Genomic DNA, 72,089 nt, shown 5'->3' on the forward strand with positions numbered 1-72,089 from the left:
GCCCTTATATATATATATAAATGTGATGAACCCTTATAAACAAGAAGAAGACCTTGGAAGGCATCACTTGAGTTCACAAGGATTAGCTACCCTTGTGAACATCAAGGAGGCCAAAAGGTCCTACAAAAAAAAGCTTCCAAATAAAGGCAGATGCTCCCACAAGAGGAAAGGCCTCAGAAAAAGCAACCATCAATAAGCCTAGAGCGGCCACCAAGCCGTCTAGCCAAAAAGGGTCCTAAAAGAGACCCTTGCAAAAATAGTACTATGAATAATAACGAGAAGGACGCTTCTCGCAAGAAATAATAACCGCGCACAAAAATATATAAAAGGATAACTAGAACCCAGGGGGTCAATATATCCTTATAAGAACAATCAAGAGGCACCAAAGAGGGACCTATTGAACCCCTTCACATGGGCTCCAAAGGACCTCAAGCCTGATAAATAAAAAAGAGAATATATCGAACCCCATCATGCGGGCTCAAAAGGACCTCGAACACAGAGGAATAAAAGATGAATGATCGCATATGTATATATAAAAAAGAGTTTTGATAGCATCATAAGACACGGAGAAATTACAAGAAAAATACGGCTCGAACGAGCATACACCCACATTGGACTAACTGGAAAAAATCACAAAATGATAATCTCAAGGCCTCCTGCCACGGGCGTTCCACTCCGCCGCCCGGGCAACGGCGTGCTCGCCAAAGGAAGAGAAATCAAAGTTAGGATTCAGTCTCCATACTCCATAAATGGCGCGCTCTATGGATCTATAGTCAATAGCCGCCTTGTCTGCCTCCATAGCTGCCTTGTCCGCCTCTAAGGAAGCAACCCTCCTTGCAACGCTGCTATAGAAGCCTTGACACCCTCAAGTTTGGTCTCTAAGCTAGTAACCCTTTCCTGCAGCATCGTGGCCTTGGAAATCACCCTCTTATTCTTTTTTGATGAAGAAGAAGCCTTCGCCAAGGCCTTTTCTAGCTTAAGCCTGGTTTCAACAAGTTCCCTCTCGAGCTCCTGGACCTGGACCGTAAGACGCTCCTTCTCAGCATTTGATGTGGAGAGGTCTTGAGCCGAGTCGGCAAATCGCTGAGCCACTGTATAGGTCTGCAAAAGAAAAATAACAATAACAATGATAAACAACAAAAAGAGAAAGAGAGAAAAAAGGGATAAGGCCAACATAAGATGCATGAAGTCACCGAAGCGGCGGAACGCACAAGAGTCTCCCCGAGCTCTGACATAGCAAAACTCCCAAGACCACTCCAATCAGCCTCAGGAGGGTCCGTGGCGATCTGTACATACCGTCGCCCATAACAGGCCGCCATGCGGCCCACCCAGGGTGCCCCTTCTGAGCCAAGGGTGCTTGGCTAAGTAAGCACAGACGACCAGCTCGCCGAAGGAGGGGGCGTAGGAAGATTGAAAAAATGAGCCCCCGATGGACCAGGAAGGGGTGCAGGAAGATCGGAAAAATGAATCCCCGATGGACCAGGAGGGGGCGCACAAAGATCAGAAAAGTGAGCCCCCGATGGACCGGGGTCAAGGGAAGTGTGAGGAAAAGTATCGAAGTCCTAAGAATAAGGACAGACGAAATACCCCAGCATGGCCTGTTGATCCTGGGAGTGGGAGGCCATGTCACGGTCTATAGGGGCTAAAGGAGGGCATCCCCTGGGAGGCGAAGACGGTTGGTGGGTTACCCATGTCTAAGAGAGACCCCCTCTGACACGCTCAGCCTCACCCCTGTCTAAGTGATGTTCAGCCGAAGCAGCCTTCTTCTTCTTTGATCCAGAAATACTCCACAACAACCCAGGATCCGAAACCGGGGACAACTTGTGAAGCTTGAGTTTGTCCATGGTGAAGAGGTATGCAGCCATTTTCTCGGCAGGGTCAGCCTCGAGGAATGCATCCACTACATCCGCCTCCGACCCAACAACTCTAGGCGTGGTGAAATGCTCTGCACAATCCACACACTTGCCAACACAAACATAAGTTCTAAAATAGTAAGTAAAAAAAAAGGGCTTGAAGTACTTACTAGGAGCAGAGCGAAAGTGCTCACGGATAGAGAGGGGACCCTTCACAAAGAAAAAGTCCTGCTTCCATGACCCCGGGTTGGATACATCGCCCTCTATCAAGGGGATCGAAGTATTGGCTTTTTGTAGGAAATAAAAGCCCTTGGACTTAGGAGAGGGCATGAGATTGTACAAGAAATGCACCTCTTGGGCCGTAGGAGGACGCTCGACACAATCCATGTACGAGATGAAGAGGCAACTCAAGGTCAGCCAGCTATTGGACGCCACCTGGAGTGGAGCAAGGTCAAAATAGTTGAGAACCGTGACGAAAAATGGGTGTAATGGGATTGTACCACCCGCTTTCAAGATATGATCGCTCATAGCCACGTAACTCGGATTTGGGCAGTCAGCCCGGCATGTGTTCGAAGGAACGTATAATGTGTAGTTTGGGGGAACACGGTAGTTCTCCATTATTTCTAACAGTTTTTTTTCGGACACGTGTGACACTAGAGTGGATGCCAACAGGGGGCCAGTGTCCTGATCATCAGTCACCTGTCGTCGCCCTCTCTTCAGCATATCTGCAAAACCAAAAGAAAAAGGTGAGGTGGAAACAGGGCACTTTACCCTCCATTTTTTCTTCCTAGCAAGAGTCTTCCACCGAGGCACCGACTGTGAAAGTGCTAAACTAGGGTAGATCGAGAATAAGGGTTGAGGAGAAGACAGGACGGCCCCATGACAATCATTAGGGGAAAACGGGTTAGGAGGCTCAGGCGAGAGATTTCCCTCCATGAACTCCAGCTTCATCTGCAAATCTAAAAGAGTCACCCTAAGGTTCGCTACATGGTCATTAAGGTCATGGTGAGGATTGTCCTCAAGGGACTCTGAGTCTGAAGACAAGTCAATAAACTCGACTCCCGGAGGAGCGTCGAATGAACCTTCACAAGCCATGAGACCCCGTCCCGAAAGCAAAAAAGGTTCACGTATAAATGAGAGGATTGCTACAAAACACAAAGGAATGGGCTCAAAACCTCTAAGTACAAGTTCTCTAAATAACCTACTGTGGGGTATGAATGAGGGCATGCAACTGGGTTAACTCATGATAAGCTCAGGCCAAAATACCCCCTCCCGAGTGGTGCTAATTTGGACCCAATAAACATAAGGGAGAAAGAAAGTATACCTCAAGCAAGTAAAATTAGGTGTTGTCGTGGTCAAAAGGAGGTCGAGGGCCAAAAGCACCGTCATGATCAAATAGAGGCAAATGGTCGAAAGTACACGTCTGGGAAACCAAAGGAAAATGGTGTTTTAGTCCTCAAATGCCTGCATGGATATAGACATACAAGAAATGAACTCAAATATATATATATAAAAGGATAGCAAAAGTGAGGTTGTGGGGGATTGAACCCCTTACCTCTTGAAAGGAGCAAGGATCTAAAAACCACTAAGCTAAGGAGATGGAATGTAAATAATAGGCTAGACGTGAAAGCTTATTTATAGGAGCCGCAGGCTCATCTTAACCATTGAACCTAAAGATTGATCAATGGCCAAGACGAGAGCTTGGAATCTAGATTGGGATCCGTGAAGCAAGACAATAAGTTCATGATCAATTTCAAGTAATGACAAGGATCATCACAAACACCGCCTATACTTTCAAGACACCATACCGAAGAGTCTACTAGAGCGCCTAAAGACACTCTCCTAGACTGGGGGGCAAGTGTGGATGCTGAAAATTCTACACCAGTAATGAACCCACATCTCATGTCCAAGGTCCCTGGGAGATCCAAAGTAACCATGTGGGAAGTCCCTTTGATCCCTCAAAGGAATGTCCAAATCAACCCTGCTCCAAATGACCACTTCGCCTCGCGCGCCCCAAGCGCCTTACATGCCCCTGGTGCCTCGCACGCCCTAGGTGCCTTGCAACTGCCTCCGTGCCCTTGGCGCCTCGCGTGCCTGTGGCGCCTTGCACCTCATGAATGCACACGGTGCCTTGTGGGTGCATATAATGCCTCGCTCCCATGTTGCCTCGCAGGTGTATATGGTGCCTCATGCCTCACGGGTGCACAGAGCACCAGAACCTTCCTACATCACAAGAGAGGGCCAACCAAGTATGTCATTCATCAAAGTAGCCCACCAGAGACAAGAAGTAGGAATAAGGTACCTATAAATAGGTACATACATGCCTGCAAGGATCAATGTACATACTTAACATCTGTACTCGACAAGTGATGGTGGTAAGGGATAGTACGAGGAGTGGTAGCACCACCTCCACTCCTCTAACACTTGTACTAAATAAGTGGTGGAGACATCCCCACAGAACCTAACCATGTACTGGAGCCAACACCACTACCCCTGAGACCACTCACCTGACAGCATACTTGTGTACCATCTGGTCCCCTGGACCACAATGTAGTAGGGGCCATTAGAGCCCACAATAAAAGGAACCCTACTTCCACATGGAAAAGGGTTGGAAAAAACACTGTAGCATCATACCATAAGAAATACAAGTTCTTTTCACCATTTTCTTTCTGCAAGTATTATCTAAGAGTCTGTTTAGGTTTTTGAAGTTCTTCATTGATAAGCTCTATATTTCAATTTTTCTAACTTAACTTCGTTGATGAGTTCTCATTGTCAACACACTCATATTCCCTTTTAAAGTTGTAATGACCCAGCTAAATCTATGACCTTGGACCATTAAAACTACTAGACATAGCCACAATTTTTGAGAAAACATACATAAGAAATAATCATAATTGTATTAAAAACTCCCAAGTAAATATTGAAATACATAATGAGCGGTAAAAGAATTGTTTAAAAATAAAACATAACTTTAAACTAAAAAAATTGTTTACAAAGCTAAAAGAGGAAAATACATAAAAACATAATTTAAAGAGACTAAAAATAACGTCGTCCTCAAATCGTTCATGCAATCCATCGAATCCTTTCATCCTTAATACATAAACCAAGTTGCCAAGAATCCTTCTGCCGCCATAACTATTTTTCTACATACATAAAAATAAAGGAATGAGCCTAATGCCAGCAAGGAAAATCTACTAGCACATATACCATAAAACATAAACATAAGACTATAAAACATGCATTATAATGGCCATTATACTTCTTGGGGCTTGCTAGCTAAGCAATCATATGCCCATAAATTTATGGGGCTTAGTTATCTAAACAAGTCATATAAATTTATGGGGCTCGTTATCTAAACAATCATATGCCCAAGGAATATATTATTGGGACTTGTTATCTAAACAAGTTATTTATTTGTTATCTAAACAAATTATGTGATTGTTATCTAAATAATTCATATACTAAAAAAACTAAAAACATGTCATACATATAACATAAACATATATCAAAACATAAAAGCATACAAAATCTATCATATTTTCCTTACCAATACCGGGATTTATGAGAACAAGGACGAGATTTGGAACACTCCTAAAACCAACAATAAGAATGTGAGTATTTCTAAAGAAAGAGATGATAAAGAAATGAACTAAACCACCAAGAGGAGACTTATCGAAAAGAAACCTTAAGTTCCAAGATCTTGAATACCTAACTAAGAATTTAAACAACGAGTTAGGATCTGAATGAAGAAAACTAAAGGAAACTAAAAAACCATATAGAAATGAACTTAAGATTAAAAATACCATTGAATGTACTAGAACTGAATTATGCCTTGATATTGAAAACACACTATTTATCTCACTTCCCAAGTGTTTATAAAGCTTAAGATGATAAATATTTTATCCCAACCCAAGTATATATCACTCTATGGTAACCCTAGCAGCTTGAAGGCTCTGAACATAGCTTAAAGAATGAGAAAAATGGTTGGGTACTAGGTCCTATTTATAGAGTTCAAGGAGTGAAACAACCTCCTTTTAGCTTGAATAAAATAATTAATATTAATTGAAAAATATTTGAATATTCGTTCAACAGGTGCAGAAGACTCGGTCAAAATGTTCAGAGGCTAGTCAAGAGGTTAGGGAATGAATCAAGCTCGGTTTCAACAACATTTGAAATTATGGCCCTAGGGCCGATATATCGCCCATCATAGGCGATATATCGCCTGGCCCTATGTACCGAGTGCTTGTGGTTTCGTTTATGCGAAGTTGACGTGTTTTTTGTATTCCCCGTGTGGCGATACATCGGCTCCTATGCTGTGATATATCGGTATACGTGAATATATTAAACACGTAATTGCACTTTTTCAGCATAATATGAATTGATTAATCAGGTTTGACTGAGTAATACGATATTTCAGCAAGTTCTTGAAGAGTCTAGAGCTTCTAGAAACTTCTATGTATGAATTATCCACTTAAAATGCTAAAATCCTCAAATAAACACGATTGTGACAAATGTCATGCTCTTAATGGTCTTGGAAGATTCTAGAGCTTTCTTGAACTTTCTTTTAATTAAACTATAAATAAATCCTTATATAAACATGCACACGACAAGTGTCATGATCTTATTAATTCTATCTAAACCTTATAGTATAATAAATAACATCTTTATAATCAGCTATATTAATCAAACCTTATGTTATAATTAATATTCTTAAACTATAGGTTAAACTTATAAAATCTATAAGTGTTGCTACGAGTGTTCAACTAAGTCTCGACTTGAACCAAAATCTACAGTAACTATCATACTATAACTATTACTAGCTACTACTACTACTACTACTACTACTATTAAACTAGCTAAGTAAAGTTTTGGGACTCTACAGTTCTCCCCTACTAAAAAGAATTTCGTCCTCAAAATTTACTTACCAATCAATTCCGGATATCGGGCTAACATGTCCTCCTCCAACTCCCACGTTGCCTCACGTTCAGAACTATTACTCCATAGGATTTTGACTATCGAAAAACTCTTGGACCATAACTGCTTCATCCCTCTATCTAGGATACTAATCGGCCGTTCCTCGTAACTCAAGTCTTTGTGGAGTGCTATCGCATCGTACTTGAGGACGTGAGATGGGTCTGACACATACTTTCGTAGCATCGAGATGTGGAACACATTGTGGCTATCTACTAGAGCTGGCAGTAGGGCTAATCTATATGCAACTGCTCAAACTTTGTCCAATATCTCGGAAGGACCTATAAACCGGGGACTAAGCTTGCCTTTCTTCCCAAACCGCTTCACACCTTTCATAGGAGATATCCTTAGGAATACTTGATCTCCAACCTTGAATTCCACATCATGTTTCTTGGCATCCGCATAACTTTTCTGGCGACTTTGAGCAGCGAGCATACGCTTCCTAATTAGCGCTACTACTTCCTGAGCTTTTCTAACAACTTCGGGACTAAGAAGTTGCCATTCTCCTACCTCATCCCAATGTAACAGCGATCGGTACCTTCTTCCATAAAGTAGCTCATAAGGCGCCACCCCAATCGTTAATTGGTAGCTATTGTTGTAGGAGAATTCTATCAGCGACAAATACTTACTCCATGATCCTCCAAAATCAAGTATACAAGCGCGCAACATATCTTCTAAAATTTGTATGGTACACTCGGACTGACTGTCTGACTGAGGATGAAATGTTGTACTAAGACTTAACTTGGTACCCATGGCTTGTTGCAAAACTTCCCCAAAATCTCGATGTAAACACTGATCCTCTATCGGATACTATTGTCTTAGGGATTCCATGCAGTCGTACTATTTCTTGGACATAAATTTTTGAGTATTGATATGCTGTATACGTAGTCTTGACAGGCAGAAAATGAGCTGACTTGGTTAGTCTATCTATTACTACCCAAGCCAAATCATGTTGCTTACTTGTTCGTGGCAAACCCGTCACGAAATACATTGCTATATCGTCCCATTTCCATTCTGGAATGCTAAGTGGTTGCAATAAGCCTGCAAGCCGCTGATGTTCTGCTTTCACTTGCTGTCATACTAAACATTTAGACACAAATTTCACTATATCCTTCTTCATTCCTAGCCACCAATTTATTACCTTAATGTTGTGAGTCATCTTGGTCGACCTTGGGTGAACTGAGTATGGGGTATTGTTCGCTTCTTCTAAGATCTTCATCTTAATCCCTTGATCCTTTGGCACGCATAACTGATCCTTATATCTCAATAACCCCTGCCCTGATATGTGCCTTACCTTCTCTATCTGCATCCATATGTGCTACTAATGTGTCATCATGCCCTTCTTTGATCCGTATTTCTTCTAACAGACTTGACTGGATACACAAGTTAGCCAGCTTACCGATGACGACTTCTATTTCGGCACTGATCAACTCCTACTGTAGCGGCTTTTCTATTTCAGCTAGTGCTGCTATACTTCCATAACTCTTCCTACTTAGCACATCAGCAACTACGTTTTCCTTTCCCGGGTGGTATAGGATTTCCCAGTCATAATCCTTCACTAGTTCTAACCACCTGCGCTGCCTCATGTTGAGCTCTTTCTGAGTGAAGGAATACTTTAAGCTTTTGTGGTCTGTATAAATCTCACACCGTTCTCCATAAAGATAATGGCGCCAGATTTTTAACGCAAAGACCACCGCTGCCAACTCCATATCGTGTGTTGGATAGTGTTGCTCGTACTCCTTTAGTTGCCTTGTGGCGTAGGCTATCACCTTGTCATTTTGCATCAGCACACAACCCAACCCTTGCTTCGATGCATCACAGTAGACTACAAACTTTTCATTGGGTGTCGGTACACAAAGTACTAGTGTTGAGCACAACTTATCTTTAAGAAATTGGAAGCTCTCTTCACACTTATCAGTTCAAGTGAACCTTTGTTGCTTCCGGGTCAGGTTGGTGAGTGGAGTGGCTATCTTAGAAAAGCCCTCTATAAACCTCCGATAATAACCTACTAGTCCTAGAAAGCTTCTTACCTCTGATGCGTTCTTTGGTCTTGGCCAATCCTTCACAGCCTCTACCTTAGATGGGTCTACTTCAACTCTGTCCTTGGATACAATGTGTCCGAGGAATGCTACTTGCGAAAGCCAAAATTCACACTTCTTGAACTTGGCATAAATTTGATGCTCCTTTAGTCGCAACAAGATCAACCTTAAATGTTTTTCATGCTCGACTTCGTCCTTTAAGTATACCAAGATGTCGTCGATGAATACTACGATGAATTTATCCAAGTAGTCCTTAAAGACCCTATTCATTAAATCCATAAACGCGGCTGGAGCATTGGTAAGACCAAAAGACATAACTAAAAACTCGTAATGCCCAAAATGAGTTCTAAAGGTTGTCTTGGGAATATCCTATTCCCGTACCTTGAGCTGATGATACCCAGACCGAAAATTGATCTTTGAGAACACGGTCGCTCCTCAGAGTTGATCAAACAAGTCGTCAATCTGGGGTAGCGAGTACTTATTCTTAATCATCACCTTATTCAACTCGCGGTAATCTATGCACATCCTCATACTTCGTCCTTTTTCTTCACAAATAAAACCGATGCTCCCCATGGCGAATGGCTCGGTCTAATGAAACCCAAGTATAGGAGTTCTTGTAGCTACATCTTCAACTCCTTGAGTTCGGTAGATGCCATCCGGTATGGTGCCATTGTGATAGGCTCGGTGCCCGGTGCTAGTTCGATTGTGAAGTCAATTTCCCGAGTCAGTGGCAACCCTGGTAAGTCGTCGGGAAATACTTCAGGAAATTCCTTTACAATGTGGATGTCTCCAACCTTTAGTGGTGTTTCCTTTACCATATCCATGACGTTGGCTAAGAATGCTTGACATCCTTTTTCTATCATCCTCAGAGTTATATAAGCGGTGTGCGTAATCTTGAAACTTGTCCCATAAAGCATAATCTTTGGCCGTCAGGAGTCTCGAACGTCACTTTCTTGCATTTGCAGCCGATGGTTGCGCCATGCCTTGCTAGCCAATCCATGCCTAGTATCACGTTGAAATCTTTGATCTCAAATTCTATCAAGTCTCCTTCTAGTTCTACTTCCTCAATCTTGATCGGTATGCCTCATACTATTCATGATGATAGGACTGCTTTGCCCGAAGGCAACTCTGTTACAAACCTAGTTCTAAATCTTTCACAAGGTTTGTCTAATTTCTCTTTCATTCCTAACGAGGTATACGAGTGAGTGGCTCCCAAATCAAATAATACAGAACATACATTATTGAGGATAGAAACCTGGCCTGTAACTACTTTATTGCTATCGTCAGCTTCTCCTTGGGTTAAGGCAAAAACCCTAGAAGGAACCATCTTGTCTTCCCTTTTTCCCTCTTGCTTAAGCTGGAGACACTGCCTCTTTTGGTGACCTTCCTGACCATAGTTGAAGCATCCTTGGTGTTTGCATGACACTCACCAGGATGTTTCTTTTGGCACTTAGCACATTGTGGGTATTCTACATAACCCAGTCGATTACCTCCATTGTTCGTTCGTGCCCTTTTATCGTTGTCGGATTGCTTGTTGTCAGGATGCTTTCTTTTCTGACCATTATTGTTGCTGGACTGATTTTTATTGTTGTTGTGGTGGTTGTTCTGACCATTCTAAGGTTGACTTTGCTGTTTAGGCTCAGGCTTACTGGCCTCCTCTTTACTAACATTCACCTGAAGCCTTTCTACTTCTATTGCTATTTCTAGAACATCGGCATAGGTAGTATTTCTCGAGTTTGCTAGCTTAACCCATAGATCCATCTTTGGTCGAAGTCCTCTAACAAACTTAGTCACCCCCAGAGAGTCAGTTGGAACCATTTCTGGTGCAAACTTGGCTAATCGGTCAAACTGTCGAGCATACTCTGCTACTGATAAACTCCCTTGCTTCAAACCAGCGAACTCCTCGACCCTTGAAGTGATGACTGCCGAATCGTAGTACTTTTTGTGGAACAGCTCCACAAATCTGGTCCAAGTCAAGGTGGCGACATCGTGAGTCTGCTGAACTAAGTCCCACCATATTCTAGCATCTTTCTTAAGCAGAGACGAAACGCAGGATATTCGGTTCGCATTGCCGAGATTTATGTGTGCTAGGATCGGCTCCATATTTCTGAGCCATTCTTCCGCCTCGAAGGGGTTTGTTGTCCCTTCAAAGTTTAGAGTGTGTTGCTTACGAAACCGCTCGTAAATTGGCTCCATGTGCTGAGCTGGGTATGGCGCATCGTTCGCCATTGGCCATCCCCCATAAGGTCCTACTTGATGGGGTGCTTGAGCCATTTGCTGAGGCTGAGGTTGTGGCGAAGGCGGAGGCTGAGTTTGAGGCTGAGCCTATTGTCGTTGTTGCTATAGTAATTCCTCAACTTGCTTTTGTAGTCTGGCAATTTCCGCAGTGTTGTCAACAGGTGGCGGCAGCGGCGCACTTCCGTTGGTAGTAGCACGCACTCCCCTTCTACGAACTGGAGGGGCTTCGTTGCTCTCAGGAGCAACGTTGGAGGCATTAGCATTGGTGCGAGTAGACCTTCTAAGCGACATCTTCAGCGGAGTTCTAACAGTTAAGAAATATTGTTAGAACTTACCCTAATAGGCTCTAAGGCAAAAACTTAATCTAAGCAAAAATAACCCAATCCTATTTAATATGACTTTTTATGAAAAGAATTATATAAGCCTTCTTTTAATTAGGGTGTGTTTCTAAACTTAAAAAAAATAAGCCATCTTTATTATTTTCTAAGTCTGTTTCTAATCATCCTATATGACTTAATCCTTAGGCTCGAAACTCATCGTTGTTCCAAATTTAACCATATTGAGGGAGGGCTGGGATCAGTAAAATCGTTCCCACTACTATGGCCTCCTAACTCTCAATATAGAACCTGGTTCATTGATTTGTGTCCACCCTATCCGAACTTAGTCATTAGTTATTAAATTTATTATTTATTATGATTGCAAAAGAAAATCAAACTCATACATGTCATTAAAATAACAATGATATTAATTTGTAAAAACAATTTTCGCTATTTACAATCATAAATGAAAACAAATAATAAATAAAATAAATAAAGAAACTAATCTATTCTAAAAATCGGGATCTTCTACATCTGATCCTTCATCTAACATATAATCATCTATCTCTTCATAGTCATCATTATCTTGAGCCTCAAAATGCCCTCAAGGAAGATTCGTAAAAATTCTATGTTTTTGCTCATTTGTGAATTGGAACTCCATCTTAGAGGTGAACCTAAGTATTAGAAAATAATACCTCATAGCTATTGGTAATTCATCTTCATCATCTATCATCTCCCATATGTCTTCTAGGGCTGCAATTACATTAGGATAATCTTTAAAAAGTCTAATCACTAAAACATATTGCTTCGTAGCTCTCATCATGATTTGCTTAGTTTCTTGGAGGTGACCTATCTCCCTGTGGAATAAGAGTAATCTTCGAGTGATTCTTTCTAGCACTCCTACAATGTTTCTTGGCTCTCTAATTCTTTTCAAGGCCTTAATGGCTCGGATATCCTCATAATTTAATGCTCCATTAATTCTTAACTGAAAACATAAGGCTAAAATGTTAGCTAAACACATAAACATAATAACTATCACATAAGAACTTACATTGGCGGTTAGATTCGGAGCTTGAGCGTGTGTATCAAGGAGAAATCCATGCGAATGAACCATTGCTTTGATACCAACTGTAATGACCCAACTAATTCTATGACCTTGGACCATTAAAACTACTAGACATAGCCACTATTTTTGAGAAAACATACACAAGAAATAATCATAATTTTATTAAAAACTCCCAAGTAAATATTGAAATACATAATGAGTGGTATGTGATCCTATTGTTTTAAAATAAAACATAACTTTAAACTAAAAGAAATTGTTTACAAAGCTAAATGCGGAAAATACATAAAAACTTAATGTTGACCCTCGATTTGGCCAACGATACGGAGTCAAAAGTACGACAGGAAATGAGATGACAATTAAGAGTTTAATCTAATGGTAAAGAATAAATACAAACACCCAATGAATGGTAATGACCTACGTGTTGGGGTTTTATGCCCTAATTAAAACCCAAATTCTTTGTAATCTCATTTTATTATCAATAAAAGAATAGAAATCATTTTTTTGACTTGGTTAATCACTTTGCTCACATGTTTTATTTTCATGATTATTTGTTTAATATAAACTTCTATTAAATCCCGAGCATATAGCTAATCTTATTTATAGCGACGTAATCACAGTAGAATATAAATATGATTATATGTTCAAAATAAGTTAGTCCTAAAATTAGTCAGTGCACAGGATTTACACTGACTTGCCAATCTACGATATGTTCTACTTACACATTACAGTGTTATGTTCTTTCTAGAACATTAGCAAAGTAGATAAGATCGGATGTATTTGTTACATCGGACAGGACCGATATTGCAGTTGATAAGATAAGTAAACATACCATTATTGTCTATTCTAGTCATATCATATAGTTGACCATCGTTCAATTCAATCTCAATTATGAGTGGTTAGTATTCTAACTGATTGTATTATTTGAGTTCTTTGACTTGTTCGTTACCAGCTTACCCTACGGACTAGCCCAAACTTACATCTTCGGAACTCGATAGTATAATAGAGTGGGAGTGTTAATCATAGATATGAACATCTATAGCTTCTAATGAAGAAGTGAAACGATGGTTTCCTTTTAGTTTGGTTCAAGGTGTTAAATGATAGAGATCTCATTTTAGTAATTAAATTAGTTTACTGAAATATCATTTACAAGGAACTAAGTGTTTTAAGGATAAAATACAATGAGGGGTAAAACAGTATTTTAGTCCTATCTCATTGTAGACCGTCTATAGAGGATTGAGTGACAATTATTGTTGTAACAATGGATAATTAATAGCGTATCTATATTTGTTATAGAGCGTTCTATGAATTCAAGACTGCAATTTTGAGTCTATAGTGGAGTCACGAGGAATTAATAAGTTAGTAAATTTATTTGTTAGATTTATGATAACTTATTGGAGCTTTATTTCATAGGCCCATGGTCCCCAATGTACCTTGGATAAAATCATCTAGATAGTCTCAATTAATTGATTTAATCATCAATTAGAATTATCAAAGTTGACCAGGTGAATTTTTGATAGTTTCACAGAGTTGTGTAATTTTGAGAAGAAAAGAGAAATTGTGGCAGATTTATTAATTAAGATAAATTGGTATCTAAATTAATAAATAAGTTTAAATCAAGGTTAAAAATATAAATAATTAATTTGATAAAGGATTTAAATAATTAATTAAATAAATATAAAATAATACATGCCTTGATTTTAAGTCCAATAGGTTTATAATCAAATGGGAAATTTCACGAGCCTATAGCCCATGATAATTTCGACCTAGGGCTTTAAAATGGCTATTATTTTATTGATTTTTTAATTAAATTAAATGGCCTAATTGAGTCTATAAAAGGAGTGCTTAGAGAGAAGTCATCAGTTAAGATTTCTGAGAAGTCTGATAAGTTTAATCACACATTTTCTGATAGTTTTAGATTCTCTCTAAACACAAGTCATTTTCTAAGCCTCTTTGTTATTTTCTCTTCTTCTCTCTATATCTATCTCATGTGTTGAGAATTTCCCACACTAGTCTAGGTGGTTCTAAGGATATATTGGAAGGCTGTGAAGAAAATAGAAGATCAGTTCAGTTTCTTGATAATACTCTGCGACAGAGAGGATACAAGAGTTAGAGAAGCTGAAGGAAGGACTCTTTAATTCCGCTGCGTATACTGTAAGTATTCTATTCTTTGTTTCTCTTTGAATTCAATTTTAGAAACATGTTTTAGGCTATCTCGTATTAAGTTGTTTGATATTAGATATACATGAAAATAAATAAAGATCCTGTATAAGCTAATCTAACACTATGTCCACTTAGTGCTATTATTAATATTGAGTACCAATGTCGTGATCAAAGAACTAGGGTTCTTGAGTTTCACAAACCTTGGGAGAACTACAACAAGACGATAGATAATGGCACTATATGCTCTCTCTTTCAATATTTAGAAAAAAGCTTCAAAGATCAAAAGTCCGTTCCTTGAGCTATTTCATGCATATTTATAGGCTCAAGGGGGGTTACATGGGCCAATGGGCCTTAACTATCCTTAATATCCGTATATCAAGGCAATAAAGATGAAGTAATCAACTTAATTATTACAAGATTACAATCTTAGAAGGAAATAAACTGAATCATACAACCAACCTTGTCGTATCTAATAGTCAGGCTTGATGAAGCAATATATAGCTGGTCGATAATCGAACAACACCGCCGTATTTTGACTCTGCCACGTGTCATCCACGTGTGAGAAATCCTTGCCATGTCATAAGCATCTGTTTTTGGGTAAACATTTTCCCCCCAAGTTTACTTTACTGCGACCAGCATAACGTAAACTTAGGAAACTGACTCTTCGCTTACCCCACCAAATTTGTCAGAGCCGCCCATGCTTTCTTGAAAAAAGTAATCAATCATGTCTAATCATGTCTTTTCAGTTTCCCAAAAAAATTTCTGATGGCTATTGCACTTCCCCATACTTTGAAAAAATTAATTCCATGATTACCTCTTTTACGGCTCTACGATCACTATAACTAATACCCCCAGATTACATTTTTACTTTTTACCTTTCACTTGCCTTCTCTTCTTTAGGAACTTTAAAGAAACTCAACCTTCAGAGCTCAGAAAACCTTGAAGCGTTCATTACTGATTTAAGGAATTTTCACTTTGACGCTCGAAACATTCATGCTCATACTCTAACTTTCATCCAAGGAAGTTTCCAGAATCTTTCCATCGTTTGAGATGTCAAGCAAAATCGTTTTATATCTGTTTTTGTCTCTAAGTTTTGAATGTTCTTGGCTGAGACTGTTTTGGGGTAAATGGGCATATTGATCGATGCTTGATAAGGTAGTGAAATAATGTTTTATAGGAGTTAGGAGTTAGTTTGGTAGTCGAGACTGTAGATTTAAGGCGTAAAATCGAAGTAAAAATTCAATTTTTCAGCTAGTTGAAAAACTGGGTTTTTCCTGCCCTCTCGGAGTCGAAAAAGTGTTTTTGCTAGAGTGTTGCTGACCGTATAAAAGCTTAACTTTTATACGCGAGCAACGTTATTCCAACTTTTAACACAAGTTTTAGGCTTTAAGTTCTCATCTCCCCCTTTTTCTACTCGCAGCGTTTCATGCAAGATCCGTGGGGAGGTGAGAGACCTATCGACAATGACTTGCTAGCCCAATTGCCCAAGGACGAGGAGCAACCATCATTGTTGATACCTGAAATTCCCTTTTCTCGCGCCACTTCAAACACTCCATCGAACCTCCTCCAAAATATGGGTCAAGTAAAATATAAAGCCTAGAAAAAGAAACCTTCCAATCCTTCAAATCAGCCTGCTCCTCAGGCTGAAATTCCCTCGACCAGTGGTCGAGAAAGAAATATCCCCGACCCTAGCATCCAGATTCAAGCTCAACTTCGGAACACCATTCAACTAGATGTCGAATGGTACGTTGCCCCTCCTAGCCGAGTAACAGTTAGGATGATTGTGAATTATATTAAAAAATACGGACTTCCTAGGGTAACCCTAGTCCAACCCACCAGAGACCAACGGGTGAATCTGCCTTGAGGCACCTTCAGCGCCTGGTCGAGGTATCACATCGAGGCAGGAGTGATCCTGTCTCTCCATCCTTTCTTCCAAGGAGTGGCCAACAATTTTAGGGTCGCTCATTTTCAAATAACCCCTAACGGATATAGAATGCTCTCTGCACTCTATATCCTTTATAGCCATAAGAAATGGCATGTCCCCACACCACATGAGGTCAACTATCTGTTCGACCTAAAATCCAACCCCCACCAAGAAAACACGGGGTTGTTCCACTTCTATCACCAGAAAACGTCCCGTACTTTCCTGAGGACACAACTTTTATTTCCAATGTGGGGAAGTACCACCTAGAGTACTTTTTGACTACAAACATGGTTGCCAACAACTGGCCTTCACTCAAGGAGTTAATATTTTTACTCCCCTAGTTGGTTACTTTTCTTTAATTTTTTCTTCATTTCCCTTAGATTTTTAGCGCCTTTCAGGCCCATGGCTGCGACCAGCTCCCACACCAGACATGGAAGTCCGATCAGCCCTCTTGGCCAGCATGACTGACGTGGAGAAGAGCATCAAGCATCTGGTCACAGAGGCTAACCTTAGGCTGGTCGGGCTTTTGGCACCTCACCAATATGTGAGGGAGTCAACGGCGGGAAGTGCCACTAGAGAGGAGATTCCCGAGCAGCACCCACACATGTCACAACCTCAAAGGAGGAGGATGACTGAAGTGAAAATCAAGGAACCCTCCAGCATCCCGCGAGCTACTGCTCCCCCTGCCCCACTGGGAAAGGGAAAAAAGAAAGCCACCGAACCTTCCGCTCCCATCGACGAGTCTTCAGAAGAGAACAGTACTGTTTTCTCACTCTTAGATAGTTTGGCAATTCCCTTTCACTTATTTGACGGAGACGACAAATTTAAGTATACTCCAAACTTAAGTTCAGATTTCTTCCAGGAAATAAATAGTTCAGTAAGTAATGTAGTGACCAGTAGTTGTAGCACGAGTACTTTACTTATAATCTCTTTACTTTTGTTTTTAGTTCCATCTATATATCTTGTCTCACTGCTCGTATTGTTTCCTTTTGAGCAGATATGTCATCTGAAGATGTGTTCGAACATTACAAGATTGCTTGTAACGCCCTGGTTACTCCAGAACAGTTACGGTGAACTGGAAATTTGACTCGCTACTCGAGCCCTTTGGTTAAAAACGTTCTTCTAAGTGTTATTAACAGGGTAAGGTGGAAAACCAATCAAAAGGAAAAGATATATTTTATTAAATATATAAAACTGTTCATGGGCCAATCAAAAACATTTATAAGTTATTTACAATTCAAAATGCTCATTACTGTTTCAAATTTACAACCCGCTGACCTAAGCGGCAAAAATAGGGTAAAGCCCTAGTTCCTCTGAGAACTCCTTGGCTGTGGTGGTTAAGCGGCCGCATATGTACACATCACCACCTAAGCTCTCCACTCAAGGTTCGGTGAGCTTTTCTTTCCCTTTACCTGCACCACATAGCACCCATGAGCCAAGGCCCAGCAAGAAAACACAATAAACCATGATATAATATCATCAATGATCGTAATAATCATTCAGGACTATCAGTCCAAACAAATAGGTGACAGTCGCAAAAGTCACTAAGTTGGGTCTAGCTCCCTTTAGCCTTGTGACGACAGGGTGACCGGGGCTTAATAGATAAGTGAATTTTTATTAGTTCGAACGGGATAGGTGCATGGTGAATAGTCACCAACATAACCTTCCTCATGACCATAGAGTCATAACCCTGGAACATCGTTCCCTAGATGTGACAAGCAGTCACCGGGGCCTTAGGCCCTCGCTCTAGTAACTAGTCTTAGACTAGACAAGCGCTTATAACTTCATCGACCTTAGGGTTGGTCCAGCATTAATGCCTTACAACCATTCAATGCTGATATCGATTAGATCTAATCTTCATTCGGCCCTGCGTTCAGGAAGCTTATGCTGTTTCTGACTCTTAGGTCAGTGTCCCTGACTAGTCAGTACATATACAGGTAAACAACATTCACTAGCATTTAATAGGAAATCCATGTCCACGTTTATCAATCAACATGCCTCAATAACAAACATGCATGTCATACATACACAGGGTGCAATTTTCTTACCTCAGGTTCGAGTGAGAAATAATATAAGAACGACCCTTGAGAACGATCAACCTTTAGATTCCTTAGCGGTTACCTAATCATAACCAAATATAATCCATTAATAAAGTATATCAATAAATGGTTCACAATCTAAAACCACATTCTCGCGATCAATCCCGCACTCTCGGGAATCTTAATAAACTCAAACGGGGCAAAGGAACCAAACCCCGAGCCTTAAAGGTCATTCCGAGCCCTAAAATAGGCTTGCTGGAAAATGGACCAGCGCTGCAACCCTATTGAATGGCGCTGAGGCGCTATTTCCAAGTCAGAGAGGCCCAACTCTCTGCCCTTCCTAGCGTTGCTGCGCTTGGAATGGCGTTGCTGCGCAAACATCAGACCAGCAACACCTCTGTTTTCCCTCCTTGCGATTCCCCTTGAAACCAACCTTCCAAACCAGTCCAAAACCTTACCAAAACACCCAATTCAACCCCTAAACCTCATCTACATCACCCCTCACCAAAACCCAATCAATCTTACACAAAAACTCCCTTGGATTCCAACTATCCACATCAAAATTATATAGGTTGAAAACTAAAAGAAAAATAGAGTAATACTTGGAATTCATGGAAAATTTCTTACCTCCAGCTGGTTTTGAATCCTCCTTAGTAGATGAACTAAGTCTATAACCTCCAAGCTTTGATTTCTTAGCTTGATACTTCAATTTGGGACCAAAAACTTCAAAGGGAGATAGAGGGAAGATGATGTACGGGAAGAAGAAGCCTTGCTCAATTTTTGTTCTATATGTTTCTACAGCCAACTTAAACCATGTATATCCTAAGCCAAATGACCCTAATGCCCATAGGTCATTTAAAACTTCTAAAGTCTCTCCAAGGGTAAAATCGTCATCTTTCACCTATTTCGTTAATCATAATTAATACTCTCCAATTCCCGCTATTCTCGATATTCTCAAATACCAACAATTCATATCACGTTACCCTTTTATTCACGGCAACGCTCTAATCATTAAAACATCCCGAGACTCACCTCGAGCCTCAAACTTACTGCTGTTATGACTAAACTGCTACTTAATATTCAAAGATCGTTTCATGCCGAATAGCTCAAATAAATCCACATTATAATGTGGCCTGAACAATATATCACCGACATGCATACAAATATATAATTACGCTCTCAATGGGCCAAATTACCAAAATACCCCTGTCATGAAATGTGGACCCACATGCATGCATTTAACATCATATTATAATATAATTCACATATACATGCATATTATCAATTAATGGCATAATTAAACAAGTATGGCCCTCCCGGCCTACTATTCCCGCCATTAAAACACATCGGAGAATTCGGGGCATTACAACTATCCCCTCCTTATAGAAATTTCGTCCTCAAAATTTACCTGAACAGCTCGGGATAATGACTCTGCATATCTGACTCCAGCTCCCAGGTCGCTTCCTCGTCCTTGCTGTTCCTCCACAATACCTTAACCAAAGGTATCATCTTAATCCTGAGGACCTTATCCTTTCTGTCAAGTATCTGGACTGGCTGCTCCTCAAAGGAGAGATCTGGCTTAAGCTCCAGATCTTCATAGCTCAAAATATGGCTCACATCAGATACATACCTCCGAAGAGCTGAAACATGAAATACGTTATGCACGGCCGATAACGCCGGAGGCAAAGCCAATCTGTAAACCACTTGACCAACCCTCTCCAGGATCTCAAATGGACCTACAAATCTAGGACTCAGCTTGCCTTTCTTCCCAAACCTTCTCACCCCTTTCCATGGTGAGACTTTAAGGAAAACATAGTCTCCCACTTGGAACTCCACGTTCCTATGCTTGGGATCTGCATAGCTCTTCTGTCTACTCTGAGAAGTGAGCATCCGAGCTCTAATCTTTTCAATGGCCTCACTGGTCCCTTGAACTGCCTCAGGACCCAAGTATCTCCTTTCACCTGTCTCATCCCAATGAATGGGAGATCTACACTTCCTACCATACAGCATCTCATTAGGTGCAACCCCAATGGTAGACTGATAACTGTTGTTGTAGGAGAACTCTATCAAAGGCAAATACTTACTCCAAGTTCAACCAAAGTCCAGCACACATGCTCGCAGCATGTCTTCTAATATCTGGATCGTCCTCTCAGATTGCCCATCTGTCTGAGGATGATAAGTAGTATTGAACTTCAACTGTGTCCCCATGGCCTTCTGGAAACTCCCCCAGAACTTGGAAGTAAAAGTAGGGTCCTGATCTGACACGATCGACCTAGGTGCTCCATGGAGGCGCACGATCTCTCTCACATAAAGATCTGCATACTGGTCAACTGTATAAGTAGTCCTCACTGGCAAGAAGTGAGCTGACTTGGTGTAGTGATCCACTATCACCCAAATAGAATCATGCTGACCAACAGTCCTGGGTAAGCCCACCACGAAATCCATCGTGATGTGTTCCCACTTCCACTCTAGGATATCCAAAGGCTGCAATAACCCTACCGAACTTTGATGCTCAGCCTTGACCTGTTGACAAGTCAAGCACTTAGCACATACTCTACTACATCTCTCTTCATCCCTGGCCACCAATACAATGATCTCACATCCTGATACATCTTCGTGGTGCTTGGACGCAAAGAGTAAGGTGTAGTATGAGATTCATCCAGAATCTCTCACCTCAGAGCAGTGTCTAGCGGAACACATATCCGCCCCTTGTATCTCAACAATCCTATCTCAAACACTGTATAATCTCTGGATGCTCCAGCCAAAACATCCTCTCTGATCTTTATCAGTTGTGGATCACTCAACTGACCCTCCCTGATTCTCTCTAACAGCGTCGACTGTAGAGTAATATTAGCCAATTGGCCCACCAGCAACTCAATACCAACTCTGGTCATATCATCAGCTAACTCCCTGGCTATCAGCCTTATACCATAAATCTGTCCCTGTAACGACCCAAATTCGCTAATAAGGCTTAAAGGCCTCGATTAGTGTGCCGGGAGGGCATAACTGGAATGTATACGTGATTTAATGATTTAAAGCATGTTATATGACTATTTGAGTATTTGAGATGCATGACTATGTGTATTAGTATGCATGCAGGCCCTGAATAGGTTAGAAGGGCATAATCGTAATTGTGGCCCGTCGAGGGCATAAATGTTCATAACTGTGATAAATTGATAAGACCACATTATTATGTGGATATATTTATAATCGGTGATTCAAGACGATCCTTGTGAGCGAGTTAGCGGAAAAGTCACGGTGGGGATTTATACCCAGCTCGGGGCAAGCTAGGGGGTATTTCTGGGAATGTAGGTAATATATTGGCAATTATTTGGTATAGAGGAATATGGTTGGAAATTAGTTAGGTATCGGGAATTAAGTGGAAAATATTAGAGACATTCGAGGAATTAGCGGGAATTGGGTAAAATGACCAAAATGCCCCTAAGGGGATTAAAGGATTTATAATTAAGTGAGATGGAATTATGGTCATTTGGCTTATAAGAGATAGGTTCAATTGAGGCTTTATGCTCAGTGGAGTTTGTAGAATACAATAGAAATCTGAAAAGAAAGAAAAGAAGGAAAAAAGAAGGAAAGAAAAGAAAGAGAAAGAAGGGTAGGAAGGCAAGGTTGGTTTAGGCTTTCTCCACCATTTTCTTAAGGTATTTTGGAGCAGAAACCCAGGGGAAACCAAGGTATGCTTGAGGCAAGAGTTCTTGGTCTAACTTGAAAGGTTGGCAAGGGATTAGCAAAAACACATCAATATTTGAGGTAAGCCTTTAGAGTTTTCAGTTTCTGGTTTGGTTAGTTTAAACTATGGTGTCTAAGCTGAGTGATGGGCACTTTCGGGGAATTCAAGCCAAGGAATTGGGGAAGAACAAGCTAAGGAGGTCAAGAAGTTAACTTGGAATTGAATTTCCATCAAAGGTATAAATTCTGAACTTTAAACTTTGAAGTTTTGACTGTGTTTTGCTGAATTCTGAAGTCTAGGAGTGACTATGGTGAATTTTGGGATTAGAGGTGCATGTGGTTAGATTTTATGTGGTTATGATGCTTGGAATGAGTTAGACATGTTAGTGAGCTTGATTTTGAGTTTGGTGAAGGTTTGGAGAAGTTTTGGTTAAGTTTGGCTCGGGGAAATCGCAGGAAGGGAAAATGTGGGGTTGGCAGTCTGTTACTAGCGCTACAGCGCTAGCCTTTGGGCATTGTAGCGCTAGGCCAAGCATGCTGAGGGAATTTTGGTTCTGTTTGTAGCGCTGTAGCACCCTCCAATGAGCGTTGTAGCGCTACCCTGTGTTCAGAAAGGGATTTTATGGTTATTTTCAAGGGATTTTGGCCATGGGTTTGGGGTTCGATTCCACCACCCTGTTTGGTGGAATTAGGACATCCCGAGGGCCCGGGATTGGTGTCGCGGCTAGGTTATGGACTTGAGGGTTGGTGATGACTTTGGCCTATGATTGTGATTAGGTTCACGCTAGGGCTCGGGAAGGATCTTGCTTGAGGATCACAGTGAACAAAGCTAGCAAATCCAAAGGTAAGAGTTCATGTAACGCCCTACTTCCTTAGAACCGTTACCAAGTGAGTTTAAAAACGTGCATTCAACTCGCTAATCGAGGTTTTAGGTCAAACAGTGTAATTAATCCATAAACAGAGGAAAACTTAGAAATAATCTCATTTCATTGAAAATCATAAAAGTTTAACACTTGGGATCCCAAAATACAGTTTAGAAAATTTTACAACATATAAACTGAACCAAGTCGACTAAACGACAAAATCTAGGTTTATTTTCAAACATCTCCCAAAATCCACTGGCTGTGGCAGCCAGGCTAGCCAAACATGTACACGCCGCTCATGCCTGCTACAATCAAGGTTGGCTGGCTTTCTCCTTGCCCTTACCTACACCACAAAGCATCTGTGAGCTGAAGCCAAGCAAGAAAACCCAAAACAGATAACATATGCAAGACATACACCAAGTATATAAACTGGCCATCAATAGGCAAAACACATACGGCCTAGCCATCCCAGGCGCTTTACCAAGCCCTGGGTTCGCGGTCCACACCGTGAGGATATCCCAGGTATCCTTTTAGGGACTCTCCCTGCCAACTCGCACTCCATATGCTCAACGCTGCTCCCGGCCCCGTGCCATACTCGGCCTTGCACTCAACGACCTAACGTCGTTCCCGGCCCTTTGCTGTTCCCGGCCCCTGCCGACCTCGGCCTACACCGTTCCCGGCTCTTGCCAATCATTCACATAATTGCACTCATAGCATAATAAATAAGTACAGAATACTAGCAAATAAAACCAAAGGGCTACGCCCTGCAATCCAAACACATTGGGCTCAGCCCTGCATACAAGCTCTATGGGAACAAGGGTTTTCTTACCTGAGTCCTGAGCTTTACGAGGACCAATGTCCCGAGCACAGTCCTCTAACTCGAGCCTCGCTGAAACCCTAGTCACAACACATTAACAATATCCATCCATCAAGTTCTAACCCATTAAATAACTTTCAGCCATATCTTTAACCTCCGGGACCTTGAATTCTATCAATCCGGGTGATAAAATCCATCCCGAGCCTAAAACCCCTCTAGAACACAAAAATACTCTAAGCGTCGCGGCCCTAAGAACCCTTGTCGCGTCCCCAGCTCAACCCGAGGCCCTGCCTCAAAACAGCCCACACGCGCCGCGACCCTTGCTGATGGGCGCCATGGCGTGCCTCCAATTGAAGATGCCCCAAGATCAAGGGGGCTGTGGCTCAGCAAGAACAGAGTCGCGGCCCTGCCCCTCGAACCCAGAAAAACACCCTATTTTTACCTCATGAATCAATCCAATTATACCCAAAACCAAGCTAATAATCCTAGATAATCAACACAAACATTCCAGCTCAGTATCAACATCAAAACCCATCAAAATCTGCTCCAAAACTCAACTAAAACACTCAAGAACAAATCAAATTTAACTAACATGCAAACTCTAACAAACTAGCTGCAATTCTAAACATAATCTTTATAATTAAAGCTTACCCTTGCTGGTTTAAACGTTAGAACCAGCCCCTTATGCTTCATGCTCCAAGCTCCCTAAATCCCAGCTGAACTCCTTAGTCCTTAATTTGATTCTCCCAATCTTCAAATGGAGAGGAGAAGAAAGACCACCTCAAGAGAGAGAAAAGGAAAGAGTCGGTTTCTGAATGCTCTACGCAATTCTAAGTTTTGTTTTATTTAACTTAAGCTTTAAGGTTACCTCAAGGCTCGGGGTACCAAAACGTCCCCGAGGGAAAAATGGTCAATTTCCCCAATATTCCCTCCTAGACATTCTATCCTCAAATATATCTCCAAATATTTATTTTCACAACTCGATAACCCCATAACACGTCTAATACCCAAATTACCCTCGACTCGCCCCGAGTCGGAATCTCAACCCTGTTGTGACTTTCTGGCTAACCGCTCCCCAGGACTGTCTCGGATCGTGCTGCGCAGACATATCACATATATATAGCATTTATCACATTTATACCCCTAATATCCAGTCGGGGCCCACATGCACATTTAAATCAACTAAACATGCATCATTAACACATATTCACATTAATTCATATATTAGCATAATAATTCGTTTATTGCCCTCCAGACACACTAATAAAGGCCCTAAGCCCTATTAGCAAATTCGGGTCGTTACAACTATCCCCTCCTTACAGAAATTTCGTCCTCGAAATTACCTGAACAACTCGGGATACCACTCCCTCATCTCTAACTCAAGTTCCCATGTCGCCTCCTGAACCTTGTTGTTTCTCCATAGCACTTTCACCAAGGCGATGGTCTTGCTCCGCAAGACTGTTTCTTTCCGGTCAAGAACCTGAACCGGCTTCTCCTCATAGGACAAATCCTGATCAAGCTCCAGATTCTCAAAACTTAGAACATGCATCGAATCTGACATATACTTCCGGATCATGGATACATGGAAAACATCATGAACCCCTGATAAAGCTAGAGGCATAGCTAATCTGTAAGCTACCTCTCCAACCCGTTCCAGAATCTCGAAGGGGCCAACAAACCTAGGACTCAACTTGCCCCGAACACCAAACCATTTCACACCCCTCATGGGTGAAACCCTAAGGAACACTTGGTCACCAACCTAAAATTCCACGCTCCTGCGTTTCAGGTCTGAATAACTTTTCTATCGACTCTAGGAGGCGAGCATACGCGCTCTAATCTTCTCAATCACCTCATTGGTCCTCTGAACCATCTCTGGACCCAGATATCTCCTCTCACCTGTCTCATCCCAATGAATTGGTGATCTACACTTCCTTCCATAAAGTATCTCGTACGGAGCCACTCCGATGGTCGCCTGATAACTATTGTTGTACGAGAACTCGTTCAAAGGGAGATACTTACTCCACGATCCCCCAAAATCTAGCACATAGGCTCACAACAAGTCCTCCAATATCTGAATCGTCCTCTCGGACTGCCCATCCGTCTGAGGATGATAAGCGGTACTAAACCATATCTGTGTGCCCATAGCCTTCTGCAGACCCTCCCAAAACTTGGAAGTGAAGGTGGGGTCTCTGTCGGATACTATCGACCTCAGAGCCCCATGAAATTGAACAATCTCCTTCACATGCAACTCAGCATACTGCTCCACAGTATAATTTGTCTTAATAGGCAAAAAGTGGGCGGACTTGGAATACCTATCCACAATCACCCACACCAAGTCATGCTGTCCCACAGTCCTTGGCAAACCAACCACAAAGTCCATAGTGATATCTTCCCACTTCCATTCTAGGATCCCTAGAGGCTGCAGCAACCCTGCTGGCCTCTGATGCTCAGCCTTAACCTGCTGGCAAGTTAAGCACTTGGCCACGTAATCCACCACATCCCTCTTCATGCCCGACCACCAATACAAAGCTCTCAAGTCCTGGTACATCTTCGTTGTACCCGGGTGCAAAGAATAGGGAGTGATATGCGATTCATCTAAGATCTCTCACCGAATACCAGAATCCATTGGAACACAAATCCAGCCCTTATACTTCAGTAACCCCATCTCTGTAATGGAAAAGTCCTTAGTCGCTCCGACTATGGCACTCTCCCTATGACCTCTCAATTGGGAATCTTTCCCCTGCGCTTCCTTCATCCTCTCAAGGACTGTAGAATGAAGAGTGATGTTGGCCAACTGACCAACCACCAACTCTATACCTGCTCTGGTCATCTCCTCAGCTAACTTGTCAGATATCTGCCTCGAACTAAACAACTGTCCTGGGCCTTTTCGACTCAATGCATCAGCCACTACATTAGCCTTCCCAGGATGGTATAGGATATCGCAATCATAATCCTTAACCAACTCCAGCCACCGCCTCTGGCGCATATTCAGGTCTTTCTGAGTAAAGAAATACTTTAGGCTCTTATGGTCGGTGTATATCTCGCACTTCTCACCACAAAGATAATGCCTCCAAATCTTAAGTGCAAACATCACCGCTTCCAACTCCAGATCATGCGTAGGATATCTCTGCTCATATTCCTTTAACTGTCTTGATGCATAAGCTATCACCTTACCAGCTTGCATCAACACGCACCCAAACCTTATGCATCACAGCAAACCACAAACTTTTCATTCTCTATCGGCAAACTTAACACTGGTGCAGTGATCAATCGCCGCTTCAACTCCTTAAAACTGTTCTCACATCTGTCCATCCAGACATATCTTGTCTTCTTCTTTGTCAGTTCTATCAAAGGTGTAGCTATTCAGGAGAATCCCTCAACAAATCGCCAATAATACCCTGCTAAACCCAGAAAGCTTCTCACTTCAGGAACATTGCTCGGTCTAGGCCAATCTCTGACCGCCTTAATCTTACTTGGGTCAACTAGAATCCCCTCCTTACTGACAATATGCCCTAGAAATGTAACTTGTGGCAACCAGAACTCACACTTACTGAACTTAGCATATAACTTATGCCCTCTCAACCGTTGTAGAATCAACCGTAGATGCTGCTCGTGCTCTGTCTCTGACTGAGAGTACACTAGGATGTCGTCTCATGTCCATGAAGGCTGCTGAGGCATTGGTTAATCCAAAGGACATAACCAGGAATTCATAGTGTTCATACCTCGTTCGAAAAACGGTCTTTGGTATGTCCTCCTCTTTAATCCTTAACTGATGGTAACCTGATCGGAGATCTTTCTTGGAAAACACTATTCTTCCCTGTAGCTGATCAAATAAATCGTCGATCCTAGGCAGTGGATACTTGTTCTTAATGGTTAACTTGTTTAGCTCCCTGTAATCAATACACATCCTAAGGGATCCATCCCTTTTCTTATAAAACAACACTGGAGCACCCCATGGCGAGAAACTCGGTCTGACGAACCCCAAATAAAGTAATTCCTGCAACTGAATCTTCAACTCCTTTAACTCCGTCGGAGCCATTCTATAAGGTGTCCTAGATACTGGCTCCGCTCCTGGTACCAATTCTATAACAAAGTCAATCTCCCGCTGCGGCGGCAACCCTGGAAAATCCGCTGGAAACAAATCTGGAAACTCACACACCAATCTAGTGTCACCCAGTCCAACCGAGACCACCCTGGAGGTATTCACAATGCTCGCTAGGAATCCTATTCAACCTTCCTGCATCAGGTCTCTAGCCTTCAATGCTGAAATCATTGGTACTCGCAGTCCACTAACTGTCCCCACAAACACAAAGGGTACCTCCCCTTCTGGTTCAAAAGTCACCATCCTGCACTTGTAGTCAATCGTTGCCCCATACTTTGATAACCAATCAATCCCTATAATCATATAAAAATCATCCATCTCTAACTCAATCAAATCAACAGACAGTTCCCTACCATCTACCTCTGCTGGGAATGCTCTAATCCATTTTCTAGAGACTACCAATTATCCTGTTGGCAACAAAGTCTGAAATCCCCTAGCATACACACCACTAGGTCTACAAAGTTGATCTATCACTCTAGCAGATACAAATGAATGAGTAGCCCCTGAATCAAACAATGCAGTATACAAAGAACCAGCACTAGAGATCTGACCTATCACAACTGAGGGGCTAGCCTTCGCCTCAGTCTGCGTCAAAGTGAATACCCTGGCAGGAGCAAGACAGTCACTCTGCTTCTTCTCCTCCTTCTTAAGTTGAGGGCAATCCCTCTTCAGATGACTGGCACTCCCACAAACAAAGCAGGCCCTAATCCTGCACTCACCCTGGTGTCGTCGCCTACACCGTGGACACACTGGAAAACTCCTCCAGTCGTCACTGCCACCCTGGCGGCCAGTGGAAGCACCCCATGCCCTCCTATCTAAACTGGGAGGAACAAAGGAATCTGGGGCCTTCCTTTTCTGCTCACTAGAACCACCACCACGACTGAATCCAACAAAAGGAGGCACTGTCCTCCTGGCATCGCGCCTAACAACGCTTTCCTTCCAAATCTGATCTTCGGCCCTCTTAGTTGTAGGGGCCTTATCCACAACCTGGCCATAAGTAGTAGTCTCTGGATCCAAGGTAATATTCACATCGCGGGCAATCATAACATTCAACCCCCGCACAAACCTGTCTCGTCTTGCCGCATCAGTTGGCACTAAATCTGGCGCAAACTTCGCCAATCTGTCAAACTTTATAGCATACTCTGTCACTGTCGATCGGTTGTGAGTCAGGTTGATAAACTCATCAACCTTCACAGCTCGAACTGCCACACTGTAATACTTCTCATTAAACAAGTTTCTGAATTCTTCCCAGGTCATAACTGATACATCCCTTCTCTGAACCGCCACGTCCCACCAGATGCGGGCATCCTCTCTAGCACAAGCTACCATCTCATTCCCCTGAACTCTCATAAAATCCAGAATTGAGGAAGTCATATTCATCCACTGCTCTGCCCGCAGTGGATCTGATCCACCCTCGAAGGTGGGAGGGTGCTGCTTCCTGAACCTCTCATACAAAGGTTCCCACTTATTCTCCGTAGCAGACTGCACTGGCACTGGCGCTGGAACCTACTACACTAGCAGCCCAGTAACCTGAGGTGGGGCCTGCTGCCTCAACTGTCCCAACTCTTCCTCTGTTCGCTGCAGTCTTGCTTCCATCTCGGCAAACATCTCTTGCCAATTCTGTGGGGCAGGTGGAGGGTCCTGACCCTGGTTGTCATTCTCGCCCCTACTGCTGCGGAGTCTAGTAGATTGCCAAGGCATCTCAACAAATATGCCTGCAACCAACGACGTCGCCCATCAGGCATGATAACAACATCAAAAAATCACCTCCCAAACAAATTAACCATCCACAAGCAATAACTCATATAACATATAACACACAACGGGCCATGCCCTAGCATCATGCATATGTTAACTCATTCATCATGCTCTATATAAGATAAGCAGGCAAACAGGGCATTCAAACACATATTCAAGCATATTAGTCAATGTTACCAACCAACCCTAAGTCGAGCTTATCACTGACAACAAGTGCACATGTTCGGTCAATCTCCAGAACCAATAACCTTGGCTCACTCTGATACCAAGTTTTAACACCCTACTTCCTTAGACTCGTTACCAAGTGAGTTTAAAAACTTGCATTCAACTCGCTAATCGAGGTTTCAGGTCAAACGATGTAATTAAGCCATAAACAGAGGAAAACTTAGAAATATTCTCATTTCATTGAAAATCATAAAAGTTTAACACTTGGGATCCCAAAATACAATTTAGAAACATTTACAACATATAAACTGAACCAAGTCAACTAAACGACAAAATCTCGGTTTATTTACAAACATCTCCCAAAATCCACTGGCTGTGGTAGCCAGGCTGGCCAAACATGTACACGCCGCTCATGCCTGCTACACTCAAGGTTGGTTGGCTTTCTCCTTGCCCTTACCTGCACCACAGAGCATCTGTGAGCCGAAGCCCAGCAAGAAAACCCAAAACAGATAACATATGCAAGACATACACCAACTATATAAACTGGCCATCAATAGGCTAAACACATATGGCCTAGCCTTCCCAGGCGCTTTACCAGGCCCTGGGTTCGCGATCCACACCGTGAGGATATCCCAGGTATCCTTTTAGGGACTCTCTCTGGCAACTCACACTCCACGTGCTCAACGCTGCTCCTGGCCCCTTGCCGTACTTGGCCTTGCACTCAACGTGCCTAACACCGTTCCCGGCCCTTTGCTGTTCCCGGCCCCTGCCAACCTCGGCCTACACCGTTCCCGGCTCTTGCCGATCATTCACATAATTGCACTCATAGCATAATAAACAAGTACATAATACTAGCAAATACAACCAAAGGGCTATGGCATGTAATCCAAACACATTGGGCTCAGCCCTGCATACAAGATCTATGGGAACAAGGGTTTTCTTACTTGAGTCCTGAGCTTTACGAGCTCCAATATCCCGAGCACAGTCCTCTAACTCGAGCCTTGCCGAAACCCTAGTCACAACACATTAACAATATCCATCCATCAAGTTCTAACCCATTAAATAACTTTCAGCCATATCTATAACCTCCGGGACCTTGAATTCTATCAATCCGGGTGATAAAATCCATCCCGAGCCTTAACCATCGAATTCCCGAGCCTAAAACCCCTCTAGAACACAAAAATACTCTAAGCATCGCGGCCCTAAGAACCCATGCTGCGACCCCTAGCTCAACCCGAGGCCCAACCTCAAAACAGCCCACACGCACTGCGACCCTTGCTGATGGGCGCCGCGGCGCGCCTCCAATTCCAGACGCCCCAAGATTAAGGGCGCTGCGGCTCAACAAGAACAGAGCCGCGACCCTGCCCCTCAAACCCAGAAAAACACTCTATTTTTACCTCATGAATCAATCCAATTATACCCAAAACCAAGCTAATAATCCTAGATAATCAACACAAACATTCCAGCTCAGTATCAACATCAAAACCCATCAAAATATGCTCCAAAACTCAACTAAAACACTAAAAAATAGATCAAATTTAACTAACATGCAAACTTTAACAAACTAGCTGCAATTCTAAACACAATCTTTATAATTAAAGCTTACCCTTGCTGGATTAAACCTTAGAACCAGCCCCTTATGCTCCAAGCTCCAAGCTCCCTAAATCCCAGCTGAACTCCTTAGTCCTTAACTTGATTTCACCAAGAATTCTCTCAATCTTCAAATGGAGAGGAGAAGAAAGACCACCTCGAGAGAGAGAAAAGGAAATAGTTAGTTTCTGAATGCTCTACACAATTCTAAGTTTTGTTTTATTTAACTTAAGCTTTAAGGTTACCTCAAGGCTCGGGGTACCAAAACGTCCCCGAGGGAAAAATGGTAAATTTCCCCAATATTCCCTCCTAGACATTCTATCCTCAAATATATCTCCAAATATTTATTTTCACAACCCGATAACCCCATAACACATCTAATACCCAAATTACCCCTCGACTCGCCCTGAGTCGGAATCTCAACCCTGTTGTGACTTTCTGGCTAACCGCTTCCCAGGACTGTCTCGGATCGTGCTGCGCAGACATATCACATTTATATAGCATTTATCACATTTATACCCCTAATATCCAGTCGGGGCCCACATGCACATTTAACTCAACTAAACATGCATCATTAACACATATTCACATTAATTCATATATTAGCATAATAATTCATTTATTGCCCTCTAGGCACACTAATCAAGGCCCTAAGCCCAATTAGCAAATTCGGGTCATTACAGCTCCTGATATCTATATAATGTCAATGATGGTATTATGCCATGGGACATGTGATAGTGGCCTAAGGGTGCCATACACAATATTTGCGCACAGGGCGCGGCTTGGCCATTGGTAGCCAAGGATAACTTTATATTCACTGAACTCGTTTTAAGCAGGCCAGAGTCAGTGGGATAACGGAGGGTGCGGCCTGTGGGTGCTAACCCTAGTTATCATTTGTGAATTGATGTATGATACGAGTTGATATGTTTAGTATGCGAAATACTTGATTATTCTGAATGCTTATATGGTTGAGAATATGTTATGCAATACGAGATATTGGATTGTCTGTTGATTGCTTATGCTCTGTTATTGTGTTTTCTTGCCGAGCCTTGGCTCACGGGTGCTACGTGGGGCAGGTAAAGGCAAAGGCAAGTTAGACCAGTCCTGAGATGGAGAACTACGGGGCTGAATGTACATAGCCAGCTGTTCGGTTGCCTTGGCCAAGGAGTGGATCAGGACAGGGATCGTTGAACTGTCTATTTTGCCTTAGTATGGCTAAAATTGTATTTAAATTGTGAATATTTTGTAAATGGTTTTAATATTGATATTTTTTGGGATCCCATGTAAACAGGAAATGATATTTAAGAAAAAATGTGACTTTTAAGACCAAAACATTTTAACCCTATTTCCATTATAATTTTAGTAACATGTTTTTAATTAAATGACTTGATTAGCAAGTCTAGCACTTTTATAAACACACAGTGTAACAGTCTTGGCTATCCAAGGCATTACAACTTGGTATCAGAGCATCCTAGGTTTATGGGTTCCTGAAGACTGGCTGGATATGTACATTCGCCACGAGAGACAAGCTCAACTCGGGGTTTGGTAATTGTGTACACATGACTATGTGCTTAAATGATTTGAGTGAGATATGAATGTTGATATCTGTTTGATGAATAGGGAGCATGAGAAACTGATAGGGCCTGGCCCTTGACTATTGCATGATGTTATTGAGGCGTGCTTATCTGCACTGCTATGTGTGTGGATGAATATTTGGATAAATTGCTATATCTTGATTGTTTGTGAATGATCGGTGTTCCAGTGATGGATCATGAAATGATTATTACCTTGTCATCATAGTCTTATTATCGAGTCGTTGATTGCAGATTGACTTGGATAAGTATGCGTCCTAGAAAATCTACGCGACTAGCCGGCAGGTCTGGGACTAGAGTTGATGAACAGGGCTAGACCCCTCCGCCAGTCCCTGAGAATTAGCAGCAACTGATGGAAGATATGCAAGCTCGACTTCAGAGCCAAGATGAACAGATTCGAATTCTGCGGCAGCAGGCTCCGTCTGGGAGTGTTGCCCCTATTGTGCCACCTGCAGTGGTACCTGTAGTGTAGCTAGCTGAGGTTGGTAATAGCTGGGAATCGTTGTATGAACGGTTCAGGAAGCAGCAGCCCCCAATCTTTGAGGGAGGACCAGATCCACTGAAGGCTGAGCAGTGGATGACCATGATTACTACCATTCTTTATTTTATGAGGGTAGAGGGACATGACAGAGTGGCCTGTGCCACATATATGCTGAGAGAGGATGCCCGAATCTGGTGGGAGGTGGCATCACAGACCAGGGATGTTACCGCTTTGACTTGGGAAGGATTTAAGGATCTGTTTAGTCAGAAGTATTATAATGTTACCATCAGGGCAGCGAAGATAAATGAGTTTGTGGGGTTAGTTCAGGGTAGCATGACAGTTACCGAGTATGCCCTAAAGTTTGACAGAATTGCGAAATTCGCACCAAATCTTGTGCGTACTGATGCAGCTAGGTAGAAAAGATTCATTAGAGGGCTTAATGCTATGATTACCTGTGATGTGAGAATTACGACAGTTCCTGGAGGGACAACTTATGCCCAGGCTGTGGAGAAGGCTCTTACCGCTGAGGAAGCGGAGAATAAGATATGGAGGGAGAGTGCAGTGAGGAGGGAGGGCCGTAGGGCGGTGCCTCCATATTCTGGATCTAATAGGGGCGGAGGCCCCAATGATTTGAATAGGAAGACTCCTGATGCTTCAATCGCTCCTGGTCCTAATAGGAAGGCTGAGGTACTCAGGGAGGCCGTCAGGGACGCGGTGATACATGGAGGACTTATCCTGGGTGCATGAGGTGCAAGAGGCGTCATCCGGGCAAGTGTCGGGCTAAGGCCTACTATGTGTACGAGGTGGTGGGACACCTCAAGAAAGACTGCCCGATAGTGAAGAAGGGTGAAGGGGGAAAAGTGGATAGCTTGACTCCAGCTCGAGTATTCACTTTGATGCAGGCCGAGGCCGAGGCTAGTCCCTCGGTAGTGACGAGACAACTCTCTAGCGCTGGCACTTCTTTTACTTTTTTGATAGACTTTGGTGCTACGCATTCATTTGTATCTGATAAGGTGATTGGTAGATTGTGTGGACCTAGTGAGTATAGTACTTCAGGGTTTTGGACTATTTTTCCTACAGGAGAACTGGTAGTATCTAGAAGGTGGATTAGGGCACTGCCAGTGATAGTTGATGGAAGGGAGTTATCAGTAGACTTAATTGAGTTGAGTATGGAGGATTTTGATATGATTCTAGGTATGGATTGGTTGGTTAGATATGGAGCTACCATTGACTGCAGGAAGAAGATGGTGACTTTTGAGCCAGAGGGCGAGGATCTCTTTGTTTTTGTGGGAGCGGTGCATGGACCCCGCGTACCCAGGATTTCAGCGTTGAGAGCCAAAGACTTGTTACAGGGTGGATGTATAGGTTTCCCGGCTAGTGTGGTGGATACCACCAGAGTTTCACCAGTGGGACCGGAGGAGACCACATTATTTTGCGAGTTCTTAGATGTGTTTCCTGAGGACTTTCCAGGGTTGCCGCCGCATAGAGAGATTCAGTTTGTTATTGAGTTGGCGCCGTGGACAGAGCCAGTGTCGAGGGCACCATATAGGATGCCACCGGTGGAACTGAAAGAATTGAAGATACAACTGCAAGAGCTTCTGCATTTGGGGTTCATCAGGCCTAGTTACTCGCCATGGGGTGCTCCAGTTTTGTTTGTGAAGAAGAAGGACGGGACCTTGAGAATGTGCATAGACTACTGGGAATTGAACAAGTTGACCATCAAGAATAAGTATCCCCTACCAAGGATTGATGACTTGTTCGACCAGCTGCAGGGTAAGATGGTGTTCTCAAAGATTGATCTTCGATTTGGTTATCACCAGCTGAGGATCAAGGATGAGGACATACCTAAGACGGCCTTCCGAACGCGATATGGGCACTATGAGTTTCTGGTCATGTTGTTTGGTATGACCAACGCCCCAGCAGCCTTTATGGATCTAATGAATAGGGTGTTCAAGGATTTTTTGGATCAGTTTGTTATTGTCTTCATCGACGGCATCTTCATGTATTCCAGTTCAGAGACAGAGCACAAACTTCATCTTCGACAGGTTCTTCAGAGATTGAGGGAGCATCAGTTGTACGCTAAGTTTAAGAAATGTGAATTTTGGTTACTAGAAGTGACATTCCTTGGACATATCATGGGTGCAGATGGGATTAAGGTGGATCCATCTAAGGTGGAGGTAGTAAGGGATTGGCCGAGGCCAAGGAACGCATCGGAGAAGTTTTCTTGGTTTGGCGGGTTACTACAGACGGTTTGTAGAGGGCTTCTCAAAGATAGCAGCACCGATGACAGAATTAACACAGAAGACTCTGAAGTTTATATGGTCAGACAAGTGCGAAGACAGTTTTCAAGAGCTGAAGCGAAGGATTATTACAGCGCCAATGTTGAGTCTTCCGTCGGGGGAAGGGAAGTTTGTTGTGTACTGCGATGCATCGAGGTTAGGCTTAGGCTGTGTGCAGATGCAGAATGAGAAGGTTATAGCATATGCGTCACGACAGCTAAAGGAGTATGAGCAACGGTATCCTACCCATGACTTGGAGTTAGTGGCGGTGGTATTCGCATTGAAGATTTGGTGACATTATCTGTATGGGGAGAAGTGCGAGGTATACACTGACCACAAGAGTCTGAAGTATTTCTTTACACAAAAGGACCTGAACATGAGACATAGGCATTGGCTGGAGCTGGTAAAGGACTATGATTCTGACATTCTTTACCATCCGGGGAAAGCCAATGCGGTGGCAGATGCATTGAGCTGAAGAGGTCCAGGTCAATTATATAGTTCTATTCAGATTTCAAGGAAGTTAGTTGATGAAATGGTCAAAGTGGGGATAGAGTTGGTGGTAGGCCGGTTGGCCAATATTACTCTGCAGTCGACCCTGCTAGAGCGGATCAGAGAAGAACAATTAGCAGATGCTCAGTTACAGAGGATTAGGGAGGATGTCTTAGCGGGAGTAGATGAGGATTATTCTGTTTCTGAGGTTGGGTTACTTCGGTATCAGGGATGAATTTGTGTTCCAGCTGATGAGGGGATCAGACGAGAGATACTAGATGAGTCTCATATGACGCCGTACTCGCTTCATCCGGGTACCACAAAGATGTACCAAGATCTACGGACGTTGTATTGGTGGCCCGGGATGAAGAAGGATGTGGTGGAGTAGGTTGCTAGATGCTTAACCTGTCAGCAATTAAAAGCTGAGCATCAGCGACCAGCAGGGATGCTTCAGCCTTTGGGTATTCCTGAGTGGAAATGGGAGGATATTACTATGGATTTTGTGTGAGGTTTACCCAGGACAGTGGGGCTTCATGACTCGGTGTGGGTGATAGTGGACAGGTACACCAAGTCAGCCCATTTTCTTCCAGTGAAGTCAACATACACCGTGGATTAGTATGCAGAGTTGTATGTGAGGGAGATTGTTCGTCTCCATGGGGTTCCTAAGTCTATAGTGTCAGACTGGGATCCTATCTTCACTTCCAAGTTTTGGGGTGGTCTGTAGAAGGCTTTGGGGACTCAGTTGAAGTTCAGTACAGCCTTTCATCCTCAGACTGACGGACAGTCTAAGAGGACGATTCAGGTGTTGGAGGATATGCTCAGAGCGTGTGTGATCGACTTTGAGGGTTCATGGAGTAAGTATCTTCCGTTGATTAAATTTTCGTATAACAATAGTTATCAGTCAACGATTGGAGTGGCTCCCTATGAGATGTTGTATGGGAGGAAGTGTAGATGACCCATTCATTGGGACGAGATGGGTGAGAGGAGATACTTGGGGCCAGATATGGTTCAGAGAACAAGTGAAGCTATAGAAAAGATTCGAGCTAGGATGCTTGCTTCTCAGAGCAGACAGAAAAGCTATGTTGATCCTAAGTGTAGGGACGTGGAGTTCCAAGTTGGGGACCACGTGTTTCTTCGAGTTTCACCATTGTGAGGGGTAAGGAGGTTTGGAAAGAAGGGAAAATTAAGCCCTAGATTAATTGGACCTTTTGAGATCCTGGAAAGGATTGGTGAGGTGGCTTACAGATTAGCCTTGCCACCATCGTTGTCTGGAGTTCATGACGTATTCCATGTCTCTATGCTCTGGAAGTACGTCTCATATGTGACTCATGTGTTGAGATATGAGGATTTGGAGTTACAGACAGATTTGTCTTATGAAGAGCAACCGGTTCAAATCTTGGATCGAAAAGATAAAGTATTGCGGAATAAGACGATTCCTCTTGTTAAAGTGTTGTGGAGGAATAGTAAGATTGAGGAGGCGACCTGGGATCTTGAGACAGTGATGCGGGATCAGTATCCCGAGTTATTCAGGTAAATTTCAAGGACAAAATTCTCATTAGGAGGGGATAGTTGTAACGACCCAAATTCGCTAATAAGGCTTAAGGGCCTCGATTAGTGTGCTAGGAGGGCATAACTGGAATATATATGTGATTTAATGATTTAAAGCATGTTATATGACTATTTGAGTGCTTGAGATGCATGACTATGTGCATTAGTATGCATGTAGGCCCTGAATAGGTTAGAAGGGCATAATCGTAATTATGGCCCGTCGAGGGCATAAATGTTAATAACTGTGATAAATTGATAAGACCACATTATTATGTGGATATATTTATAATCGGTGATTCAAGACGATCCTTGTGAGCGAGTTAGCAGAAAAGTCACGGTGGGGATTTATACCAGGCTTGGGGCAAGCCAGGGGGTATTTTTGGGAATGTAGGTAATATATTGGCAATAATTTGTTATTGAAGAATATTATTGGAAATTAGTTAGGTATCGGGAATTAAGCAAATAATATTAGAGACTATCGAGGAATTAGTGGGAATTGGGTAAAATGACCAAAATGCCCCTAAGGGGATTAAAGGATTTATAATTAAGTGGGAGGGCATTATGGTCATTTAGCTTATAAGAGATAGGTTCAATTGAGGCTTTACGCTCAATGGAGTTTGTAGAATACAATAGAAGTCTGAAAAGAAAGAAAAGAAGGAAAAAAGAAGGAAATAAAAGAAAGAGAAAGAAGGGTAGGAAGGCAAGGTCGGTTTAGGCTTTCTCCACCATTTTCTTGAGGTATTTTGGAGCAGAAACCCAGGGGAAACTAGGGTAAGCTTGAGGTAAGAGTTCTTGGTCTAACTTGAAAGGTTGGCAAGGGATTAGCAAAAACACATCAATATTTGAGGTAAGCCTTTAGAGTTTTCAGTTTATGGTTTGGTTAGTTTAAAATATGGTGTCTAAGCTGAGTCATGGGAACTTTAGGGGAATTCAAGACAAGGAATTGGGGAAGAACAAGCTAAGGAGGTCAAGAAGTTAACTTGAAATCGAATTTCCATCAAAGGTATAAATTCTGAACTTTAAACTTTGAAGTTTTGACTGTGTTTTGCTGAATTCTTAAGTCTAGGAGTGACTATGGTGAATTTTGGGATTAGAGGTGCATGTGGTTAGATTTTATGTGGTTATGATGCTTGGGATGAGTTAGACATGTTAGTGAGCTTGATTTTGAGTTTGGTGAAGGTTTGGAGAAGTTTTGGTTAAGTTTGGCTCGGGGAAATCGCAGGAAGGGAAAATGTGGTGTTTGCAGTCTGTGACTAGCGCTATAGCGCTAGCCTTTGGGCGCTGTAGCACTAGGCCAAGCATGCTGAGGGAATTTTGGTTCTACTTGTAGCGTTGTAGCGCCCTCCAATGAGCGCTGTAGCGCTGCCCTGTGTTCAAAAAGGGATTTTAGGGTTATTTTCATGGGATTTTGGCAATGGGTTCGGGGTTCGATTCCATCACCCTGTTTGGTGGAATTAGGACTTCCTGAGGGCTCGGGATCGGTTCCGAGGCTAGGTTATGGTCTTGAGGGTTGGTGATGACTTTGGCCTATGATTGTGATTAGGTTCACGCTAGGGCTCGGGAAGGATCGTGCTTGAGGATCACAGTGAATAAAGCTAGCAAATCCAGAGGTAAGAAAAGTGCACCCGGTTATATGTTTGTGATGGGACTAAGAGCTCCCGATATCTATATAATTTCAATGATGGTATTATGCCATGGGACATGTGATAGCGGCCTAAGGGTGACATACATAATATTTTCGCATAGGGCACGGCTTGGGCACTGGTAGCCAAGGACAACTTTATATTCACTGAGCTCGGTTTAAGCGGGCCGGAGTCAGTGGGATAACGGAGGGTGCGACCTGAGGGCCTAACCCTAGTTATCATTTGTGAGTTGATGTATGATATGAGTTGATATTTTTAGTATGCTGAATACTTTATTATTCTGAATGTTTATAAGGTTGAGAATATGTTATGCAATATTAGATATTGGATTGTCTGTTGATTGCTTTTGCTCTGTTATTGTGTTTTCTTGCTGAGCCTTGGCTCACGGGTGCTACGTGGTGCAGGTAAAGGCAAAGGCAAGTTAGACCAGTCCTGAAATGGAGAGCTGTAGGGCTGAATGTACATAGCCAGCTGTTCAGTCGCCTTGGCCGAGGAGTGGATCAGGACAGGGATCGCTGAACTATCTACTTTGCGTTAGTATGGCTAAAATTGTATTTAAATCGTGAATCTTTTGTAAATGGTTTTACTGTTGATATTTTTTGGGATCCCGTGTAAACAGGAAATGATATTTAAGAAAAAATGTGACTTTTAAGACCAAAACATTTTAACCCTAGTTCCTTTATAGTTTCAGTAACACGTTTTTAATTAAATGACTTGATTAACAAGTCTAGCACTTTTATAAACACACAGTGTAACGGTCTTGGCTATCCAGGGCGTTACAGTCCCGGACCCTTCCGGCTTAAAGCATCAGCTACCACGTTGTCCTTTCCTGGATGGTACAAAATCTCATAGTCATAATCATTTACTAACTCCAGCCAACGCCTTTGTCTCATATTTAAATCTTTATGGGTGAAGAGGTAGTTAAGGTTCTTGTGGTCTGTATAAATCTCACACTTTTCTCCATAGAGATAATGCCTCCATATCATTAAAGCAAAGACCAGAGCCGCCAACTCTAAATCATGAGTGGGATATCTCTTTTCATACTCCTTCAACTGACGATAAGCATAAGCAATTACCTTATCTGATTGCATCAGCACACATCCCAAACCCTGATGAGAAGCATCGCAATAAATCACAAACTTCTCCTGATCTGTCGGAAGACTCAGAATCAGAGCTGTAATCAATCTTTGCTTCAGTTCCTGGAAGTTGTTCTCACATTTATCTGACCACACAAATTCTGGCTCTTGCATGTCAGCTCAGTCAACGCAGTAACAATCTTCTAGAACCCTTCCACGAAACGCCTACAATAACCTGCCAATCCAAGGAAACTTCTAACTTCAGAAGCATTCTTTGGCCTTGGCCAATCTCTGACCGCTTCGATCTTTGCTGGATCTACCTTAATCCCCTCCTTACTGATGATGTGTCCAAGAAAGGATACCTGAGACAACCAGAATTCACACTTCTTGAATTTCACAAACAGTCTGTGTTCCCTCAGTCTCTGTAGAACCAACCTCAAATGTTTCTCATGCTATGACTCAGTCTGAGAATATACCAAAATATCATCAATGAAGATGATCACAAACTGGTCCAGATAATCCTTGAACACTCTGTTCATCAGATCCATAAAAGCTGCAGGGGCATTAGTCAATCCAAATGACATAACTACGAACTCATAATTCCCATACCTGGTGCGAAAAGCAGTCTTCGGTATGTCTCCCTCCTTGACCCTCAACTGAAGATAACCAGAACGAAGGTCGATCTTTGAGAACACTTTCTTACCATGCAACTGATCAAACAGATCATCTATCCTTGGCAAAGGATACTTGTTCTTAATTGCCATCTTATTTAGTTCTCTGTAATCAATGCACATCCTTAAAGAACCATTCTCTTTTTCAAAAACAGAACTGGCGCACCCCAAGGTGAAAAACTAGGTCTGATAAAACCCAAATCTAACAGCTCTTGCAACTGTACTTTTAATTCTTTTAATTCAGCTGGGGCCATTCTGTAAGGCAGTCTGGACACTGGCTCCGTCCCTGGTGCTAGTTTTATCATGAACTCAATTTCTCTGTGCGACGGCAACCCTGGCAAATCTTCTGGAAACACATCCAGGAACTCACATACAAGTCCAGTCTCTTCCGGTCTCACTAGCATGACCTGAGTGGTATCAACCACACTGGCTAAGAATCCAATGCAACCTCTTTGCAATAGATCCCTAGCCCTCAACACAGAAATCATAGGAATGCGAGGTCCATGCATAACACCAACAAACACAAAAGTATCCTCTCCTTCAGGCTCAAAGGTGACCATCTTCCTTCTGCAATCAATGGTTACCCCATACTTTCCCAACCAATCCATACCCAATATCATGTCAAAGTCAGTCATAACCAATTCAATCAAATCCAATGAAAACTCTCTGCCCTCCACTGTCAATGGCAAAGATCTAACCCATCTCCTGGATACCACTAACTCTCCAGTGGGTAACAAAGTACCAAACTCCACAGCATAAAAATCACAGGGTCTACACAGTCTATCAATAACACTACTAGCAACAAAAGAGTGTGTAGCACCAGAATCAATCAAAACATTATAAGGGGTTCCAGTATGAAGAAGCTGACCTGTAACAACTGAGGGAGAAGCCTCAGCTTCTGCTTAAGTCAACGCGAACACTTGAGCTAGGGCCTAGTTGTCCACCTTTCTGGGTTCTTCTTTTCTTGCCTTAGGGCAATCCTTTTTAAGATAACCCACTGCTCCACATGAGAAGCAGGCCTTTGCCCTAGACTCTCCCAAGTGATGTCTCTTGCATCTTGGGCACTCAAGGTAGGACTTCCAGGCTTCACTGCCACCTAGATGACCCATAGAAGTACCACGAGGTCGCCTATCAGGACTTGGAACTGGGAAGGTGTCAGGAACCTTCCTCTTCTGATCACTGGGGCCAACACCCCTACCTGAACCCACAAATGGAGGACCTATCCTCCTAAAATCCTTTCTGGTTGCACTGTCATGCCAGAACTTATTCTCTGCACTCTCAGCTGTGAGTGCCTTCTCAACCACCTGTGCATAGGTAGTAACCCCAGCCACTGTGGTGATACGTACGTCACGGGCTAATCTGGGCTGTAGCCTTTAAAGAAATCTCTCTCTTCTGGTCCCATTAGTGGGCACCGGCTCCATGGAAAATTTCGCCAAACGATCGAACTTCAAGGCATACTCACTGAGTGACAAACTTCCCTGAAGTAGCCTAATGAACTCATCAGCTTTTGTCTCCCTAATGGCATCATTGTAGTATTTCTCATTAAACAGAGTCTGAAACTCTTCCCAACTCAGGGCATTAACATTCTTGGTCTGGGTAATCACTTCCCACCAAATTCGGGCATCCTCTCGAAACATATAGGTGGCACAGGCCACCCTCTCATTACTAGTTACCCTTATGAAATCTACGATAGTGGTAATCATACTCATCCACTGCTCTACCTTGGCAGGATCTGCACTGCCCTAAAAACTGGAGGTTGTTGCTTCCTGAACCTTTCGTAGAGAGGTTCCCATTTATTTTCAACCTCAGGCAACTGCCCAGCTGCTGGCACCGACACAGGAGGTGCCTCTGATGCACTGGGCACTGCAGGCGCTTATTGCTGTCTCAGGAGACGAAGCTCCTCTCCCTGTTTCAATACTGTTGCTTGCAAATCATTAAACAACTGCTGCTAGTTTGCAGGAGCCAGCTGTGGAATTTGTGACAGGTCATTCTCTTGACCCTGACTGTTATTATTCTGGCCTAGATCACTCTGGCCAACTGAAGTATCTGTCTGCCCTGGATTCATTCTTATCTATTACCTTGCTGAAATAATGATCAATACGGCCAGTCAGGTAGTAATAACAAAACCTCTTGCCGCCTTACGATCCAAGAATAAACAAACAATTATCACATTCCATAGTCATTCAATTATGCAGGCAATTCACAACCAATCATACTTATAAGTATGTTCCAGCAATCTCAGTACTAATTAGCACACATTTGTTGAGGATATAGTATTTCAGGGCACAGGTTTAACATAGTGTCTCATCCATACAGGTAAAGCATATATAATATATTTAAGCAGTTATGCATATAACTACATAAATAGTTACCAAACCATGAGTCAAGCTTGACATTAGTGATGTGTGTACATGCTTATCCAGTTTACAAGAACCCTAACCTTGGCATGCTCTGATACCAAGTTGTAACGCCCTGGTTACTCTAGAACAGTTACGGTGAACCAGAAATTTGACTCGCTACCCGAGTCCTTTGGTTAAAAATGTGCTTCTAAGTGTTATTTAAAGGGTAAGGTGGAAAACCAATCAAAAGGAAAAGATATATTTTATTAAATACATAAAACTATTCGTGGGCCCATCAAAAACATTTATAAGTTATTTACAATTCAAAATGGTCATTGCTGTTTCAAATTTACAACCCGCCGACCTAAGCGGCAAAAATAGGGTAAACCCCTAGTTCCTCTGAGAACTCTTTGACCGTGGTGGTCAAGCGGCCGCATATGTACACATCACCACCTAAGCTCTCCACTCAAGGTTGGGTGAGCTTTTCTTTCCCTTTACCAGCACCACATAGCACCCATGAGCCAAGGCCCAGCAAGAAAACACAATAAAGCATGATATTATATCATCAATGATCATAATAATCATTCAGGACTATCAGTCCAAAAAAATAGGTGACAGTCGCAAAACTCACTAAGTTGGGTCTAGCTCCCTTTAGCCTTGTGACGATAGGGTCACCGAGGCTTAATAGATAAGTGAACTTTTATTAGTTCGAATAGGATAGGGGCATGGTGACTAGTCACCAACATAACCTTCCTCATGACCATAGAGTCATGACCCTGGAACATCGTTCCCTAGCCATGTGACAAGCAGTCACCGGGGCCTTAGGCCCTGACTCTAGTAACTAGTCTTAGACTAGACAAGCGCTTATAAGTTCATCGACCTTACGGTCGGTCCAGCGTTAATGCCTTAGTGCCATTCAACGCTGATATCGATTAGATCTAATCTTCATTCGGCCCTGCGTTCAGGACGCTTATGCGGTTTCGGACCCTTAGGTCAGTGTCCCTGACTAGTCAGTACATATATAGGTAAACAACATTCGCTAGCATTTAATAGGAAATCCATGTCCACATTTATAAATCAACATGCCTCAATAACAAACATGCATGTCATACATACACAGGGTGCAATTTTCTTACCTCAGGTTCGAGCGAGAAATAATATAAGAACGACCCTTGAGAACGATCAACCTTTAGATTCCTTAGTGGTTACCTAATCATAACCAAATATAATCCATTAATAAAGTAAATCAATAAATGGTTCACAATCTAAAACCACACTCCCGGGATCAATCCCGCACTCTCGGGAATCTAAATATACTCAAACGGGGCAAAGGAACCAAACCCTGAGCCTTAAAGGTCATTCCGAGCCCTAAAATAGGCTTGCTGGAAAATGGACCAGCGCTGCAGGCTTATTAAATGGAACTGAGGCGCTATTTCCAAGTCAAAGAGGCCCAACTCTCTGCCCTGCCTAGCGCTGATGCGCCTGGAATGGCGCTGCTGCGCCAACTTCAGACATGCAAAACCTCAGTTTTCCCTCCTTGCGATTCCCCTTGAAACCAACCTTCCAAACCAATCCAAAACCTTACCAAAACACCCAATTCAACCCCTAAACCTCATCTACATCACCCCCTCACCAAAACCCAATCAATCTTACACAAAAACTCCATTTGATTCCAACTATCCACATCAAAATTCTATAGGCTAAAAACTAAAAGAAAAATAGAGTAATACTTGGAATTCATGGACAATTTCTTACCTCCCGCTGGTTTTGAATCCTCCTTAGTAGATGAACTAAGTCTATAACCTCCAAGCTTTGATTTCCTAGCTTGATACTTCAATTTGGGACCAAAAACTTCAAAGGGAGATAGAGGGAAGAGTATGTACGGGAAGAAGAAGCCTTGATCAGTTTTTGTTCTATATGTTTCTACAGCCAACTTAAACCATGTATATCCTAAGCCAAATGACCCTAATGCTCCTAGGTCATTTAAAGCTTATAAAGTCTCCCCAAGGGTAAAATCGTCATCTTTCACCTATTTCGTTAATCATAATTAACGCTCTCCAATTCTCGCTATTCTCGATATTCTCAAATACCAACAATTCATATCTCGTTACCCTTTTCTTCCCGGCAACGCTATAATCATTAAAACATCCCGAGACTCACCCCGAGCCTCGAACTTACTCCCGTTATGACTAAACCGCTACTTAATATTCAAAGATTGTCTCATGCCGAATAGCTCGAACAAATTCACATTATAATGTGGCCTCAGCAAAATATCACCGACATGCATACAAATATACAATTACGCCCTCAACGGGCCAAATTACCAAAATACCCCTATCATGAAATGTGGACCCACATGCATGCATTTAACATCATATTATAATATAATTCACATATACATGCATATTATCAATTAATGGCATAATTAAACAAGTATGGCCCTCCTAGCCTACTATTCCCGCCATTAAAACACATCGGAGAATTCGGGGCATTACATTGCTGCTGCTTCCTTAGGCAAGAAGAAAGACAGCAAGAGGACTCGAGGGGAGAGCAGTAAAACTGCCTCAAAGAAGGCCCAAACTGAGGGACCTTCAGCCACTATCCCTTTGAGGGAAAACATGCCACCTCCATCTCCACTCGAGCAGTCGGCCTCAACACCTCCAACTGACTAGCATTCCACTCCTCCAACTCTTATCGATCAGCACCCCACTCCTCAGGACCCTACCAACCGGACACACCGCACTCAGCCTGAAGGCTCCCTATCCAGCTCCGTGGTCAGCTCAGCCAGGGAGAGAATATACAAGCTCTCCAAACACAAACGCAGTCAAGAGGCCATCGACGACACCATCTCCATGGAGACTGACCAACTACTCAATCGAGGGCTAAATGAGATAGTTAGCGTAAGTTGCTTTCTGTTACTGAATAATTTGTTTTTGATTTTCTTCCATCGCCTTACTCTTTTCATCTGGTTGTAGGGATTGCTGACCATGACTGCTGGCTGGCGCCGTGCGGGTGCGATGGTGTCCCAGACTAGAAACTTTGACACTAGTCTCGCTGAGGCCATGAAAGCGCTCGAAGAGAAAAATGCTGACTTGCTCGAGAAGAACAAGGAGCTGACCAAGCAGAACGCTAAACTGCTCAAGAAAACCACGGAGCTGACCAAGCTAAATGAGGAACTGCTGGAGCAAAAAGCCACATTGATCGAGGAGCTGTTGGAGAGTCGGGACGCCTTGAAGAAATCCAAAGAAGATAAAGAAAAATTAAGGGAAAGTGCCAAACTCAACTACCAACAATCCAAACAGCTTGAGAATGATCTGATTGCGAGCAGGCATAAGACGGAGGAGCTGGAAAAGCGCGTGAAGGAGCTTGCGGAAACTGAAGCCAAAAACAAAGAGAAGTACAAGGAAGCCATTCATCTTTGCTTCTACGAGTTTTGGAAGCACAACCGGAAGGCCAACTTCAGCTACCTGTCAGAGCGCTTGAGACAAACTCTAATGTCCCAGTGCACCATTTGCCTGGAGGAAGAAGAGAGGGCTAGAGTTCCTGCCTCCCCAGAGATTTCCGTGGCAACGAGGATAGATGGCGCACACAATGAAGCTGGCGCTGCTGTTGACCAGGACGTTCCTCAAGACCCTCCAGTCTCGTAGTCTTTTTCCATTTTTCTTTTAATCTTTTGACTACACGACCTATGGGTCGTGATGTAAAGACACTAAATTTTCTAGTTATAAAATTGTATTGTTGCATGGGCAGCTTTTACTTTTAATCAAACAATTACATCCGAGCAGTACCTGCTTGCAGTGTAAAAGGTTTCCATAAGATATTATAATATTTGCATTTTATTATAACATCTGTTTGCATGACCAAACTTAGCATAGTACATTGGTTTGATTTAACAAACTACAAAATTTTTTAAAAATACTCTAAGTACCCTAGCATGCTTTCACTTATTTTGCTCATGTGTTTACATACCTTTTGATATGGTTTGCTTACTAGATGCCTTATATGCCCCCCAAGTGATTGAGGAGCTTTAGGTCCTTAGTCACTTGCCTTGACCAAAACCTGTTCGAACATTACTGCTTGGAGCAAAGGAATTAAAACGATAATACAGTAAAACAACACACGTAATGAGCAAATACTTCTAATAAATACAATGATTGGCAAGAATGACTGGCTGCGCACAGTCCCTTATATTTCTCATATTAAAACGAAAAAACGTGTATGTACGAGTGATCAATAAGATCTTACAATTATAAGCGATTAGTCAGATAAAATGACCAACCCTTTTTCATAACTTGTAAAAAGTAAAATTAATACAAGCCAATTCTTTAAAAATAATTGTTCATTGATGGTACTTGCGCAGGTGTTCTCCATTCCAATAGGAAGGAACAAGATCTCCATTTGAGCGAGCAAGTTTATAGGTGCCTGAATGGAGGACTTCTTCAATCTAGTATGGTCCTTCCCAGTTAGGTCCGAGTACTACAGCAGACTGGTCGCGGGTGTTTAAGAAAACTCTTCGCAGTACTAGATCTCTGACATTGAACTTCCTTTCATGCACTGTAGAATTGAAATAACGAGTGACTTTTTGCTGGTAAGCAGCTACTCGGAGTTGGGCTTGCTCATGCTTCTCATCGATCAAGTCCAGCGATTCCATCAATAGTTGGCTGTTAGAACCTTGATCGTACAATATTCTTCGATGTGATGACAGATTTAACTCAACAGGAAACATAGCCTCATACCCATAAGCCAGTGAAAATGGAGTATGGCCTGTTGATGCTCGGTGGGAATTCAGTACAACCAAAGGACTTCTAGCAATTGCTCCGACCATGCCCCTTAGCTTCTTCTAGTCTTTTCTTCAGAGTATCCTTTAGCGTTTTATTGATTGCTTCGACTTTTCCATTTTCTTGGGGATGAGCGACTGAAGAAAAGCTCTTGATAATCCCATGTCATTCGCAAAAATCCGTCAATAAATAACTATCGAACTGCATGCCGTTATCTGAGATGATTTTCCTTGGCAATCCATAGCGACATACGATGTTTTTGACCACAAAATCCATCACCTTTTTGGTAGTTATGGTTGCGAGTGGCTCGGATTCAGCCCATTTAGTGAAGTAATCGATGACAACCACATCATACTTGGTGCCGCCCTTTCTTGTGGGTAGAGATCCGATTAAATCTATACCCCAAACTGCAAATGGCCACAGACTTTGCATCTGTTTTAGCTCATTAGGGGCTGCTCATGGGATTTTGGAGAACCTCTGGCACTTGTCGCACCTCGGCACGAATTCCATCGAGTCTTCATTCATTGTTGGCCAGAAATACCCTTGCCTCAAGATCTTTTCTGATAAGCTTTGCCCCCCAGCGTGGTTCCCACAAAAGCCTTCATGTACCTCTTTCATCAATTCCTTGGCTTCTCTTTCGAAACACATCTGAGGAGTGGCATTGAGTATCCCCTTCGGTACAAGATTCCATCGTCCAGGATATACCTAGCAGCCTACCGCTGAAGGGTCCTGGCTTTGTTTATGTCCGTTGGTAACACGCCTTGTGTCAAATAAACTATTTATTGTGCCATCCATGTATCCGCCACCTGGATCACCAAAGTGGTCTCCTCTGCTTGGATGCTTGGCATAGATAGTCGTTCAACTGGCACTATGTTCATAGTATCAGCATCCTTCGCACTTGCTAACTTGGCCAAAGCATCAGCATTTGAATTCTGGTCGCGAGGTACTTGCTGAAGGGTATACTTGTCAAACTGCGCCAATAGATCCTTTGTTTTGTTTAAGTAAGCAACCATCTTTAAACCCTGGGCCTGGTATTCTCCAATGACTTGATTTACCACCAGCTGAGAGTCATTGTAAATGTGAAGTACCTTTATATTCATGTCCCTGGCCAATCGTAACCCAGTGAGCAACGCTTCATACTCAGCCTCGTTGTTAGAAGCAGTGAAGTCAAACCTGATTGCGCAGTGAAATCGATGCTCCTCAGGCGTAATCAGAATCACACCTGCCCCTACGTGATGCTCATTAGAGGCGCTGTTTGTAAATAACTTCCATGAGGGAGCTTGGTTTTGAGACTCAGGCTCTTCGAGCTGCTCGTTATCTGGAAGTCCATTGAACTCTGCAATGAAATCAGCCAGGGCTTGCCCTTTTATCGCTGCTCGCAGCAAGTAAGAGATATTGAACTGCCCAAGTTCGACTGCCCATTTCAATAATCTGCCCGCGGCCTCTGGCTTTTGTAGAACTTTCCATAGAGGCTGGTCGGTCAAAACCGTGATTGGGTGAGCTTGAAAGTAAGGCTGTAGCTTCCTAGAAGCCAAAATTAAGCAATAGGGTAACTTTTCAATAGGTGGGAACCGCAACTCCGCTCCAATTAGCCTTTTACTTACATAATAAACAGCCTTCTGTACGCCTTCTTCTTCTCTTACTAAGACAACACTAGCAGCGTATTCTTTCATTGCCAAGTAGACATACAAAGTTTCCTTATCGATCGGCTTTGATAGAATGGGTGGTTGCGCCATGTGAGTCTTCAATGTTTGGAAATCCTGCTCGCACTCCTCCGTCCATTCAAAAATATTGTTGCCTCTAAGTAGATTAAAAAATGGGACGCACTTGTCCGTAGATTTGGAAATAAATCTACTCAGAGCAGCAATTCTCCCGGTCAAACTTTGAACATCCTTGATCTTTGTTACAGATTTCATATCGACCAGGGCTTTGATCTTCTCGAGATTGGCTTCGATTCCTCTCGAGTTTACTATAAATCCCAAGAACTTCACTGATCCTACCCCGAAGGAGCATTTGAGGGGATTCAACTTCATCTGATATTTGTTCAAGACGTTGAAGCATTCTTGCAAATTCTCTATATGCCCTTCTGTCTTCTTCGACTTAACCAGCATGTTGTCGACATAGACCTCCATGTTTGTGCCGATTAGCCCCCTAGACATGTGGTAGACCAGCCGCTGGTAAGTCGCACCAGCATTTTTCAGACCGAAGGGCATTACTTTGTAACATTAAAGTCCTGTGTTAGTCCGAAAGCTAGTGTGATCCTCATCAGGAGGATGCATACTAATCTGATTATACCAATAGTATGCATCCATGAAAGAGAGAATATCGTGCAATGCAGTGGCATCGACCAGCTAGTCAATCCTGGGGAGTGGGAAACAATGCTTAGGGCAGGCTTTATTGAGGTCTGTGAAATCCATGCATGTTCGCCATTTGCCATTCGGCTTTGGAACTAACACGGTATTAGAGACCCACGATGGATAAAATGCTACCCTGATGAATCCATTCTCCTTGAGCTTCTCGACTTCTTCTTTTAAGGCCTTTGATCTATCTTTGTCGAGCAGCCTCCTTTTTTGTTGTACTGGTGGAAATTTTTTGTCTATATTAAGGACATGGCTAATGAATGCAGGGTCTATTCCAACCATGTCTTTATGCGACCAGGGAAATACCTCTTGATTTTTCTTCAAAAATTCCACCAGAGCTTGTTTTGTTGTTGTCTCTAAGTTTTTACCGACTTTCACAACCCTGGTTGGATTTTTTTCATCGAGTTAGACCTCTTCAAATTCCTCGATGGGTCCTTTCTCTTCCTCAAAATCCCCAAAGCAAGGATCCAAGTCTTTATCCTCACTTTGGGCAATGCCCTATTTGGTGACATTAACACCTGATTGGGCTTGTACATCAACAGCCATTTGTAACTCTTTTCCGGGAACTTCCCTCAACACACCTTTCTTCGCTTTAGTTATCGAGGCGTTGTAGCATTCCCTTGCTTCCCGCTGATTTCCCAAAAAGCATCCTACCCCTGGGTCTGTTGGGAATTTAATGGAAAGGTGCCATATTGAAGTGACGGCTCATAGGTTGACCAGAATTGGCCTCCCAATTACAGCATTATATGTCGAAGGACAATCAACTACTATGAAAGTAGGGAGTAATGTCCTGTTAGCAGGAGCAGTACCTACTGTAACTGGAAGCCTAATCGACCTAGTTGGGGCGAGCCCTTCACCGGAAAAATCATAGATGGTTTGGTTGCATGGCCCCAGGTCCTTGATGGACAGCTTCATTCTCTCCAGTGAAGACTTGTATAGGATGTTGACCGAACTTCTTGTGTCAAAAATCCCCCTCTTCACCATCATGTTGGAAATTTTCATGTCCACGACTAGCGGATCGGAGTGTGGGAACCGTACGTGCTGGGCATCATCTTCAGAGAAGGTTATCAATTCCTCCTCTGCTCAAGCCTTATTTGATGCTCGATCCTCCACACTCATCATCTTGATGTCCTGGTCGTGGCGTAGGGTTTGAGCCTATCGTTCCCCACTATCCCCTGCAAGGTGTGGGCTGCTGCAGATTATGAGTAAAATGCCTGCCACAGGAGCTAGCTGTAAAGGTGGTGAGCGTTGGCGTGCAGGCACCTGCTCATTGCCACCTTGAGCCTCTCGCTGAGACCTTCTTGCGGCTCGCACATACCTTCTTAGATGTCCCTGCCTAATCAGGAACTCAATTTTGTCTTTCAACTGATTGCATTTGTTAGTGTCGTGCCCGTAGTCGTTGTGAAAACAATAGAATTTCGTCGTATCTCTCTTAGAGATATCCTTCCTTATAGGTGCGGGTCATTTATTAGGCACGTTAGAGCTGGTCGCCTGGTAGACTTCTGCTCGACTTTCGACAAGTGTCGTGTAGTTGGTGAATCTCAGCTCATATCGATTTCCCTTGGGGCATTTATTCTCAGAAGCTGAGGGTTCATTACTTGCCTGTTTTCCACCATTCCTACCATTTCCATTCCTGTTGCCTTTGTCATTGCCATTGGGTTTCTCCAACCCGTTGGCGGCCTTGGCGGGCTCTTCCTTTGGCCCCTTGTCCTTCGTTGGCAATTTCCCCTCATTGATAATCGCGTCCTCGAGCTTGATATATCGATAAGCCTGATCCAAAAACTCCTGGGTACTTCTTACCCCATTCTTTCCTAGGCTACTCCAAAGGGGTGAATAGCGCCTAACCCCAGCAGTTAGGGCCATCATCTTGCCTTCATCACCCACTATCTTCGCTCCAGCTGATACTCGCATGAACTGCTGGGCATGCTCCTTTAAGGGCTCTCCCTCCTTCTGGCATATCTCGACCAGCTGGTTGGCCTCTGTGGGGTGTACGCGACCCGCATAGAGTTGTCCGTAAAATTCCTTCACGAACATCTCTCAAGATACTATACTAGCAGGAGGGAACTTAAAGAACCACTCCTGAGCGGTGTCAGATAGTGTCACGGGGAAGATCCTGCAGCGGGCATCTTCTGAAACTTTTCATATATCCATTTGTATCTCAAATTTGTTAACGTGAGATACTGGGTCTCCGTACCCATCAATGTTTGGCACTGTCAGCATCTTGAATTTACTGGGGGTTTCAGCCGCAGCAATCCTTTGTACAAAGGGAGTGCCTCTCCTCCTATTATACTCTCTGTGGGACGTTCATCCCCCGACCAGCTATTGTACTGCCTGGTTCAAGGAATCAATCTGAGCCTGAACCGCTTCTAGTACCGCAAGGGCGACCGGTCCCAGGGGAGTGTACTCATCGTGCCTCTCATGATAGTCATTGAGTATTTCCCTTAAATCATCATCCCTGCGTCTCTACTCGCTAACTCCTAGCCGATCAAAGATGTTTTGCTGCCTGGGTAGCCCCCAAGCATTATGGCTAGCTGGCCTATTTTCTCTAGGTGAAGGGCTTCTGCCTCCACCTCTTTCCTCATTCCTCCGACCAGCATTCCCTCTGCCAGAGTCAGCTTCATTATAATCATAGCCGTCTCTAAACTGGGGCCGACTACGACGTGACCGACTGTTCATGTTATTTCCTCCTCAGGGGGAGGCCTGCGCTGGTCGTTGAGTCCCCATGCATTGTTATGCCGTGGGGGGCCCCTGACCACAGAGCTTGACTCATTGTTCGTTCTCTTGGTAGAAGGATGCTGTCCCCTGCTCAGTGGATTTGGCTCTTCGTCCCCTGGGCATCTAGGGTTGTGGGGCAGCTGCCCGGCCCTATTCTACCTCTGGCACTGGGGATTGCCTCGACCAGCCTAAGATGGAGGCTACTGCTCAGGATCCCTAGCTAAGACATCATCTTGAGCCACAGGTGGCTGCTCTGGCCTTTGAGGGCTTCTTGACTAGAGCAGAGGACTAGGATTGGGAGCCCTCTAAGGAGGTGCACTCGGTGGCTGATCTATCTAAGAGGCCGGCGCAGCCGGACTTCGAGCCAATTGGATGGCTTCTTTGAGAGCGGCCATGGCATCCCTCTGCCACCGGTCCATGTCCGCCTGCCGCTCACTCAGCTCCTGGCGCTAACGTTCAATTTCTCTCTACTGCAGCACCATTGTCTCTGCAACAATCTCCTGATTAGCCCTCAATTAGCCAACTCGTCCTGCAACACCCCCAGTGTTGCCCTCAGTGTTGTCGAATCTAACTCCTCCTCTTCAAACTCTAAATGTGGTTCATTCTCAGCCACATTTGGGGGAGGAGGTTGGGATGATGCAGCGCCAGCGGTCTGTCCAGCTCTCTTGGATGTCTTTGCCATTAGATTTTCTTACAGTTTTTTTATCAATCTCTCAATGAAAGCATTAGAATGTTGACCCTCGATTTGGCCAACGACATGAAGTCAAAAATATGACAGGAAATGAGATGACAATTAAGAGTTTAATCTAATGGAAAAGAATAAACACAAACGATTTATAGTGGTTCGGCCCCAATGAATGGTAATGACCTACGTCCACTTAGTGCTATTATTAATATTGAGTCACAATGTCATGATCAAGGAACTAGGGTTCTTGAGTTTCACAAACCTTGGGAGAACTACAACAAGATGATAGATAATGGCACTATATGCTCTCTCTTTCAATATTCAGAAAAAAAAAACTTCAAAGATCAATAGTCCCCTCCTTGAGCTATTCATGCATATTTATAGGCTCAAGGGGGGTTACATGGGCCAATGGACCTTAACTATCCTTAATATCCGTGTATCAAGGCAATAAAGATGAAATAATCAACGTAATTATTACAAGATGTGTCTAGTAGAAGGAAATGAACCGAATAATGCGACCAACCTAGTCGTATCTAATAGTTAGGCTTGATGAAGCAATGTATAGCTGGTCGATAATCGAACAACACTGCCTTATTTCGACTCTGCCACATGTCATCCACGTGTGAGAAATCCTTGCCACGTCATAAGCGGCTGCTTTTGGGTAAACACATAATTTAAAAAGACTAAAAATAACGCCGTCCTCGAATCATTCACATAGTCCATCAAATCCCTTCATCCTTAATACACAAACCAAGCTGCCAAGAATCCTTCCACCACCATAACTCTTTTTCTGCGTACATAAAAATAAAGCAACGAGCCTAATGCCTAACAAGGAAAATCTACTAGCACATATATGATAAAGCATAAACATAAGACTATAAAACATGCATTATAATGGCCATCATACATATAACATAAACATATATCAAAACATAAAAGCATACAAAATCTATCCTATTTTCCTTACCCATACCCCGCATTTTTGTATTTCAATATTTACTTTGGAGTTTTTAATAAAGTTGTGAATATTTCTTATGTATGTTTTCTCAAAAATAGTAGCCATGTCTAGTAGTTTTAATGGTCCAATGTCTTAGAATTAGTTGGGTCATTACAAAAGCTAAGTCATTCCTAGAATACCCTTCAGAAAGTCTAAAAACTATACTACATAAAGCTCCAAAAAGGTACAAATTTATCTCTAAAAAGGTGCATTTGAATCCCCAAACCAGCTAGGTAGCGTAGTTAGATCCCAGAGACAATAAAAACAATCTCAAAACTTCAAAACCTAAATCTGACAAAAACTTTGAACAGTAATGTTTGGAAACTTATAGACCAATCTCCAGCCATATAAAGTTAGATCCTTGCCATCTATGAGATCTCCTAGCCCTTCAATTACGCATATTAATGATCTCCTCCAAAAACTTAGGCTTCAAGACTCAGATCAAGAACAAGAGAATTATTCTTGGTCTATCTTCTTTTCGTATATCGTTAATCCCAAATGTCTAAAACTTTGACATCTAAACCTATTCTTTAATTAATTATTTAATCTGATTCAAATTGTGTCAAAACCAAATTACACTACTATCACTAACCTCTAACTTTTCCTTAGTAATTACCTAAGCCCTTTATTGAAATTTCCATTCAAAACTAATAGTTTGAACTTCTCGTAATTACATTTTCTATCATAAAACCCATAATTCTACTTTGACCCCCATAAATCAACTTCTATCACACTTTGGCCCCTAAGACTTGAAGTAACAAATGTGTGGATTTCCTGACGGAAACATAAAATAAACATAAATCATAACTCATGCATATCATAGTTCATATAATTAAACACATAATATCATACAATTTACCATAATACCCTTACCCAAGCCAAACTACGAAAATACCCTTACAAGTAGAAGTAGATATTACAACTATCCCCTCCTAAAAGAAATTTCGTCCTTAAAATTTACCTGAACAACTGTGGGTATTGCTCCATCATATCAGTTTCCAACTCCCACGTTGCATCTTTTGCAGAGCCATTTTTCCAAAGGACCTTAACTAACCTGATCATCTTATTCCGTAATTCTTTTTCCTTCTTATCAAGAATCTTTATTGGTTTTTCTTCATATGATAGGTCTTGTTGCATATCCAATGCCTCATAACTAAGAATGTGAGATGGGTCTGAAACATACTTGTGTAACATGGATACATGAAAAACGTTGTGCACTCCTGACAATGATGGAATCATTGCTAACCTATAAGCCACTTCTACAATTCTCTCTAAAATCTCGAATGGTCCAACAAATCGAGGGCATAACTTTCCTTTCTTGCCGAATCTCTTAATTACTTTCATAGGCGAAATACGTAGAAATACATGATTTCCCACTTGGAACTCAACATACCTATGCTTAGGATCAGCATAGCTCTTCTGTCGATCTTGTAAGGCAATCATGCACGCTCTTATCATGGCAATAGCTTCATTCATTTCTCGTACTGATTCCAGGATTAATACTTACTTTCACCTTTCACATCCCAATGAATCAGCGACCTACATTTTCTTCTCTAGAGCATCTCGTATGGTGCTAATCCAATAGTCGAATGATAAGTATTATTATACGAGAACTATATCAATGGAAGGTACTTGCTCCAAGATCCACTGAAGTCCAATACACACGCTCTGAGCATGTCTTTCAGAATCTGTATCGTTCGTTCTGTCTGCCCATATGTCTAGGGGTGGAATGTTGTACTGAATTTCAACTTGGTACCCATCGCTTTCTTTAACACTTCCCATCTGTTGACGGTGAAATCTCGTCAACGAAATTAGGTCGGAAAACTTAAAGGTAAATGCGGCGAAGTTTAGATAAGAACTTAGAATTAAATTATGAAAGGATAAACACAGATGAACAATGGAGTGAAAAAATGTATATTTCTTAATGGCCTCTGCATACAATGAATTTTCCAACCCTCTTTCAGGTGGTTTTAGAGTTCATTTTATAGTAGGCTCTAATGGCCTTAGGTACATAGTGGTCCAGGGGAGCAAGTGGTACATACGTACTGTGTCAGGGGAGTGGATCCAGAGGCTGTGGTCGTACACCCCGTACAGGAGCAGGTGTCAGGAGGATGTCTCCACTACTTGTCTGTATCCATGTCTGATGCGTGGTGGCAGGCGTAGTGGCACAGGAGGTAGTGGTGTCGGCTCTGACCTATGGCCGAAGACGTACGGACCATAACTCCTATCCTTGCATACCCACTCCTGGCATTCCCACTACTTGTCTGGTAGGGGTACTATATCCGTACTCTGACTTCTTTAGGTTCGTAGGTACATTCCATATTCATGCGTGTACCTTTCCCCTTGTGAGTATTCTCACCTCCAAGGCCATGGGCAAGGCCATGGAGGAGGCCATGGGCGAGGCCATGGAGGAGGCCATGGGCGAGGCCATGGAGGAGGCCATGGGCGAGGCAATGGAGGAGGCCATGGGCGAGGCCATGGAGGAGGCCATGGACGAGGCCAAGGAGGAGGCCATGGGGCCGAGGCCAAGGAGGAGGCCATGGGTGAGGCCATGGAGGAGGCCATGGGAGAGGCCATGGAGGAGGCCATGGGGCCGAGGCCATGCAGGAGGCCATGGGCGAGGCCATGGAGGAGGCCATGGGGGGCCATGGGCGAGGCCATGGAGGAGGCCATGGGCGAGGCCATGGAGGAGGCCATGGGCGAGGCCATGGAGGAGGCCATGGGGCCGAGGCCATGGAGGAGGCCATGGGCGAGGCCATGGAGGAGGCCATGGGGCCGAGGCCATGGAGGAGGCCATGGGGCCAAGGCCATGGGCGAGGCCATGGAGGAGGACATGGGCGAGGCCATGGAGGAGGACATGGGCGAGGCCATGGAGGAGGACATGGGGCCGAGGCCATGGGGCCGAGGCCATGGGCGAGGCCATAGAGGAGGCCATGGGGCTGAGGCCATGGAGGAGGCCATGGGGCCGAGGCCATGGAGGAGGCCATGGAGTGAGGCCATGGGGGAGGCCATGGAGGAGGCCATGGGGCCGAGGCCATGGAGGAGGCCATGGGGCCGAGGCCATGGAGGAGGCAATGGAGTGAGGCCATGGAGGAGGCCATGGAGGAGGCCATGGGCGAGGCCATGGAGGAGACCATGGGCGAGGCCATGGGCGAGGCCATGGAGGAGGCCATGGGCCGGAGGCCTTGGGCGAGGCCATGGAGGAGGCCATGGGGTCGAGGCCATGGAGGAGGCCATGGGGCCGATGCCATGGAGGAGGCCATTGGTGAGGCCATGGAGGAGGCCATGGGCGAGGCCATGGAGGAGGCCATGGGCGAGGCCATGGAGGAGGCCATGGGCGAGGCCATGGAGGAGGCCATGGGGCCGAGGCCATGGAGGAGGCCATGGGGCCGAGGCCATGGAGGAGGCCATGGAGTGAGGCCATGGATGAGGCCATGGAGTGAGGCCATGGATGAGGCCATGGGCGAGGCCATGGGGCCGAGGCCATGGAGGAGGCCATTGGGCCGAGGCCATGGAGGGGGCCATGGGCGAGTCCATGGAGGAGGGCATAGGGCCGACACCATGGAGGAGGCCATGGGGCTGAGGCCATGGAGGAGGCCATGGGGAGTAGGCCATGGGCGAGGCCATGGAGGAGGCCATGGGGTCGATACCATGGAGGAGGCCATGGGGCCAAGGCCATGGAGGAGGCCATGGGGCCGAGGCCATGGAGGAGGCCATGGGGCCGAGGCCATGGAGGAGGCCATGGGGCCGAGGCCATGTGCGAGGCCATGGGCGAGGCCATGGAGGAGGCCATGGGGCCGAGGCCATGGAGGAGGCCATGGGCGAGGCCATGGATGAGGCCATGGGCGAGGCCATGGGGCTAGGCCGTGGGGCCGAGTGCATGGGCGAGAGGGGCCTCGCGAGGCTACTGAGCCTTGGCACCTATGCCTTGCCAACGCGGGCCACTTGGCATCGACTCCGCGAGAAACGAACCCAGACTCGTGTTGTGATGGCGCGATGGCTTCCCGAGACGACGGTGTCCTTAGGGCCTTGCCTCGGCCTCATACTTTCTCTTGATGGGATTATGAGCATCAACATTTCTCATGAGATGATCTCCTGTATTCAACAAGGCCTACAGGCTCGAGCCCAATAGCATGAATAAGCGACCCTTAAACCTATGTTCCAACCAGGGACTAAAGAGTTTCTTTCTGGTGGATTTTTGGCATCCACACCATCACTTACTTGTAAATTTTGGGTCTATATCCGAAATGATAGACTTTGGAACTCCCTGAAGTCTAAAAATTTCCTGCACATAAAGCTCTGAATACTATTCTATTGTGAACATTGTTCTGCCATGTATAAAGTGTGCCGATTTCGTGAATCTATCAACGATCATCCATACTGAATCATGTTGCTTTGTGTTCTGAGGTAACCCCACCACAAAGTCCATAGAAATCTCTTCATACTTCAATTCCAGAATGTTTAACAATTGTAACAAAATAGACAGTCTTTGGTTCTCCACTTTGAATTGCTGGCACATGAGGCACCTTGTGACATACTCCACTACGTCCTTCATTCCAGGCCACCAATATAACATCTTCAAATCTTGATACATCTTTGTAGTCCCTGGATGTAAAGAATATGGAGTAGTGTGTGCCTCATTAAGAATCTCCTTCTTAATCTCTAAATCAGCTAGCACACATATTCGTTCTTTATACCTCACTGTTCCACAGTTACTGAGGGTAAAATATTTGTTATTTTCATCTTAGAATCCTTGTTTATACTTTTGTATGTGAGAATCCTTATTTTTTCCTTCTTTAATTATGTCTAACAAAGTCGAATGTAGAGTCAAGTTTGCTAATCCCCCTACGATCAACTCTATACCTACTCATTCTACTTCTTCCATCAACTTGGCAGACATTTGTATTATAGCCATTACTTGTCCTTGGCTTCTACAACTTAGGCGTTTGCCACCACATTCATCTTCCCCAGATGATACAATATTTCATAGTTGTTTTCCTTGACTAATTCTAACCACCGCCGTTGCCTCCTATTTAACTCCTTTAGAGTCAAGAAATATTTCAAGCTCTTATGGTCCATATAAATCTCACATTTCTCTCCATAAAGATATTATCGCCATATCTTCAGTGCGGACACTACTGCTGCCAATTCCAAGTCATGCATCGGGTAGCATTGTTCACACTCTTTCAGTTGCCTAGACGCATATGGTATCACCTTCTTCACTTGCATCAGTATGTACCCTAGTAGTCCCTGCTTCGACGCATCACAATATACCACAAATTTCTCGTTATTTATAGGTAGACTGAACACAAGTGTCGTGATAAGCCTATCGTTCACCTCTTGAAAACTTCGTTGGTAAACTTTAGTCCATACGAACTTGATACCCTTTCTGGTCAGTTCTATCAATGGCGTAGCAATCATAGAAAACCCTTCTACAAATTTTTGGTAATACCCTGCCAACCCAAGAAAACATCTCACCTCCGAAGCATTCTTTGGTTATGGCCAATCTTTTACGGCTTTGATCTTTACTGGGTCCACCTTAATACATCCCTTACTAACAATGTGTCTTAAGAATGCCACTTGGGTTAGCCAAAACTCACATTTCTTGAATTTTGCGTATAATTGATGCTCCCTCAACCTTTGCAGTGTCAACCATAGGTGTTCTTCGTGTTTTTTCTCAATTTACGAATAGATCAAAAGGTCGTCAATAAACACTATCACAAACTTATACAAGTAGTCCTTGAAGACTTTATTCATTAGATCCATAAATGTCGCAAGGGCATTGGTAAGTCCAAAGGACATCACCAGAAATTTATAATGGTCATACCGTGTACGGAATGCTGTCTTCGGAATCTCCCCTTCCTTCACCCTTAACTGGTGGTATCCCAACCTAAAGTCTATCTTTGAGAACACCGCCTTTCTTTGGAGTTCATCAAAAAGATTGTCAATCCTCAACAAAGGGTATTTGTTCTTGGTGGTGACCTTATTAAGTTCCCTATAATCAATGCACATCCGCATCAATCTACCTTTCTTCTTTACAAACAACATCGGTGCTCCCCTTGGTCAGTAACTTGGCCTAATAAAACCTAGGTCAAGTCATTACTGCAGTTGAACCTTTAGCTCCTTCAATTTAGCGGATGCCATTCTGTGTGGTGCTTTCGAGATTGGCATTGTTTCTGGTGCTAGCTCAATCATGAACTCAATTTCTCATCGTGGTAGCAGTCTTGGTAAATCCTCCGGAAATACATCCAAGTAATCACTTACTATCCTCGTGTCTTCTGGTCTATGCATCCCTACTTCTATTGTGTTAATCACACTATCCAAGAATTACACGCATCCATGTTGTAACATCTTCGCAACTTCTAACGCTGAACTGATTGGAATTCGTAGTCCTGTTGCTGTCCTCACGAATGCAAAAGGCTCATTTGCGCCAGACTTAAACACCACCATTTTCTTCTTGCAATCGATGGTAGCGTTATACTTCATTAGCCAATCCATTCCAAGGATTACATCAAAATCAGTCATATCCAGCTCAATCAAGTCTACAAATATCTCCTTTCCATCTACCCTCAAAGGCAAGGCTCTAAACTGTTTCATAGATATTACCAACTCCCCAGTTGGTAACATGGTCCCAAACCCCTTAGCATTCATCTCATAAGGTCTATTAAATCTATCCAGTATTCACTTAGAAACAAATGAATGAGTGGCACCAAAATCAATTACCATATGACAATCAATTCCAGTGATAAAAAACTGACTTGACACCACGAAAGTGCTTGCCTCTGCCTGAGGCTTGGTGAGAGGAAACACACGTGCTGTAACCAAATTATTGTCCTTCCTATGCTATTCTTTGACCCCTTCCTGACTCTTATGTGGGCAGTTCCTCTTAATATGTCCTTCCTTACCACAACCACAGCATGCGTTTGCCCGACATTCACCTTGGTGGCGCTTTTTACACTTCTCGTACTCCGGGTACCGTACCCATTCCCGATTCATAGTGCGATTATTTCCCCTATTATCCTTTGCCCTTTTATCTTGGATTGACTGCCCTTCCTGGTCATTTCCCTTCCTTTTCTGATCATTAAAGTTATGACCTTGGGAGGCGTTCTTTCTTGCCTATCTCTTGGCAGCATCTTCCTTCCAAATTCTATCTTTCATTCTTAAAGCAATGAGGGCCCTTTCCAAAACCTGAGCATATTTTTTGTTGCCCCCTACTGACACAATCTCCACGTCTCTAGCTATCACAAGCTTTAAGCCCCGAACAAACCGATCTACTCTGGTTGCATTGGTTGGCACTAAGTTTGCTACGAACTTGGAAAGTCAATCAAACTTTAATGCATACTCTATCACCATCATATTCCCCTTGGGTCAAGGTAGCAAACTCATCCACCGTTGACACATGTACCACAACATTGTAGTAGTTGTCATTAAATGCTTCCTGAAACTCTACCCAGGTCATTGCAGTAACATTGCCTGGGAGATCACTTCCCACCAAATTCTTGTGTTGTCTCTCAGCATGTGATTTGCACAGGCTACCCTGTCATTTCCCTCAACTCACATGAAGTGAAGAATTTACCCCATCATACTCATCCATTGCTTTGCCTTCCATTGATCAGCGCTCCCTTCTAACATTAGAGGATGTTGGTTCATGACCTTTCATACAATGGCTCCAGATGATTGCCAGCTTCAAGAATAGCTACGATCGGTGCATAGGTTGTTGAATGTATTTTATTAATGGTGATGGCTAAGCTTGTTTCTGCCTCAGCTGTCTTAGTTCCCTTAATTCTTCAACCTGTTTTCTCATATCTTCTTGCATGGCCATAAATTGCACCCTCTTCTATTGGTAGGCAGTATGAGGATCTTTTTTTAGCCTACTTCCCCAGTCAAATGGTGGAGGGTTGTCATTGTGGATAGCTCTCATATTGGGTCTCAAAACACGCGGATTGTCGAGGTTGTGGTTAACCCCAGCATTTGTTCGTACTGATCTTCTAGGAGGCATGATTTCAGTTTGTTCCTGAAACCAACAGCGTATCTTAGTGCAACTCTTCCAAATCAGGATCCAAAACAACTAATCTCCATTTATTCATAAAGACAAAAATATCTTCATATATCCATCATTCACAAAACTTACAAACCAAAATAAGAGATAAGTCAACTGAAACCAATCCGCATACAACGAAACGTCTACAACCACATTCTCTACACATGAAAAGAACTTTTGAGCTTATCTAACAGCTCTATAGAAATTCCATAATCAAATGTTTCGTTAGCCATTGCGAACCCTTGCTTTCTTGCAAAAGCCATAAGTGTACACTTGTACTTAGCATCTCCCAGAGCTCTATCTTGTACGTGCTTCCACACTACTTAAAGTTTAACCTGCATCCTTCTTGAGGAAATTGTGTACTTCTTCTTATAGCTTAACAATCCTCATTCCCAGACCACGTCATGAATGCTCTGATTGACTGTCACACAATGGTCCACTAACTTATCGGTGCTCCATTCTACAAAACGATACATCCTTATCCTTCGTACCTTCCTTATCCTTCTTGCTAGCTTCCTTCGTTAATTCTTGTTCAAACGAACCTTAGGGACTCTAAGCATACAAACCATACTAGCTACTCTATACATGCAAATAAGGCACAAAAACAGGTAAAACAAAGAATCACATAACCAAGACAACTCAAATAAAGCTTAAAGTGCAATAAGTCAAGATTTTCTTCAACGGAGAGAGTACATGTCAGGATAGTCTATAGGAAACAAAACCATTACTCTGATACCAACTGTACCACCCCAATTTCTTGAAGCGTTAATTGACTATTACCATAATTGAGTTTTAAAATAAAAAATACTCTTTTATTATAGAAAATCCATCATAAAAACAACCAAATGTTTAAAAGAATGAAACTCCAGAGTTTCATAGTTATCATTCTCAAAAAAAATACTTAATAAATTTCCCTCCTAGTAAGCTTGATTAATTATGGTCGTTAATCCTTTGACATGTGCGCCCTCCTCCAAAGCTCTCCAACTTATTGCGCAGTAACCACATTTTTCCCTTTACCTACAGTAGAGAGTACCCATGAGTCAAAGCCCAACAAGAATAGTTGTGTAGAACACAACCCCATAACCTTAACTAAGAGTTCAAAAAAATAACAATAAAGATAAAGATAACATAAATCATGAAATAACAGAGCCCAAGTTGTGTTGGACAAGTGTCGTATAATGTAAGCATGCAATTTCAACATATCATAAGCATCCAGTTTCGTAACATAGACATGCATTTTAAAACATAAGCATGCAAAGAAGTTTTCGCATACACATACAAAACACACAACCATAATTACATGTAAGCTTATTAAACAGAACCATTCACTAGCATATTCATACATTAACATAAACATATCGTATAAAATACAAGCTCTACCATAAAGTACGTGAAGCGTACACCCTGTGTGCAGGTGTTCACACTTCTTACCTCGAAAGTAGCAGCGATCCACACACCTTAACACATATCTTCAAGTTTCCATACCGAGCCGAAACATGACATATAACATCAAAGCTTAAAATCTCCAACCAAACCAAACCATATTAAGATACACTCATATTCCCTTTTAAAGCTAAGTCTTCCCCACAATAAACTTCAGAATGTATTAAAACTCTACTACATAAAGCTCCAAAAAGGTACAAATTCATCTCTAAAAGGTGCATTTGAATCCCCAAAAATCAAGTTTCAGGGAAACTTGCGTGATCGCACTAGTGTCTGGGTGCAATCGCGCTAGTCTCTAGGTGAGGTCGCGTTCACACAGCGTGAGGCCAAACCAGCTAGGTAGCACGGTCGCGCTAGGCCCTTTTTTCTAGAAATCGCAGATGTGATTTTTTGTAACGACCCAAATTCACTATTAAGGCTTAAGGGCCTTGAGTAGTGTGCCTGGAGGGCATAATGGGATTTTGTGTGTGACTTTAATGAATTTAATGCATGATTATGATTTAATGCACGATATATGACTATTTGATTATTTGAGATGCATGACTATGTGAATTAGTATGCATGTAGACCTGATTATCTTAGAAAGAGCATAATTGTAATTTGGCCATTTTGGGCATGACTGTGTTGATATCTGTGATCTGTGACTCGAGACGATCCTAGAATGAGCGGGTTAGCGGAAAAGTCAAAGCGAGAATCTATACCCGGCTTGGGTTAAGCCTGGGGAGTTTAAATGAGAATTTGGAAAATATATTGAGGTTAATCTTGATGATGAAGAATGTATATTTGGTGATTAATCAGGTATTGGGTAGGGAGCGGGAATTATTAGGAACACTTGAGGAATTAGTGGGAATTTGGGTAATATGACTAAAATGTCCCTTTATGGGAAAAAAGGTTTAGAATTATTAGGGAGGGCATTTTGGTCTTTAGGCTTGTTAGAGATAAGTTAAAGGGAGCTTTATACTTAGTGGATTTTGTAGAAAAAGAGTTAAGGCTGAAAAAGAAAGAAAGAAGGAAGAGAAAGGAAAAGAGAGAAAAGCTTAAGGGTTTTTGTTCCAAAGAATCGGTTTGTGGCTCTCCCAACCATTTTCCTTCATTTTTCTTGGAGTTAAGCTCAGTGGAGAGCTAGGGTAGGCTGAGCATCAAGGATCCTAAGCTAGACTTGTGGATTGGCAAGTGATTAGCAAGATCACATCAGACATTTGAGGTAAATAGATGGGATTTTTGGGGAAATCAGGTCAAGGTTGTAAAGGAGCAAGCTAAGGAGGTCTAGGGTTCAACCCAAAGTCGAATTTCCATCCACGGTATGATTTCTAAGACCTTATCTTTGTTGTTGAATGAATTTCTGGTTTTTGGGTTCATTATGATAGATTTTGAGTTTTGGGTTGCTTGAGCTTGGGGTTGAGTTCTTGGGATGCTTGGGATGAGTGTGAGGTGTGGATAAGTTTGTTTTTGGGTTTGGAAAAGGTTTGGACAAGTTTGGGGTTGAAATGGTTGAAGGAAATCGCAAGAAGCGATTTTGGGTTTTGCTGGTCTGCAACTAGCGCTACAGCGCTAGTCAGTGGGCGCTGTAGTGCTAGCTCCTGTTTCTGGGGGGTGGTTCTGCTTGTAGCGCTACAGTGCCCTCTTTAGAGCACTGTAGCGCTGCACTGTTCACAGAAGGGGATTTTTGGGCTTTTGTTAAGGGATTTTGACCTAGGGTTCGGGGCTCGATTCCACCACTTTGTTTTGGGGATCTAGGACTTCCCGGGGGCTCGGGATTGGTCCCGAGGCTAGGTTTTGGACTTGAGGTTTGGTAATGACTTTGACTTATGGATTTTGCTTAGGAAAGCGCTAGGGCTCGAGTAGGATCGTGCTTAAGGAGTCAGGTGATCAAGGCTATCGAATTCAAAGGTAAGAAAACCGTAACACCCGGGATCAGGGCATGGGCCCACAGTGTTATTGCAGGGCATGGACCTAGATTGTTTTACTTGCAAATGTATGACCTTGGATGAATTATTATATGTTTGAACAATTATTTCGAAATGTATTATGCGTGCGATTATAATGAAATGAACGGCTAAGGCCGAGAGCGGCAAAGGCCGGGTACGGCCTTGGGGCTGGAAGTAACACTTAGCACATGGGGTGCTTATAGCCAGGGTGGGACCCAATGGATACATGAGTTATCCTTACGGTGAGGACCGAGACCCTAGGCGTTGGTAAGGCCTCTAGGGCGGCATGGCCGTGCTTGATCAGTCTGATGGTTTTCCTATTTATCAATGGATTATATGTCAGCTATATTCTGTGCATATGTTATATACTGTTTGAGTTTTCTTGCTGGGCTTCGGCTCACGGGTGCTCTGTGTGGCAGGTAAAAGCAAGGAGTCAGTCAACCGGCCATGAGTATGGAGAGCGTGGGGGCGGTGCGTACATGTTCGGCCTGCCCGACTGCTTTGGTTGGGGGCATTTTGTATATGGCTGTATTAACTCATTCTTTTGATAGTTAACCTGGTGTAAATCTGTTTTTGAGTTGTAAATATTTTGTAAACCTTATTTTTGGGATCCCAGTTGTTTGATACTTAATGTTTTCAATGAAACTAAACATTTTCAAAGAGTACAGCCTTAAATTCTGGTTTATTCACACTTTTGGTTTTAGAAACCACGTAGAGTCAGTCAAAAGCATGATTTCTGTTTTAAACTCACTAAGTAACGGCTCTAAGGTAGTAGGGCGTTACATTTTTAAACCTAGGAATCGACCCCAATTGCAAAAATTCAACCCCTAATCATCAAATCATCTATCCTAATATGTTTCTAACCCTTGGAACCCAAATATTGTCAATCCTAAACCTATAGTAAACATTCATAATCCCAGAAACAATAAAAACACTCTCAAAACTTCAAAACCTAGATTTAACAAAAACTTTAAATAGTAAGGTTTGGACACTTACAGACCAAACTCCAGCCACAAAAACATAGATCCTTGCTATCTAAGAGATCTCCTAGCCCTTCAATAACGCAAATTGATGATCTCCTCCAAAACCTTAGACTTCAAGACTCAGATCAAGAACGAGAGGATTGTTCTTGGTTTGTCTTCTTTTCATATATCGCTAATCCCAGATGTCTAAAAATTTCCTACGACATCTAAACCTATTCTTTCATTAATTATTTACTCTTATTTAAATTGTGTCAAAACCAAATTACACTACTATCCCCAACCTCTAACTTATCCTTAGCAATTACCTGAGCCCTTTATTGAAATTTCCATCCAAAACTAATAGTTTTGACTTCTCATAATTACATTTTCTATCATAAAACCCATAATTCTACTTTGACCCCCCACAAATCAACTTATATCACACTTTGGCCCCTAATACTAGAATAAACTAATATAGATACATCATAACTCATGCATATCATAGTTCATATAATTAAACACATAATATCATACAATTTACCATAATACCCTAACCCAAGCCAGATTACCAAACAACACTTACAAGTAGAAGCAGATCTTACATTATCGAACTTTATTGCATACTCAGTCACAGTCATGTTGCCCTTAACCAAACTAGTGAACTTATCCACCTTCGAAGTTCGAAGTACATCATTATGGTACTTCTCATTGAACAAGTCCTAGAACTTATCCCAACTCATAACAGCAACATTCTGGGTTTGGGACACAACTTCTCACCAGATACGGGCGTCATCTCGTAACATATATGTGACATAGGTTACCCTATCATTGCCTACCAGCCTCATAAATTCGAGGATGGTGGTAACCATGCTCATCCACTGTTCAGCTCTCAGTGGATCTGGACCTTCCTCAAAAGTAGGAGGGTGTTTCTTCCTGAACCTCTCGTATAACACTTCCCATATATTCTCAACCTCTGGCTGAGCCAAAACTTGTTACCGTAGGTGGCACAATTTGTGCGGCATTCCCTGGCAGAACCTTGTGTCTCAATAATTGAATTGCTTATTCTTGTCTCTATAGCCTTGCTTGCATGTCAGCAAGCACCTGCTGCCAATCCTGAGAGGCAAGCAGAAGGTTCTAGCCCTGATTATCATCTCAAGCCTCGATATACTCACCATGGAGTCTGTTTAATTTCCTTGGATGCATAGCTTCCAAGTATCTCAACAATCAATGACACGGCTTATCAAATAATTATAACATATCCAGAAACTATTCCACCATCCAAACCGAAAAAAGTAAAGCATACACATGCAACAATAATGCTTATAAGCATTTATATCACACTCACAGTTAACAACAATGTTGAGAAGAAATTCTTCCATATTAATCTAGATGTCAAGGGCCAGGCCCTATTAGTATATTTCATGCTTCATATTCTAGCATGCAAATAGAGAATATAGTTCACTTAAATAGTTAAACACGTATTTAACACATTAGTGATCAAGAAATGAGTTGAGCATGTCCATAGCATTAAACATACATATTTAGCCCATCTTTAGGAACCATAAATCCTTGGCAACTCTAATACCATGTTGTAATGCCCTACTAATCCAAAGTTTTTATACTGTCTATTCAAAATAGTACTTAACTCATTAAGCGAGTCATTTGGACTCAAAACTGTAATTAAAACTAATTAAAGACTTAGGTGATAAGATTTTGGTAAAAAGATGTACACTTTCCATTAAAACTTTAAATATTTAAAAGGGATCCCAAAAATAGTTATTTAAAATTTAATTACAAACCAATTTTACAGAATAGTCGAGCTAAGTATTCAAAATAGTACTTAACTCATTAAGCGAGTCATTTGGACTCAAAACTGTAATTAAAACTAATTAAAGACTTAGGTGATAAGATTTTGGTCAAAAGATGTACACTTTCCATTAAAACTTTAAATATTTAAAAGGGATCCCAAAAATAGTTATTTAAAATTTAATTACAAACCAATTTTACAGAATAGTCGAGCTAAGTGACAAAATTGGACTCTTATCCTAAGTCCCTCAAAATAAATTGACCATGGTGACGCTGCCCTAAACCCATCTGACTCATGGTTGGTCGACCTTCCATTTGCCCTTATCTGTACCATAGAGCACCTGTGAGCCAACGCCTAAGAAGAAAACTGTAATATCCGTTTTCCTGGAAGGGAAATTTCATAATTTTCCCACTGTATGCATCCTTGTCATTTTTTTTCTTTTCTTTTCCTTAGATGGAATATTGGATATGTATGACTTCCAAAATAAAATTCATGGTTTCTCATGTTTGAGTTTTTGTGGAATCGCAACATGAGAATAATGTCAAGTGAATAAATAACGGCTCGGGTTAAGTTATTTATTTAAATAAAAATTATTATTATTATGAGCATAATAGTAATAATAATATGCTTGAAATTATTTTATTATATTATGTGTAATTTTTGGTTTGCCATAATAATAAATATTTGAATTTGCGAAAAGACCATAATACCCTTAAGTTTGGGATTGGTTCAAGGGGCATTTTAGAGACTTTATTTCTTCTGTTTTAACAAGATTAAATATTCATAAAATTAGTTAAATTTTCAAAATTTAACTGATAATATCAGTTGTGGAACTTAGTTATTTTATTTTGTCTTTTTAAAGAAAAAAAATAAAGAATTCCTTGAAAAGAGGATCTTACCAATTCAAATGCTAACTTCTTTTCTAAACCTATTCTAAAATGTGTTACCATGATAATTTGAAGGAGAAATCGTGGAAATAGTGATGGAAGCAGAGGATTGAAGAGAGAGAGTGTAATTATCGTTTTTTTTTTTAAAAACGAAATATTTTAGTTCTTGCACTTGGGAAAAATCTGAGCAGTAATGAACATTGTAGAATCATTCTAGGGGAGGAAATAAACATTTTGAGTGTAGGAAATACATTTATAAAGCTCGGATTGTGATTTACTATTTTTATCCAAGAAAATGCATATTCTTAGATAATTTTGAATTTATGTGTGTTCAAGAGTGTATGGTGTGTGTGGTTGGTGATAAACAAGCTTAGGGGACTCCAAGAATTGGTTTTGATGTGAAGAAACAGGCTGAAATGGTCTAGAGCAAGAAAAACTAATTTTGAGCTCCATTGTTGGCGGTACACCGGCGTTAGAGAAGAAGACTTCGACGAAGGTGGTTGTGGCGTGATTCTTTTTGTCATAGGGTCGTTTTGGACTGCTGGAACACATGTGGGATATTTCCAAGGGGTTTGGAATGTTGGGGTAGCCAGAAATGAAAGAAACAACCTCGCCGGCGTCGAAGAAGACAATAACTCCAGCGAGAGCTCCGGCAAAACCGATCTGGGTGTTTACTGAGGTGTTTTTTTTTTCAATCTTAAAAATTAGCACATTAATTTTAGAGAATTTCCTAACTAGTTTCATATTTTTCTGATTTTTCTTTGAATTATTATGATTTATTGAAGTTTAAATAAAGATTATTTATAAAAAATATTTTTATTGTTCAGAAAAATATGATTTTATTTTTCAACGATATCTGTATGATTTAGAATTTTTTTGTATGTTTATATTTAAGTTTTGATCGTATTTGATAATTTTCTTCAATTATTTGCTTTTAAATATGTGATTTAAGAAAACAAATATGGAAAATTAATTAAAGCATTCTAAACATTTTGAGAATTTTTTATATGTTTAAAATAAGATTCTAAGGCTCTCTGTAATTTTATTTCGTATTTGTATCAATTATGTAATTTTCATGATTTATTTGGCTTATTTTATATTTTAAATATAAAAAAATATTAATGCTACTGTTCGGAACCCTAGGTAATTTTTGTGTGTTACTGTAGCATGTAGAAACCGATCTGTATAGTTAGATTCTATTTTTAATCAGTTATGAATTTTTTTTAATTAATTAGCTTTTTAATAAAATTAATTAAAAAATAGTTATTTTGCCCAGAAAATTCTAAAATAATTTTTATAAGTTTATTTTGGATTTTTAAACAGTTTTGTATGTTAGTTTGATTTTTGGGCTGGTTGTGTATTTATTTCTATTATTTGGGTTTTATTTGAGAAATTGAGGAAAAATAATTTATAAATGTTAAATTTTTTTTTCTGGTCTTATATGAGAATTTGCTGATTATTTAGGGTTTTGGAAAAGTTGTTTATTAAATTTTTTTTGTAATATGATAATTTTTATAAAATTATTGAGTCTTTAATGTAATTATGATATTAAAGGATATTTTGGTAATTTTCACGTAAAAAGTATTTATATAAATTCATGCGATACGTTAGAAACATCATTGTTTGTGCATGTGACATGATGGTTTGAACCTTTTGTGGAAAATGATTTTAATTTACGTGTCATGCATGTTAAAATGGCATAGTTAAATTATTTCGATAATTAAGGTTTCGAAATAGAACCTTAACACCTATTTTTATTTTTCCTGAATTTTCGCTATG

General features: G+C 42.3%; 1 protein-coding gene across 1 annotated transcript; it reads right to left on the reverse strand.

Annotated features, from left to right (window-relative positions):
* Positions 1-2,544: 2,544 nt before the first annotated feature.
* LOC133816503 (uncharacterized) lies at positions 2,545-56,718 on the reverse strand. Its single transcript, XM_062248961.1, has 3 exons — positions 56,489-56,718; positions 56,204-56,395; positions 2,545-2,578 (listed from the first exon to the last, which is right to left on the reverse strand). The coding sequence occupies exons 1-3, from the start codon at positions 56,716-56,718 to the stop codon at positions 2,545-2,547; spliced, it is 456 nt and encodes a 151-aa protein (XP_062104945.1).
* Positions 56,719-72,089: the final 15,371 nt, after the last annotated feature.

The sequence above is a fragment of the Humulus lupulus genome, chromosome 1, assembly GCF_963169125.1.
Source record: "Humulus lupulus chromosome 1, drHumLupu1.1, whole genome shotgun sequence".
NCBI classification, from domain to species: domain Eukaryota; kingdom Viridiplantae; phylum Streptophyta; class Magnoliopsida; order Rosales; family Cannabaceae; genus Humulus; species Humulus lupulus.

Bases quoted from the DNA above. Each gene is read 5' to 3' on its own strand.
- LOC133816503 (XM_062248961.1), bottom strand. From the start codon at position 56,718: ATGAATGAAGCTATTGCCATGATAAGAGCGTGCATGATTGCCTTACAA. The intron at 56,396-56,488 runs GTTAGCAATGAT...TCACATTCTTAG, and splicing joins ATTGTAGAAGTGGCTTATAG to TTATGAGGCATTGGATATGC. The intron at 2,579-56,203 runs GTAAATTTTAAG...TTGGTTTTGCAG, and splicing joins CAATACCCACAGTTGTTCAG to ATATGCTGAAGAGAGGGCGA.